A 72,089-nucleotide genomic window follows, 5' to 3' on the forward strand; every position below is an offset into this window, starting at 1 on the left:
CGAAGTGGGACGATTGCTGGGATTTTTAGTTTCAAAAGCCGGCATTCGCGTCGATCCGTCGAAGGTCGAAGCTATCATCAAATTGCCTCCTCCTTCGAGTTTGCGCCAACTCCAAAGTTTGCAAGGGAAAGCAAACTTTTTACACCGATTCATTCCTAACTACGCCGAGATTACCAAGGGTTTTACCCGGTTGTTGAAACAAAATGCTCAATTCTCTTGGGATGAGATAGCTCAGAAATCTTTTGATGCGCTAAAGCACGCGTTGACCCATGCACCGTTGCTGCATCCTCCCAACTACAACCAGGATTACTTTTTGTACCTCGCCGCCGCTCATTCCACCATCGGAATGGTCTTAGTACAGGAAGATGAATTTGAAACAGAACATGTGATATATTATCTTATTAGGACGTTAAATCCCACTGAGCTAAAATATTCGCATGTGGAGAAATTGGCCCTGGCAGCTGTTCAGGCTGTCCAGCGTTTTCGTCATTACATTCTTCTCCGTAAAACTACAGTCATTTCAGATTGCAACCCTATGATTTACATTTTGACTAAACAATTGCTAGGGGGCAAGTACTCTAACTGGATTGTTATCTTGCAAGAGTTCGACTTGGAGTTTGAAAAATCTAAGTCTAAGAAATCTTTAGTTTTTGCGGAATTGATGTGTGACTTCCCGCGTGCTGACACGGAAACTGTGGCAGAGGAACCCATTGCGGACGAATCTCTATTTCTCATCAGCACTTTGGATCCGTGGTATGGAGATACAATTGTCTATCTCCAAACCCAATCCTTTCGGCCCGAAGCTTCAAAGTCGGAATGCCGAAAAATTCGATTCCAGTCCCAACAGTACAAAATTATTGGAGATACTCTTTATCGTCGTGGGGAAGATTTGGTTTTTCGCCGTTGTTTAACTCATGAAGAGGCAGAAAGGGTTATGAATTACTGTCATTCTGGAGCGTGTGGCGGTCATATGTCTGGGTATGCCACAACTCAGAAGGTGTTGCGTGATGGCTACTTCTGGCCGTCTATGTTTAAAGATTGTATCATTGCGGTCCGAAAATGCCACAACTATCAAGTGTTTGATCGCAAGATGCGCGCACCACCTGCTCCTCTCCACCCTATAATTGTCGTTGGTCCTTTTGCTAAATGGGGTATCGACTTTATTACATGTAACCCTCACTCGGCCGGGGGGCATGCATATATCATCCTTGCGGTTTGATTATTTTACTAAGTGGGCCGAGGCGATGCCTACATTCGAGGCTGACGGCAAGACAACTGCGATTTTCATATTCAATCATATTATTGCTAGGTTTGGTGTCCCACAAGCGATAATCACTGACCATGGGTGCCATTTTCGAAACATTATGATGACAGAACTTACAAGCCAGCTTGGTTTGCGTCATGATAGTTCTACTCCTTATTATCCCCAAGCAAACGATTTGGTTGAGTCCATCAACAAAGTTCTAGTTATCATGATCCGACGAATCATTGGTATTCATCGGTTGAATTGGCACAACATGTTATTTTCAGTGCTTTGGGCGTACCAAACCTCAGTGAAAACATCGACAGGGTTCACTCCTTTCCAACTAGTTTATGGTTTGGAAGCAGTGTTTCCCATTGAATGCGAAATCCCATCACTTCAAATGGCTATCTAATTACTTCCAGCTACTTCCGAAGAGGAGAAGCGTTTATTATACTTAGATAAATTAGATGAGACTCGACGTAACGCTGCATTGGCAATCGAGACTCACGCAAAAAGAATGAAAGCTCAGTATGATCGCAACGTGACCCCTCGTAATTTTTCGGAAGGAGACCTAGTGCTATTATATGATCAAGCTAACGATAAATTGGGTGCTGGTAAATTCATTCCTATGTGGCATGGGCCCTACATTGTCAAGCGAAAGCTAGCAAAAGGGGCCTATGAGCTGGTAGATTTTGATGGGGACTCTTTGGGTAAGCCCAGAAATGGACTTTACCTAAAGAGGTATTATGCTTAAATGATGGGTATGGAGATTTAGTTAGGTTAGTTTTTCTTTCTAGCTGGTGTGTTTGTTAGTATAGACAGTGTGCTTAGCTTAGAGAGTGTGTTTTTCGTCGTTATTCTGGCTTATCTTGGTTTTACTCTTGATATTGCAGATGTCGACGCCTCTCCAAACGTACATTGGATTTGCTGATGGTGCTTTTCGTAGTACACAGAATATCTCTTCCACAGCTTGGGTTATCTATTCGCCCTCTGATGAGTTAGTTTCTATGCATGGGGTGAGCCTCGGTCAAACAACAAACAACATTGCAGAATACAGTGCAGTGATTGAGTTATTATCTGAATCTATTTCATTTGGGATTCGGAGTTTGATAGTGAGGTTAGATTCTGAGCTCGTTGTATTACAGCTTAATAGAGTATATGCCATTAGAAATCAAGTGTTATTAAGGTTATTTTTGAGAGTGCGCCTCTTCGAACGTGAATTTGATTACATTGAATATCAACATATTCCAAGGTCATTAAATACATTAGCAGATGCAATTGCTTCTCGAATGTTAGACAGACATTTGCGATAATCATAAATGTAAATTTAAAAACATTTCATAATACATTTTTAACAAGATAAGCCGGTAATAATGATATATATATATATATATATAGGAGTGTGTAAAAAATATACATCGTCTTCGATCATAGGTTGAAAAACACCTTATGATCGGCAAAAATGATAAGTACAAAAAACCAAAAATGTCACATGTGTCTACAAAAAGTGACTAGCCAATCACTAGTGGTGCTCTCTATACGAGACCACTGCCCGCACTACCCTACACAGGAACCTCCTGAAAGGTCCTGGGACTGCGACCACATAGCGCTGAAGTCAGATAGGAATATCGTCTATAGTCGTCTCTGGTATGTCCGCTGTGAGACGCTCTAGGTCCTGTTCCATCTCGGCTAAGGTCTCTGCGGTCGTATCCTATGGGGCCAGTGCTGGTGCAACTGGTACTCTTCTCTCGAATGGCTGGAGATTGGCCGGACGCTGTGGACCTACATCTGCATTTTGAAATTTGCCACTGTCAGTTTTGAGACGATATAAAAAATAAAAAATAAAAGTAAATAATTTAATAACTTGTGAAAAATGAAGTACCTCTGTCGTCCCATTGTTCTCCCTGTGGAAGAACCATGTCCGGATCACCGCGAAAATCTACTCCGGCATAAGGAAAATCCTGGATCGCAAAGACCTGGTCCTCCAACCAGTGAAAGTAACCCGCAGGAAATAGGACAACTCCCGCTCCCTCATCAGGATGCCGGGCCATCACCGCAACCCATCGCATCAAATTTGGCTCCCGAGGAGGCCGAGCTGCAACAGTGAGATGCTGTGGGATCAGCATCGGAACCCGCTCTAGGGCAAAGCTCACAACTAGAGGCCCATACCCAAAGGTCTTTAATTGCCCGTTCTTTGCCCTAGTTAGTTGGCCCTTCATATTGGCCAACACAGCGTCACACCAATTGAAAATGGTGCCTCGGTAGCAATCTATCGCCATCCGCATTTGGGACCCGGTGGCAATATGCAAAGCGGCTGCGCCGAAGAGTCTGGTAACTGTAAAGGAAATTACCATAAGTTCAGGCAGGGATATGTATTTGATTTCTATCCCTTTCTTCTGGTTTTGATTGTTGCACCACTCTAGCCGGAGGCTAGCAAGGGATTGGCCACCTGGCCTAGTCCCGGAGAGAGTTAGTTGCTCGCCCCTATTAGGCAAACCAGTGAGAAAATATATGTCTGAGGGCTATATCTCGAGCTAGTGCCCTCCGATGTAGAAGCATTGATCCTGAACGTTCCACCTTTCAACCAGCCATTCTAAAAATCGCACCTGGGCCCTCATGCCAGGTATGGCCCAGTATTTGTAGAGACCGCATGCCTTCAAAGCATCAATGGAAGGTTGATGATCTATTGCGTCCAAATCGACATCTTCGTGTTCTCTTTCGCACCAATCAAGCATGGTGGGCAATCTACACACCAAAAAACATTCATTAGAATTCATTAAATCAAAAATTGATGGTTTAGTTTTGAGATTTAGGGTTTTGAATTCACTTTGCGCGGAGTACGCACCCCGCGTTCAGAAAACAGAGCATGGGGACGCAGCTGTTCTGAAGGTAGGCTGCATACTCTGGCCATTTTCCCATTAACGAAAATTTCGGGGTACGCAGGTCGCCCATGGGGCACCTGCGTACCCCGAAAGGCGGATCCTAAAACCCCAAATTCCTCAAAAAATCAAAATAGGGCTTAAAATGAAATTCTAAACGGATGAAAACAAAGAGGAGGATGTTGTGAAATACCTGAAAGAGACGGCACTTGATTCCGACGGTTGGATTCTCCGCAAAGTCCACAGGAAGTTTCTTGCCAAAAGCCCTTTTCTCTCCTTCAACAGTAAAATGGTAAAAATGACATGGTAAAAGGTCTTTTTATAGGTTTTTTGGATAAACGAATGCTAAGTTTGTTTATTTTTCACGATGGAAGGATATTTATCAATGCATTTTTGCTTATCTTAAACAGGTATGAGTAATGTGTCGTTTTTGTGCAGGACAAAAGGACTTTCAGGGAAAATTATCATTTTTCACGAACCGAAACATCAGAGTCATCTTTTAAGCCCTTTTCTGACTCCTAAAATATGAAAAGATTGCCGAGCGTTTCTTTTACACTCGTTAAAACGGAATTAAAAGACGGTCCCCTTATAGCTCTTTTCTGACCATAAAAACAGGAAAAGATTGCCGAGTTTTTGTCGTTTCAAACTCGATACTGGAAATAAAACGACGTGTCCTTGATCGCTTTTTACTTTTCAGGTCAAAGGCACTAATCATGAAAGTAATCCTTGGTCACAAGACTAAGCAGTTCTCTCAAGTACTATTTTATACTTTTTCGGGCTTGGGAGACACAACTTTACGAAAAAGTTCAACCTGGAGTCTTCTTAAGTTTTTTCAAACTCTCTAAAAATGAAAAACACCGAGTTTCTCCTATACTGGACTCGTTAAAATTTCACAGTAAAGGACATGTTCGATTACAAACAGGAATGGACCACTCCTTCTTAGGGTTCGAATCAAGACTAAGTTGGACTCATCCGAAGGATGAGCTTATAATCAAGCATATGTTATCCTCCTCAAGCTTGTAAAAAATAAAGAGGTACTTGCCAGAAATGGTGGGGGAAAAGAGAGAAAAATGAGCCCATTTGTTATCCTTTGTCTCAGAAGAAGCCTTATTACCACTCTTGAACATGACACTTTTCATTCACCTGGGTTGGGAAATCCTTTGCCTCACAGTTGATCAAGCCACATTGAAAGTCTTTAGCCGGGTATTAACTTTGGGTCAAATTTTACCAAGCCATCTGTTGTGTCGTTATGTGTTCAAGAGGTCTCTGCAACAAACATTCATCTGCAAAATACTCGTCATGCATTTTGACCATCCCTGAGTCAGTCCTTACAATTACATTTCTTCAACTTGATCTATGATTTCGTGTTGTGGGCTTGCCTGCAACGGGTCGCTTTCTATCGACATCAGCACATTATCTAGAAAGATGACCTAGGAATCGTCAGTACCTTGAAGTCTGCATGCATCAATGGTAGGTTTCTCGCCTTTGACGACAGTTTACATCATTGACTTTCGATCGAAGGATTCCGTGAAATGTTCGACATCAACTCATTCATTCACATCTCATGGATTGTACTGGGTACTTTGAGAACCATTGACATCACTGGTGGTCTCTCTCACGGTTGTTAACAACTTACATCATTGACTAGTAATCAAGTGGTTTCTACCATGTTCGACATCAACTCATTTATTCACATGGATAGAATCGTACCTGTTCAGGAAGTAGAAATGAATACCCTGGATCTAGTTTCCACCATCCGGGATGCGAGGAGTTTTGTATTCATTATACAGTAGACTAATCATGAACGGATGGTTGCGTCCATACTGTGTCTAAAAAAGTCTATGATTATGATGTACTGCAGAATCATTCCTGTATCAGAGCAGTAGATAGTCAATTAGTTAAAGTTTTCAATCTGAGTATGGGAATGCCTACCTCAGCGATGATATGATTGTATTTTGTGTTGAATACTTGCAGGTTCCGACTGGGCTCTCCACAAGATAATCCTTGAAATGATAAAGTACTTCACCCTTCCTAGATGATATGAAACCCTAATCTACTACAGGCTTCGCACTTTAGGGGGCAATCTGTTACACTAAAATTTGTCACCATGACTATTTGCAGTTAGTATGGCTCCATCAACTGTCATACTATCCTCCTTGGCAAGCCTCATACCTCTGCTCTCCATGTCAAACTTCAAGAAAGAGAGAAAGTCATTAAAAATCTATATATCTCTGGGTACGCAGTTTCTCTTAGCCTTACCTGCGTGTACGCACTCCAAGTTCACAATACCTGCGTATTTGTACGCTCTGTATGTAAAGCAATGGGTGCGTACTCCTGTAAAGGTCAAAAGGCGCAAGTTTCACTCCAAAAAAGTTACTTGTGGTCATTTCTAGAGCATTCTAGAAGCTTGTTTGACGTGTATGAAGCGCCTCCAGATGGTTCATGTATCCCTACCAAAGAGGAACTTATCCCATCAAGAGGGGAGCTATCCCATCCAAAGAGGGGCTTATCCCATTGATGGTGGACCTGAATAACTTCCTCTAGAGCACTATAAATACAGGCATTGGGCCAAAGGGAGAGAGGTTGAAAGCTGAACATTCCTAAGGGTAGATGCTGCTGGAATTAGGACTCCCTTGTAAGGCTTGAGAGGAGAGATTCCCATCCTTTCCTAGCATTATTTGAGAGTGGGTGAACTGATCAAAGTAAAGGAAAACTCTTGCTGGACCCTAGGAGGGACTTGCACAACACCAAGGCTCAGGTTGTAATGGTTCCTTTTGTTACCTTTTAATGCAAATGAACTTATTTTTCTCAACAGATTGTTATTCATGGTTTGTTTCATATACTCCTTGGTCTGTATGATGGATATGTATTGTTTTATGAGTTTATCAGGTGCTATTTAATCTTTTGGCTTGTTAGTGAATGCAGGTTTCGAAGAGAAGGAGGAGCTCATCCGGATCGGCGAGGCTGGACTACTACAAAGCGTTGGACTAAGGTATGTTAAACATCCCCTGATTACTTGTATTTGCAATGCATGTTTAGAGAAAGGTAGCTTTATTTGTCTTGTTTGTCACTAGAAAGCTTTTGCTTCTAAGGAGGTCGGTTGTGTCCACACTAACGACTCTTTCCGCATGACATGCTCTCAAACTCAAATGGTAAAAATGGTGAGTCCAAAATGCTTTTTATAAGTTTTGAAAATGAAATTTTTTTTCAAAATTTTATTTTGTTTGGCCTCATGTGACTTTTAACTTGGGAGCTTGGAATGTCGAGATTGGTTTGTTTTTCAGGACATTTTGGACGTTTTCGACAGTTCGAGACGGTTCCATGACTGCTGACCCGTCATGACAGGTATCGTGTTCTCACTGGCATATAGGTTAGGGACACCATTTTTCCGTTGCATTATGCATACTAGCCTCCATTTGACCGATACATCTGCCATAGGGTCGATCCCATCGTGTTATGTTTCACAAGCCATCTTCACTCGCCGATTCTTTAAATCATGACACGATGGTAGAGCCATCCTTTACATGGGCATCCTAGTTAGCACCTCACTGACATTTGTTACCCATGCTGCTCCGATTTGAGTAGGCTCGGGAGTCCTCTGTAGTCCCGCCATGACTTATGCGTTGAAGACTCATTCCTCTTAGCTTCTTCGCTTTGTTTTGGCCTTTTACCCTAGAGGCTCCTTTGTGTTGAGTTGTACTACTGCATTGCATGTTTACCATTTGCACCTTTTGGCCTAGAGCCGGCTTCACTTGGACTCGTGTTTAAGCCAACTTTTGACCATGACATCTGCAAAATCAACCTTGCATACCTTTGACTTCTGCAGCTCGACACACCTTGACTCGTGGAAAGAACATACCTTTGAGTGTCATTGACCAGTTTTCACCTCCCTGCATTGAGCATAGGAACGTTCCTTTCCCAGGAACCAGATCATCTGTTTCACCGACACTCATTCTTTCCACTGTACCATAGCATTCTTTTATTCTTTTTCCGGCTTATCAGAAAAAGACAAAAAAATTAAATATTCCAAAAAGAGCGGGAACGGGACATTATTTCCATTTATTGTTGGCAGCTAGAGTCAGTCATGTCGCCCTTGAACAAAGCACTCAAAACAAAAGTCTCCTCCGCATGGGTGGGATTTAGTTTGACTTAGGTATGCCTTAACCTTGTTATTGAGTCAGTTCTCCCTCGATTGGTTATCTCTTCCAATCATATGGAGGGTTCGTTCGTGCCTCCTGCATGACGAACTTATACAGATTCATCATATGCTGCCACATAGTCACATTGAGTCGTGCTTTTGTTCAAGGGAAGTTAGCCTGAGTCGGCCTTTCTGCGGTGTCTCTTGACTCATTTTTCAGTCGGCCATCCCTGGTTGTCCGTGTCATGTCTATCATCACATCAGTTATATTGGTCCTTTACTCGTGCCGGTTTGAGAAGGTCCCCATCGACTTCTTGCTGGCGGGTCTTGTCCTTATCGACGACGACACCTTGCTCTGAGGATAGGCCTAGAGTCGCACCCTGACCCTATTTTCATTATTGATAGGTCACCTTGTGCTCAGCATCGATCAGTATCATGGGTCTTTCACTGAGTGGTTTCCCTTGTGTTCGACATCAGCTTACATTATCACACATTGGGATTCGTGCAGTACCTTGGTTTCCATTTGACCCTATTGGTGGATACCTCGCCTCTATGTCAGCTTTCATTATTGGTTGGTTCAAAGGGTTTCTGCCGTGCGCTAGCTACATCTTGTGTACGCTGGAAACGTACTTCGGTTGGGTTACTACATCTTTTTCGTCCGATTCCTTCCACATTATTGGCCTACGGGTTACACTCGCGCTAGATTGATGAAGGATGCCTTAATGCCTTCCTTCTAGCGGATCTTTCCCTATCGACTCCGACTCATTGCTCTGGGGCAAAGATCTAGAGTCCATTTGGCAGTACCTTGGGGTTTGCAGTCATTAGTGGCAGATCCTTCGCTATCGACAGTGGGAAACCATCATTGTCTCCTGATCGATAGATTCTTACAGGTGTTCGACTCCAGCTCATCTATTCACACTTGTTAGATTGTACTAGGTACCTTGACGCTCATTATCATTATCGGTGAGTAGTCTCACGTTTGTTAACGGTATACATCAATGACCGGTAATCAAACGATTTCTCACATGGTCGACTTCAGATCATTTATTCCCATGGTGTAGAAATGTACCACGGCGGTTGGTGAAGACCTCAGGTTGTATCAGCATTCATTGGTTCACTTGAAAGTTGCTCCTGTTGCTACTAGTTGATACCACTCCACTTTATATGTTGCAGTCAGTCATGGCGACATTCTATATGCTGGCACCTGAGTTTGCAGTGTAGTACCATCCTATTCCATCATGTTCAGTTGGTACCTTTTGGGATCAGTCTTTGATATCAGTGATCCGTTGCATCTTTCAGCATCATTGACAATCTTATATGTGATATTCAGACATGTACTTGTTCATTTTGATCAGATGATCCATTATGTATCTTTCAGTCATTTATACTTGTATACTTAGTGGATCTGCTTGTACTTGATATGCGGACATGCTTTACTTTTTCTGAGCATGGGTATGCCTGCCTCAGACAATGTTTCTTTCTGATCTCCTTTGGTGGCTTGGCAAGCTGAATTCTGGTGAAGTCCTCCTCGGTTTTTGACAGACTTCCTTTCCATGTACGCGCATAATATATTTCGGCCATCATGTACCCCTTCTGACCTCATATATTAGGGGGCATCTGTTATGGCTTCAAATCTCACTCTTATGGTTTGTGATGCTAGATTCATGGCCTAGGGCAACCCCTTCTTCCAGACCTGGCCCTAAAATTTAAAAAATAGTGTTTTATCCCTTATACGCGACATTGCCCTGAGTTAAACGCGTGTATATGCGGGTCTATGTATATCCAACCCGCGTGTATGTATTAAAACACTTAAAAAAATATAAAATTCCTTCTTTTCGGGCGGAGATCGCGGGTTTTACCTGCTGATCACCTGTTAGTGCCCGTGGCCCAACTGTTCCCAACCAACTCCTAACTAAAAATCTACTTTGGAGATGGTATAAAAAGACCTCAAAGGGAAGGCCTAAGGAGAGAGAATAGAGAGAAAGGTTATGCTGAGATTTTTCCCTTGACCAGGTCTGAAGTCCCTTGTGCCTTCTGCACTTCCCCCATTTTGTACAGGAAACCTTTGTTTCCTTGTGTGTTGATGTTCATCCACCATTTATGACATCATGGAGAGAGTCATGGAAGGAGTTTTGTTAGAGGCTTGAGGCTGGAACGAATCCGGAAGGAAGCTTTTCTTGGAGCCTACTGAAGGTGACTCAGGTGAACATATTCCTTTTTATGTACTTTATTTGTCTATAATAAAAGAAACACATGTCTTGGTTCCCGAAATGAATCTTCTTTATGTTAATGATATTCATGTTTTGAATTCATAAATAAATGGTTGTTTGGATTTCATAACTAACTACCTTTTCTTTATGACATGAAGATGGTTTCTTTATAAGTTTTTGTCCATGTACTGCTGTGTTCTTTGAATTGGTTGTTTTGCAGGACAAAAGGGAAGAAGGGAACTCCAAGAAGGGTTTGGACCCTAAAGGCCTTCTCAAACGTAGGACCGAAGGTATGTACCCTTATCATAGAATTTGCTTATAATAGCATAATGGCTGTATGAATGCATGTTTCTTTAAATAGACAACTTTCAGTCTGCTAGGGTTTCACCCAAAAAGCCCTAGGGGAGTAATTCCCTCTACCAGACTGCTAGCCCCAAGACCCCCCAACTAGGGGCATCGACCCCCTCGAACCCCCGCGAGGGGGACAAGGTCCCCTCGCACCCCCCCTCGTGGAGGGGTGTACAAACTTCCTGGGGTATACATCTTGCTGAAATAAAGACCTCTAAATAATGATGCTCCACACCCAACAATATCCCACTTGGAGAATTACTGTAGCAACTCCACTACTACTTCATTTGTTGGACAATGACTCCTCTTTGGACCTGGTTGTTTCTCATCTTCATCGTCATCCTTGAAGACCAATTGAAACTGAGCATATTCTCAGTTTATCCCTGGTTACAACTTTTGTTGGCATATCTGTAGGATTCTGGCTAGTGTGTATCTTTTCCAGCTTCAACTCTCCATCTTCCAATACTGATCGTATGAAATGGTACTTGAGTTGTATGTGTTTAGTCCTGGAATGAAATGTTGAGTTCTTTGCAAGATGAATGGAACTTTGGCTATCACTGTATAACATGCCCATATCATGCTTCTTACCCAATTCACCCATAAACCTTTGTAACCAAATCATTTCTTTACTAGCTTCTGTAGCAGCAACATACTCTGCTTTTGTTGTTGAAAGTGCAACAACACTTTGGATTTTTGAAACCCAACTGACAGTTGTTCCACCTACAGTAAATACATATCCTGTAGTGCTCCTCCTGTTATCTCTGTCACCTGCCATATCTGCATCAAGATATCCCTATAGAGAAATGTTTGAACCACCAAAGCATAATGCTTGATTTGTGGTACCTTTCAAATATCTGAGAATCCATTTCACTGCCATCCAATGTTCCTTTCCTGGATTGTTCATGTACCTGCTTACAACTCCCACTGCATGTGCAATATCAGGACTTGTGCAGACCATTGCATACATTAAGCTTCCAACTGCTGATGCATATGGAACTTTAGACATATAATCCATGTCTTCTAGGGTCTTTGGGCACATTTCCTTACTAAGTTTGAAATGGCTAGCTAAAGGTGTACTAACTAGTTTTGCATTGTGCATATTAAATATTTTCAACATCTTTTGTATGTAATCATTCTGAGACAATGTTAATTTGCGATTTTTCCTATCTCTAGTTATTCTCATACCAAGGATTTGTTTTACAGATCCCAAATCCTTCATTGCAAATGAATTTGCCAATTTTCTTTTGAGCACATTTATTTCTTGCATGTTATACCCTGCAAGAAGCATGTCATCTACATACAATAGCAATATAATATAGCTGCCATCATTTTGATTTTTCAGATAAACACAATGATCAGAGTGACATCTAGTATAACCTTGTTCAGACATAAACTTGTCAAATTTTAGATACCACTTCCTTGGAGCCTGTTTTAAGCCATACAAGCTCTTCTTCAACTTGCACACTAGTTTCTCCTTCCCTTTCACCTCATATCCTTGTGGCTGCTACATATATATCTCTTCCTCCAAATCCCCATGGAGAAAGGCTATCTTTACATCTAACTGCTCAAGATGCAAATCTTCAACTGCTACTAGACTTAAAATAGTTCTGATTGAAGTCATTTTAACAACAGGAGAAAATATTTCATCAAAATCAATACCTTTCTTCTGTGCAAACTCCTTCACCACAAGTCTAGCTTTGTACCTCTGTTTTCCTCCATCTTATTCCTTCAGCCTGTAAACCCATTTATTTTGCAATGTAGTTTTACCTGCAAGCAACCTGACTAAGTCTTGAGTCTGGTTATGCATTAAGGAGTCCATCTCTTCTTCCATTGCTAGCTCCCACTTCTTCCTACTTTCAACCTGCATTGCTTCTTCATAACATTCGGGTTCACCAGAATCAATCAACAATAAATAATATAATGAAGGAGAGTATCGTTCAGGGGGTATACTTATCCTGGTAGATCTTCTAACACCACTTTCAGGTGTTTGGGGTGCTTGTTGCTGTTGTGGTGGTTGTTGCTGTTGTGGTTGTTGATTATTATTATTTTCAGGCACCTTTACTTTTTTAGTGATCTCATCAAGAACTGTGTATTCCTTGTTTTCTTTTTCCTGTTTCTTTTCTTGCAATTGATTCTTATACAATACCTTTTCATTGAATATTACATCTCTGCTCCTAATGATTTTGTGATTTTCATAATCATATAAGCGATAACCAAAATCATTAACACCATATCCAATAAAGGTACATTTCTTTGATTTTGCCTCAAGCTTTGTTCTATTTTCTTTATTAATATGGACAAAGGCCTCACAACCAAAAGGATTTAAAAAGGAGTAGTTTACCTTTTTACCTATCCATGCTTCCTCTGGAACAACACCATCCAAGGAACTTGAAGGCCCTCTGTTTATTAGATAAATAACAGTATCTACAGCATCTGCCCAAAATTGTAAAGGCAATCCTGCATGCAATCTCATGCACCTTGCACTCTCCATGATTGTTCTGTTCATCCTTTTTGACACACCATTTTCTTCTAGTGTTCTTGGAACTGTCTTCTCTTTGTGAATTCCATGCTCTGAACAGTACCTATCAAACTCTTTGCTGCAATATTCACCTCCATTGTCTGATCTGAGACACTTCAATTTATTTCCTCTATCAATCTCAACCAAAGCTTTCCATTTCTTGAAAGTATCAAATACATCAGATTTATTCTTAATATAATAAATCCAAGTTTTTCTAGTTGAATCATCAATAAAGCTAACATAATAATGAGAGCCACCAAGAGATGATACCTGAGCAGGTCCCCATACATCTGTATGCACAAGCTCTATTTTTTCGCTCTTCTTTTCTTTCCCATCTCTGAGAAATCTGACTCTCTTCTGTTTTCCATAAATGCAATTCTCGCAGAAGTCCAAATCAACATTCTTCAAACCCAGCAACAAATTCCGTGAGTGAAGAATCTTCATCCCCTTCTCACTCATGTGTCCGAGCCTATGATGCCATAATGCTGCATCTGCTCCTTTGGAAGTTAAAGCATTAACAGAGTTAGAAATACCATTGCATAAATACAATGTACCAACCTTTTCACTTTTTGCTATTACCAGGGCTCCTTTGGTGATCTTCCAAGCTTTATTTATGAAATTTGTCACACAACCTTCACCGCCTAATTGCCTTGTTGAAATCAGATTTTTCTTCAGATCTGGAAAATGCTTTACCTCCTTTAGTAGTCATTGGTTTCCATTGCGCTATTTTACAAGAACCTTACCCATTCCAACAATTTTACAGGGTTTATCATCACCCAAACCGACTTGTCCAAAATTTCCTTGAACATAGTCATGAAAATATTTCTTATCAGTTGTGGCATGGATTGAGGCCCCAGAATCTACCACCCAGGAATCAGTAATATTTTCGAAAGAAAGAATCAAAGCATCTTGTAACACCTCACCTGTCACATTTTCTTCATGATTGTTTTCTTGTTGTGCATCTCCTTCTTTTCCCTTCCGAGATCTATAGTCTTTCTTTAGGTTTCCTTTCTTTCCGCATTTCTAGCACACTATCCCCGATCTGGACTTGGATTTGCCTTTCCTTGATTTACTGCGATATCCTGAGCTCTTTCCTCTTTCCATTTTTATTCCCCTAGGTTCTGCACTTTAACCATTACCCGATGTCTCACCAGAGCTTTTCCATTGCATTTCCTCGCTAAGGATAGCACCGACAACATCATCGAACTTTAAAGTAATAGATCCAGAAACAGAGTTACTAATGGCCATTACTAAACCATTCAAGCTTTCTGGTAATGAGCACAAGAATAATAGACCTCTAACTTCATCATCAAAGTTTACCCGTACAGAACTTAACTAACTTGTAACAGTATTAAAATCATTTAAATGGTCTGCAACAGATTCACCTCCTCATATCTTCATATTAAATAACCGTTTCATAAGAAATACCTTGTTTGAGGCTAAGGTTTTTTCATATAGTTTCACCAATGCCTTAATCAAACCCTTTGTCGTTGTTTCCTTCAAAATGTTGAAGGCGACCGATGCTACAAGGCACAACCATATTGTTCTGAGTGTGTTTCTATCGAGAAAGTTCGATTCTTCATATGTCATACCCGTCGGCAGCTTTGTTTTTCCTCCCAATGGTAGGTACAGATCTTTCCAATACAGATAATCTTCCATCTGCATCTTCCACAGTGAGAAGTTTTGGCCACTAAATTTCTCGACCCTAAACTTACCATCTTCCGTGTTAGGCCCCTATACTACTAGTGTAACCCCTTATGGAAGTTTGATGGCAAGGATCCAGTAAATTGGATACTTCAAATGGAGCAATATTTTGATCTACATGGTGTACCACTATTACAAAAGGTATGTGTTGCATCTTCATATTTAGAACTGGATCAACGTTTATGGTATAAAAGGATTTGTTCTCGTAAACAACTTGTTACGTGGTCAATTTTCATGGAGGAAATGATAGAACATTATGAGGATACAAAGAGCGACGCCTTTTTAAGAGCAACACCACAACAATTGGAAAATGTAAAAGAGCTTTGTTACATAGTGGAAAGTAAAATTATGGCAACAAGGAAGTCTAGCCCTCACAACTATAATAATGGAAGTGTTGTTTCTCCTAGCCTTCCGCAACCTACAAGGGTTACACCACAACAATTGGAAGAGAAAAGAGAAAAAGGGCTTTGTTATAATTGTGATAGAAAATGCACTAAAGGTCATAAGTGTGTTGAGAAGAAATTATTTTACATATATTATGAAGAGGAGGAAGAAAAGGATCAAGAAACATCAAAAGAAGAGTATATACACCAGGAACCAACCCCAGAGAAAGAAGAAATGAATCCGACCATATCTTGTAAAGCATTGGCAAGAATTACCACTCCTCAAACTCTTAAGATAGAAGCACATATCAAGAAGAAAAAGGTTAAAGAAGTGAAAGATCACATTGAGAAAGAAGAAATGAATCCAACCATGTCTTGTAATGCATTGGCCAGAATTAACACTCCTCAAATTATCAAGATAGAAGGACATATCAAGAAGAAAAATGTTCAAGAAGTGAAAGATCACATCAAGCATCAAGAAATGAATCCAACCATATCTTGTAAAGCATTGGAAGAAATTACCACTCCTCAAAATATCAAGATAGAAGGACATATCAAGAAGAAAAAGGTTCAAGTAGTGAAAGATCACATCAAGCATCAACAACAAGTTCTCCAACTTTTAAAGGATAACGCCACTTTGGTGCAAAATTGAATGAAACAACAGGTAGATCAACATTGTAGTGAAAAAAATTTTGATGTAGGTGATTGGTTATTTTTACTGCTACATCTCAAGCAAGCTTTTTATGAGAAGGAAATGTTGGAAATACTACATGCACTTAAGAAATGGTGACCTTACCAAATGGGAAGACACTTCAAGGTAAAAATGGATCATGATAGTCTTAAATACTTTTTAGAACAAATATTATCTATAGAAGAATAGAAAAAATGGGTCACAAATATATTGGGTTATGATTTTGACATCATCTATAGAAAAGGGAAGCAAAATTTTGTTGCAGATGCACTCTCAAGAAAGGATGAGGATGTGGAAGCATTGTTTTCTGTTATTTCTATTATCCAACTAGATTGGATAAACGAAGCAAGGGATGAATGGAAGAAGGATGAAGAAGTATGGCCACTCATTCAAAAGTTGCAGAAGATCCCAATTCAAACAATATTTCCAGAACTTGAAGAGGAAGGAAAAATCATATTGGAACCTGAAGAAGTCATAGAAACAATAACCCGACAGCTACGAAATCGATCAATTTCAAAGTATCTCATCAAGTGGAAGAACTTACCCACTAAAGATTCCACATGGGAGGACAAGAATATTCTACAGAAGCATCAAGAACTACTCAAGCGTTGAGGACAACACTTTTTTAAGGAGAGGGGCATGTTAGGCCCCTATACTACTAGTGTAACCCCTTATTGTTATTAGTACAACCCCCTTATTATATTGTTGTACCCATGTAGTCCCCATGTTGTCACTATTGTGCCCCATAGAAGCCCACTATTGTTATTATTGTGCCCTTACATTATTATTGTTATGTCGGCTCTGATTATATTATGACTCCTTAGACTCCTATATGTAGAAAGGAGGTCTTGTCATTTGTATCATCCAAGAGTTATTCATTTGTGTAATGTAAAGGAGGTTGCCCCCTCGAAGAGGCTAAATTCTAAGGCGTTCAACTATCTTCTATCTTTTTGTGAGCTGGTTTCATAACATTCCACCATTGCTCCCACTCAAATGAGGAACCCTTCTTTCCTACGAGTTTATCAGCCAAATAGACCTTCGGCTCTGATACCAGTTGTTAGAAAATTATATATTACAGAGCAATGGAACACATAGAATATTGCATAAATATAAACACAGAAAACGCATAAAACTAGAGAGACACAGATATATGTGGTTCACCCAGTTTGGGCTACGTCCACCCCAAACAGCCATTCCTTCCTTTCTATTATCCAGCAAAATGAAGAGACACAAACTACAGCAAATCCGTTGTAACATCCTCTATTTTCTTTCACAGTCTCACCTCTCTGTTTCTCGCTCGGAGAATACACATCTATTACACAGCCTCAATACAATGCCATCATACAAAGAGAGGGGTTTCTTTCTAAGGCAAAAAACCCTAAACTAAACATAAGTTCTACCATTAGATCATCCACCTAATGAACGACCCAGATTGACTAGAAATTACTATACTTTTACAAGGCAATTTTACATCTATTTTTAGCTTCGGGGGCGCTGTCCCCAAAACCCCCGCCAGGGGATCACTGGCCCCGGACCCCCTCAGTCGGGGGGGATCAACCCCCCAAACCCCCACGGGGGGGAAAAGTCCCCTCCGCACCCCCCCACCCCCGCGTGGAGGTGTGTACAAACTTTCTGGGGTATACATCTAGCTGAAACAAAGACCTCTAAATAATCATGCTCCACACCCAACAATTTTTACATGCACAATATGATCCTCGTAGACACGAATTTCTGGGACCCCAACTCAAGATTGTGATACATGCAATTGATGGCATTGGTGTCTTGGTCGTCCCATGAGGAGATAAGGGCTGAAGAAGTGAAAGGGATGATGATAAAGGAAGAAAAGTAGCCCTTATATATCAGAGCAGAATTAGTGAGCCCCAAGGTTGTCATCAACAACCACAATCTCATCTCCTCTAACCTTGAATTAGAACCTAGGTACATAACAAACCAGGAGAAATCCATCCTACATTTTGAGGACACTTTTAGGATAGTGGGGACAAAATTTTTACAGGCTTTCCAAAGAAGATTGCATGCCTTTCCCCATAGTTTACAAATCAAAGAATATCACTCCCTAGAAAGACTAAGGAATTCCTTGGAGAGAACCCCACTATAAAAAAGAACCATGCAAAAGCTGAAGATCAAGTGGATAGGACTCAAGCTCAGTGCTCCCTTATGATTGGGCCTACAAGAAGGATGGAACCAAACAAAGGAACAAAATGAATGGACATACATAGAGGAAAATGCAGGTTTCTATCCACAGGAAGGCACACCATTTGAGGTTCCTTGGGATGTCAGAGAGTCCACCAGGGCCATGAATGAGCTTCATATTAGTGATTGATTTTCTCACAGGGTGAACAACACCTTCAGCAGGGGGTGATGATGATTCCCATCAGTAAGTATATTTGAAGTTCATTGTGCTATCTTCCAACCCTTAAAACTCTCCTTTTCTCACATTAATTCACATTTTTAGCCATAATATGTTTAGTAAGAAAACGAAAGGGTGTTCATCTTGTATGGTCTAATGTGATTAATATGTAGGAAAATGAAGAATTTTTGGAGGTATTTACTATGCAAGGTCTTGGTGGAGACATCCATAGAGAATATAAGAGACTTGTCCACCTCATTAACTCCCCAACTTGTCTTGAGATCACAGAATCCTCACTAATATCTCTATAGGTTTTAAACTTGTACAAAATTTACATGTAAATGAATTCTTAAAATAGAAAAATAAACAATGGCAAGAACATAAAACAAACATACATAGAGATTTTCCTATGGATCCCAAAACCAAGACTACGACATTGATTTTTCATTATATTCCTTTCAATGTTACAATACATACATATACATGACGAATCATTCGTAAATGACAATCCCTTAACCGTGAATTATAAGATAACCATAGTTCCCTTGACTGGATCTACAAAATACCATGGGCATAAAACCATTGTGCCCAAAACCATGGATAGGTCCACCCAACTATTATTGGGTCCATAAAAAAAATTTCCCGGGGCATTTTCCCAGAAAGAATATAACACACACCCAACATTCTCCCACTTGTTGTTTTCTTTTCCACAGAGGGTGTCACAGGAGAGCTTAGTCACTGGTCTAGCCCTGCAACGCCCATTGTTTCTCTTCACCAAGAAAACTTCTCACTGCTCACAGGTCAATGCATCTCCAACATTCTTCAAAGTTTCCACCTTTACAAGGAACACCATTTTGTCCTCAACCATTTCCCTCACAAAGTGATACTAAACATCAATGTGCTTTGCCTTTGAATGATAAGTAGGTTTCTTTGCCAATAAAATTGCACTTTGGCTGTCACATTATATCCTTATAGCTCATTGTACCAACCCCATACTTGAACACAATTTCTGCAACCAAACCGCTTCCTTGCTTGCATGAGTGGCTACATTGTATTCAGCCTATGTAGTTGAAAGAGCTAATACAGACTGTATTTTTCTCATCCAAGTGACTTCTCCTCCAAGTAGGTTAAACATATACCCACTTTTAGATCTTCTCTGATCTATATCTCCATCCCAATCTACATCAACAAAGCCATGGATGTCCAAAACTTTGTCCAATCCTAGTCTTCATTGGTAGCACAAACCATAATCACTAGTGCCATGCAAATATCTTAAAACCCACTTCACTGTTGTCCAATGCTCCTTCCCTAGTTTTGACATAAACCTGCTCAATACTCCCACTACATGTGCAATGTCTAGTCTAGTACAGACCATTGCATACATAAGGCTACTGACTCTACTTGCATATGGAACACAGGAAACGTCCTATTCCTCTTCTTGTGTCTTGGGACACTTTTCAACAAATAACTTTAACTCTACAGGAATAGGAACCTTCACTATTTTAATATCCTTCATATTAAACCTCTACAATATTATCTCAACATACGTCCTCTGGTTTAAACAGATCTTCCTCTCTGCCCAATCTCATTTAACTTCCATCCCCAAAATATAGTTTGCAACACCAAGATCATTCATGTTAAATTTGGAGGAAAATTCAGTCTCCAAATCCTGGATAATTTCTTTGTCATCTCCAATCAGTAACATATCATCCACATACAAGACCAAATAAATAACACAGTCACCAAATAATTTAAAATACACACAGTGATCCGCTTTTCTTCTGGTGAAGCTAAGTCCCCGTATCTATGTATCAAATTTCTGATACCACATACTTGGCGACTGTTTTAACCCATACAGAGGCTTTTTTAACCGAAATACCAGTTCCTTCTTAACCTTCACCGCAAAGCCTCCAGGTTTCTTCATGTAGATATCTTCTTCCAAATCCCCATGAAGAAATGATGTCTTCACATCCATCTTCACTACCTCAAAATAGAAAGCAACAAAAACAGACAAAAGTAATATAATATAATCTATCTTGGCAACAGGAGAAAAAATATCACCAAAATCAATTCCCTGCACCTGAGAATAACCTAATTTTACCAACCAAGCTTTGTGTTTATCTACCTTACCTTACGGATTCAAACCTCATTTTTGTCCAAATATGGTATTTCATCAACCATGGCCTCTTTCCATAGTTTTCCATCCTCTTAATCTACTACCTCCCTAATAGTTTTGGGATCATAATCAATAATAGATAAATCAAAATTTGAATAGAATAAAAATAGACTATACCTTTCTGGTTGCCTTCTATCTCAAACTAATCTTCTCAGAGTTAGAGTTTGAGGCTCTTCCTCTTTTGATTCTTGTTTTGTTGTAGAGTATGATTCTTCCTCCTTTAGCTCAAACTCTATCTTCTCAGGTTCCTTTGGTAGGAATCCATGTTTAATAACATCTTTCACCTCTCTAAACACTACATCTCAATTGTACACAACCTTCCTTGTTACTAGGTTCCAAAGCTTATAACCTTTTAAACCATCCTTATACCCAATAAAGATGCATCTTTCAAATTTAGTATCCAACTTGGTCACTTTCTCCTTTGGAACATGTACATATGCATCACAACGAAATATCCTCAGATGTGAAAGAGAGGGTTTCTTACCAGTCCATACCTTATGTGTATTCTTATCCTCCAATGTTGATGAACGTGATCTATTAACCATGTAACATGTAGTCTCCATTTCCTCTACCGAGACTTATTGTCTTAACCTGGCACCACTGAGCATGATTCTTTTCTTTTCCATCAACGTCTTGTTCATTCTTTCTGCAACTCCATTTTGATGAGGTGTGTATGGAGTAGTCTCCTATCGTTCTATACCACAATTATTGCATAACTCTTCAAATTTATTCTTGTAGAAATCTCCACCATTATCTGTCTTCAACACCTTCATCTTCTTCCCTGTTTGATTTTTCACCAGAGCCTTAAATTCTTTAAATCTGTCAAAGAATTTAGATTTCTTCATGGGGAAATATATCCATGTATTCCTTGAGAAGTCATCTATAAAGGATACATAGTACACTAACTTACTCAGTGATGGAACTGCCACAAGTACAAACACATCACTCTGCACAAGCTATATGATCTCTTTCACCCTCTTAGCACCAGAGGGGAAACTCACCCGATTCTGCTTCCAATATACATAATGTTCACATAAATCGAAATCCAAAGAGAAATTAGACATAACTTCTACCATACCATTACCATGTAGTATTCGAAGACCCTTCTCTCCAATATGTCCAAGCCTTTGATGCCATAACATGGTCTTTTCTCCTGAGACCACTGAGTTTTCTGCTCCACTTTCAGGGACCATAAAACTGTTGTACCCATTAATAATAGTGCTACCTAGAAGCTTGTACAGAGTTCCAATCTGAACTCCCCACATCAACATCAGTGCTCCCCAAACCATCTTGTAGGTATCTTTCTAGGACACTATCTCTACACCTGCATCATCCATCTTGCTTACATAAATCATATTTCTGGCCAATGCAGGAATATGAAAAACACTAGGAATTTTTATAATCCTTCCACCTTGCAACTTCAGCTTGACTTTTCTACGTTCGACAATTCTAGCCTTCCTTTCATCCCCTAAGAATACATCACAACAATCATATTTCTCATACTCGTAGAACCACTACCTATGGGAAGTGAAGTGAAAGGATGCACCTGAGTCAATGAACCATGCCTCATGATCTACATGTGTACTTGAAGAAGAATCCAAGTACACATCCCCACCTTCATTTGAGGTGGTTTTCACCTCTATAGAAGGAGCATCATCATATCCCTTTCCTTTCTCAAGAGATTCAAATCTATAGTCCTTTTTATAGTGCCCTTCCTTTCCACATTTCTAACACACCTTTACAAGTTTATCACGGAGATTTAGATCTCCCACTCGAGGACTCTTTTTTTTTTGGTTTTGAGGCTATCCTCGTACAGACAAGGAATCTCCATTCTAGCTCTCCATATTTTTCTGTCTCATCTCCTCCGACAACAAGGATGAGACTATTTCATCAAAATTCAAGGTAGTTGTATTTCTACCTATTGCAACAACCAGACTATCCCATGAATCCAATATACAACACAACAAATTGATGAACTTATCTTCATCTAAAATTTTAATACCAACAAATAACAACTGGCTTACCACAGTATTAAAGGCATTGTGATGCTCTGTCACCGAGTCTCCATCCTTCATCCTGAGGTTATACAAATTTTTCCTATGGAAAAATTTGTTCACCAAAGACTTAGATTGCTACAAATTCCCTAAATTGTCCCACAAAGCCTTTGTCGTAGCTTCCCCTGATACATTCAACAATACTGAATATGAGATACACAACTGTATTGTGCTCTTTTCCTTCTGATCCAACTTCGATCAGTCTTTTGTTAGCATTGTTGTTGGTTTAGTACTCAAATCTACTATAATCCACTGACCTTTATCCACCAACAGATCCTCCATCTTGAGCTTCCACAACTCAAAACTCTAACCATTAAATTTATCGATCTCTATCTTTCAAATTCTCACCATATTCTTTCGCCGCAATAATCGATCCTGCAGATCTCCAACTGAGTAGGGTCTAGCACAGGCCAGAGAAAAACCCCTCAGCAACAAAGGTATCCCCTTGAAGCTGAAACAACTTTGATACCAAATCTAGGTTTTAACCATGTACAAAAATTACCTGCAAACAAATTCTTAAAAAATATAAATAAATAATGGCGAGAACATAAAACACACATACACAAATATTTTTCTTTGGGTGCCAAAACCTAGACAACTAGATTCATTTTTCATTATATTCATTTCAATGTTACAATACATATATATACATGCAAAAACATTCATAAACCCCAATCCATTAACCCTGGATTAGAACATAGTCGAAATTCCCTTGACCAGATCTATAAAATACCATGTGCAAAAAACCATCGTGCCCAAAACCATGTGCGAAACCCATGCACAAAACCATGGATAGGTCTACACAACTATTATTAGGTCCGCGAAAAACATTTCTCGGGATGCTGCCTCGGAAAGAATATAACACACACCCAACAACTTTGAATTCACTAGCATCCAAGGGACTCTAAGTACATGTGAAGATCAAGGAGAACCAGATCCACAAATCTCAAGATCTTGGAGGGGATCACTCCTTTTTTCAAGGGAGCTTCCCTCGACTATATTTTTGTAAAAATAAACCATCCAAGAGGCTCATTCGGATTGGAATTTTCGTTGTAACTAGAGATAGCTACCGAGAGCCTATTTTTTGGCATTATTATTCTCATTTTTCACATGATGTATGTGACTCTTATTTTCTCCTCATGGAAAGTTCACTATTGGTATGCATCTGAGTTAGTTTTGGAGGGCTAAAACCCTTGGGTTTGGGCCCAAACCAGAGGCTTTAGTCCCTTTCTTGTATTTCTTCCTCGATTCTGCTTAATTTATTGCAATGTTTATCTTGCTTCAGTAGATGATATATCTCAAAATTTGTAGTTGCAGGTTTGCCTATCACCTCTCTTATGGGAAGAGTGATTGGAAGATCTACAATAACAACCCAAAAACATTTTCCTATGATTTCTTATAATTCGTTAAGTATTGTATGTTAATCCTTCTTCATTTTTAGTTTCTGCAACTTATGGGTTGGAAACATTGGTTTGGAAATTGGAATTCTTTTGTAGGTTAGAGTAGATTTCAATAAAATTCAACTCATCTTTTCCATGTTAATTTATTTTCTTGTAATAGTAATCATTTGATGCATGTATTTGATTAGTTTGCATGGATTGTGTTGATATTCGAGGGTGGGCACACCTTTCTACATCCACCTAGACCACTCAATCTCCCTTTAAGACATCCTAGATCGCTTCCAGACTCTGCCACTGAGACCACTCTGCTAAGTCGGATGGAGGACACCTTGGGCATAAACTTTGGTGCAAGATAGGCCTCCAAGGGGTACTAGGCTTGTCTAAGGGCCTACCACACCCTTCACTCACCTTCTTCTATATTCATCCTCCTTCTTCTACCTTCCATACCCCATTCTTGTCCTCAAAAAGCTATCAGACCCACTCGTGTAGTAATACAAAGCCTCCTTTAACACTTCCTGTAGCAGACCTGTAGCATGGTTTCCTTCAACTGGATTTGCTCCATATCTTTACCTTGGTATATTGAAGTTGAATAATTACACCCATGAACTGATTTCATGATTTGAGGAGACTCTAAGACCAATCCAACCCCATACTTTCCTCACTGCAACCATACAACATCAAATAGAATTAAAATTAGAATTTTTTAAATTGTATTGAAGGTTGAATTTCTCAGTTTCAAGCACATTGCAAATAGATAAATGACTCATTCAAATAGGTAGATAATTTGATTAAATATGAAAATATAATAGCATGGCTTACTTCTGCATACTAGACTAGTTTTTTACTTCATGCAATTTCAATTTAGCATTTACATTGAATGAATGGAATTTTCACTTCTGTAGTTAGAATCATGTTCATATCCTTGCAATTGGGGTATGCTTTTTCTCTTTGTAGTCAGCCAAAGGATTCATCTATGAACACCTTGATCTAATATCATGAATGAGGGTGACATGAGTAGAACCTAGCCTACTATGCATATAACACTGTCACCTCTAAGTTTGTACAAACCCTGGGTTGATAATTTAAGTTGAGAAGCCTTTGGGAGCTACAACATTTTTATGCAATACCAGGGCTCATCAAAGGTCTGGAATGAACTTGACATCCTTGAGTCTGAGAGGGGATCTTGACTCCCTTTGAAAGGTGATTGTACCAATCCTAGTTGTGTTGTACCTTCCACCGTCCCCCATCTCAATGTGCATCTGGAGATATTTCTTCTCCAGGTCACTGAAAAACTCTCTACACCTTCTCATGTGGAACGATGCACCTGAGTCTAAGTACCACACGCTCCCCACCACTATGTTGGTGATGCATACAATAAGGGTGAAGTCAAGCTCGAGCTGTCAAGCCAAGGCTTCACCTGCTGCTTCTCCTCAGGTCTACTTGATCCACTTTTTGTCTGGACACTTTGTGGCATAATTCCCAAATTCATGACAATTGAAGCATTTAATTTTGGACAAATATTTCTTGTTTCCCCCTTGGCTGAATTCTGGTTTGGTTTGAGATTTCTTCCCTTTCCAACCAATGCAATTTTTTCTTCATCCTCACTTTTGGATGAAGTCCCATCTTTGGTTTTTAGCCTTATCTCCTCTAGTACCAAATCGAACCATAAGTGTTCCTAATTCGGTAATTTCTCCCTCCCATTCGCTTAGTCTCGGTAGTTTTTCTAGCTTTTTGGAAGGCCTGGAAGAGCTAGGCTTACCAAGTCATCTTCTGCAACATTTACACCTACCCCACCAAGTTCATCATGAACTTGTGTAAATATTCTCAGATACTGCATAATATTTTTTTTTTCTGCATCTTAATATTTCGAAGTTTATCCTTGAGCGCCAACTTCTTGTGGTCACTACTATTCTCGAACAACTCTAGAAGTGCTTTCCACATTGAAAAAGGATTTTCTTTCCAACGGAGATTTGAGACAATGTGATCTCGTACTCCCTCCAAGATTATTCTCCTTGCTTGGCTACATCTTTCTTCCATTGGGATAGGTTTTGTGCATCAAATTCTTGTGGTTTTGTAATATCTCTTTGACATATTCTGGAAATTAATTGTCATCAAATACCACCTCCATACAATCCTTCGATGCAATGAAATTAAAGTTTCCTTCCAAGGCATACTCTAGTCTCAACCCGTTGAAGGTCATCTTCCCAACTCTGAAAAGATCCTACTACAATGAATTGAAAATTTGATCCTCCTGAGAAACAACTTCGAAATTTGTGTTCTAATGTGAATCATGCTTTAATACCATGTATAAATTATGGTGTAGAGTTGCAAATTCTCATGGAATTTCAATCTAAACCACAAGACACAATCCTACTCTACTACTATGCGAAACTAAATTCACAATTTAGAATATCAATCATAAACATGCAATGAGAAATAATACACATGCACACAATATTTTTCGAGGGGAAAGAAACTTCTAAAAACCCCTTATGTGTGCTTGCATTAATATGATGAATATAGATGTATTACAATTACTAGCCCAATTTGAACTCAACTTGTAAGTGAATAACCTATCTCTCTACTCACTGAAAAGCTCGGACCCAGACTTAGTTAATTTCTACCTCTGCTCGAGCCCTTATTTCCTTGCGCAATTCCTGACAAATTAGGCCCCTATTATTTAGGAAATTCCTCCAAAATGATTGCACAATTCCCAAGGTTGATCATCTGACTGCATGAAACACTTGTACAACCAAGGCTAGTCTACAACTGATGTTACACTACCTTGGAATCCCACCACAGCTAGGGCACTCAAATTCTCTGCATGATCTATCTTTTTCTGGTTGATTCATCAGTTAAATGGATTATCACTGAGTTAGATTGTTGTTCCACTGCACAACTGACCTTCCACTAGTTCCCTCAATAGTTAGAACTAATTTAACTAAAAACAACCTGAAATAACTGACCTTAATTGCTATAAATTATCAATCGCACATGCTTAACTAAACTCCAAGCCCTCTAACTCGAATTTAGTGATTTAACTAAGTGACAAGAGCCATGTCACACAAGTTAACTACATCCAAGTTGTCTGTTGATGTGGAAATTTGAATTTTCTAAATTTGACCAAGGCAAAATGAAATTGAGACTTTCTTGCAACATTTTTCAACATAACTCATATGTCCTTCTACTTGTAACATGTAGAAAAGTCAACCAAAGTATACAAAATCCTACTACATGTAATAATATTAGCATTAGAAATATCAAAACCAAACTTGCATATATTCAAATCAAATGAATAACACATATATTGGGAGGAGAGGTGGAATAGTGTTTTTTCTTATACTAAATCAATTACAAAACTTGAGCTCCTTAAGGTTCTTTTCATCATCTTCCCCTATCGCAATCAAGCTCACTACTAGTAGGTATATCACAAGGTGGAATTGAGTTTCAATTCAATAGGATTTACCTACATTCACTTCTCTCTATTTTGCTCCATTAGAGCTTTGATTTTGTATATGAGTTAACAAAGTGACTAAGGGAATCTAGACATTTTTCTATCGAGATTGATATGCTCCTTTCATCCTTATCTTCAGTTTTTGATCATTTTTTGACCCTATCAACCCTTACCGATGCACTTTAGTAATCTCGAGTGCTTCAAGGCTATGTACTTGACCTACCAAAGTATTCAAATCACCTTGCTAAGCCATTTGGGGCATTTAAAGTCTCCTTGTAGACGCCATTTAAGAGGAAAAAAATGGTTGTTTCTAGTGTTTCCATGAAGCTTTTGTTGAATTCCAACCTTATTTTATGTTGCTTCTCTACTATACTCAGGGGAGTGTCATTTTGAGCAACACAATTTCTCTCTCCTTCTTTCACTCTCTTAGTATCTCCTTCATAACAACCCCTACCCCCCCCCACCTCTCTCTCTCTCTTTCTATTTCCCTCCCTATCACTCTCTTTCTCCCCCCACTCTCACTCATTCACACTTTCTTTCTCCCCTCCCTCTCTCTCTACCCGTCCCTCCATGCCTCTCTTAATCCCTCCTTCAAAACAACCCCCATTCAACTCCATCTCTCTCTTCCTCCCTTTATCTCCCATACTTCTCTCTCTCCTTGTACTATCTGTCTCTCTTCCTTCCCTACCCTCTTTCCGTATCTTTCTCGCCTTTATTCTCTCTCTCTCTCTCTGCCCATCACCCACCCACTCATTCTTCTCCAATCCCTGCTCTCTCTCTCTCTCTCTCTCTCTCTCTCTCTCTCTCTCTCTCTCTCTCTCTCTCTCCCTGGGCCCCTCTATCCCTCCCACCCCTCTCCATACCCTTCACCCCACTTCAATCATTTCCTGTGTTAATTTCCTAGCTTCCGAAAAATGTGCATGTTCTAGTGGTAGGAACAAACACAATCAATATGCTAGAAACACATGCCCATTTTTAGTGTTGGGACTATGAACATTTTTTTCGAATTTAATTTCTTTTCCTCAATGGGAAGCTTACATGTATGATGAGTTGATTGCTTTGAATATAGATTTAGAATCAGAAACATGGTGGTTTTGGCTCCAAATACATGAAAGCATTACTTTTTGAGAAAACGTATATATATCTCTATTTTTTCTGTTATTTTTCAATAGGCTCGACAAATCCATTCTCCATGAAACTAAAGAATTGATTATGTAAACTCTAGATATATATTTGTAAAAAAAAAAGGTAGATTTTACTATCTCTTATACATTTTTCTTTTCATATACATCAAAATCTTAAAATACATCCCATGTGTATTTCCATTATAACCTTCTTTTGACCTTAACCATTTAAAAAAACAAAATGTGGTCTAGTATGGAAATTGAGACATGCAAACTAACAAGAAAAGATTGTTTGATAATGTTAAGATTCTTTGAGGCTGCACTAATCCAAGAACCTGTAATTTCATAATTTAAAAAATATATATAAAGTTAAGATTATAAATTTTTAGGAAATAGTTTTGCACCAGAAAAATCTTAACCACAACTCTAATAACTTCATTAACAAGATTCCATCATTTATGTACTCAAAATTTCTATTAACTCAAAAATATGCATTATATTTTGCATGAAAAATAACATATCAATGTTAGGAAAACTCAAAATTCATATAATTAGACACAATTTCTATAAACAAAAATTATATATTCAGAAAACTAATTCATTTTTCTGTATTTCATCTTCTTACATTATCTTCAAATTCATTACCTAAATACCTCTAGTCATCCCTCCAAATTAACATATTGTTGTTTTTCCATCTTACTAGTACTTCATGAGAAACCATCATTAACTTACATCTACTTAATATTATTAATTAATTAGTTTACAAGTTTCAGAAAAATCACAATTATATTTTCTACAAATTATTATAACGACCTTAAAATACTTTTTTACCACATTTAAATATAAAAATAAAACAAATTATTAAAATAATTAATATGATTCATTTTATTTATTGAAATAAACTTAATTATTTTAAAAGAAGTTTACACAATTGTTTACCATATTTTGAATCATTTCTGAAAATCAATGGAATGTTCCCCACTCTTGGACACAGTTGGACAGTAGAAATAACTGAAAGCTTTATTAACATTAAAATGGATAAAAACCATTTTTATCGACTATAAAATACATCATATTTTTACGTAGAGTTACATCTGATGAAAAACATAGAAGGTATATCCAGTGGAATTCTATTGAATATGACCAGCAAAGGAAACTACCATTGATATGATAAGATAAAATCTAACATTGAGTGAGAGGCGGATCAAAAGCATTGTGTGACTCGTTTTCAAAAAAATGTCTAAATAACTGATTTTTCTTCCATGGCCAAGTGGGCGTCCACTTAATCCTGGCTCCAGCTAAGGCGGCATTATGCAGGAACGCAGAAGAGAAAATCAAAACTTTCCAGTCGTCATTTCTGTATCCAGATGATTCTCGCGCGTATTCATCAAGAATATAGCTTCCAATTACCCACTTTACCCACACCAGCAGTTTCAAAGCACTATACACCCAATTCAGGCGCACAACACCAACACTTTGGGCCACTACTATGCCCACTACAACGCATACTATCTCCCATATTATTACTAACAAAACCCTATAATCTAGCGGGTTCTGGAAAAACACTTTGTTGGTATACATATACAAACCATCCATGATGCATGCAATACTAATGGCTGCTATTATGACCACAACTCTAGCGAGAGTGAGTGGCAGGGCACTATCGCCACAGTCAAACGCAATAAGCACGACCCATCCAATAAAACAAATCAAATTGACACCTGCCATTATAGATGATAAGGTTAAGAAGCTGAGACCATTACCTCTAAAAGTGAGCACTTGGCAAACATGTGTGTTATGGGAATCAAACTGGACAATAGATTTTGTTAGAAATGCATTAGCAGCCAGCCGACTTCCATTGCTATCTACAAGATGATTTCTTATAGCGCTTCTGGCTAGGAAAGAGCTGGAGAAGCCATCGACTTTACACCAGAAAGTTAGGAAAATGTTTATTAGAATTTCTGTGAATCTTGGCCATATGAAAGAGCGAATGCTGTATTCTTGTTCTCGCCGACTGTTTCTTCCTCTTGTTTCTCCATCCAAATAATCTTGCAGAGCTTCGGAAGCCATGTCTCTGACTCCCCTGTCTTCGGCATCTTTAGACTTGAAAGATCTTTTCAATACTTCTGTCCACTTATCATGGCCGGCATCATGCGCTGGAATGCAAATGCAAATAGGCTCGGATCGAAGAGTTGTATCGTCGAGAAGTTCACATACTACAGCAGGGGATTCCCCCCTGGAGTCACGCTCTTCCAATCTCCCCATTTGATCAGTCCCTTCGACATGGAACAAGCCATGGTTGCACCCATGGTAAGACTTATTTAGGCAGTTCAGACAGGGGAGCAGGCACATGGAATTAGACACTCTCTTCAAAGTTCCAGGGATTCTGTGAGCAAGCAAGAAGGTAATCTCTTCCAGCGTCCAGAATATAATGCATTTACACTGCTGATCGTTGTGGTTATCTCTGTTTTCACAATTCGGCACATCGGCATCCTGCACTGTGCCATTATTTCTTGTAGATTTTAAAGGCTGATATTGTAACAGAATGGAGTGCACATCATGGACGGCACTGGATTTCATGAATTCCCTCATCGACCAATTCGATGTGTCATTTGATAACATTATTACCGAGGCAACCTCCAGACGTCGCCCTCCTTTGGTGGAAGCTTCATTCTGTTCCTTGATGCTTATTGTGGTCAGTCCCCTTCGTAGCTCCCTTCCAAGAGAGACTGGAAAACGAGAGAGAGAGTTGTAGCTCTCTGCAGGTTGTAGCCTACGTACTGGTAAAGGAATGCACCAGTACAAAATCATTGTAAAACGAGTTTCTTATTAAAAGAAGATAGAGACATATTGCAGCAGGTGGTTTTCACCCACATTGGGTTTCCACCTTATATCTGGTGTTCTTTTGTGTGACTATTTGCTTTTCTTGTTCCTGCTCATTATTTTATGATTCTGACATACAAAGTAATGATCAATATTTGAAGAATTATTCAAAGTATAAATAAGGAAGATATATTGAAAAGAATTTGATAATACTTATTCACCCCCCCTCTCAATATTATTTCCAACACCAACCCCAGAGAAAGAAGAAATGAATCCAACCATATCTTGTAAAGAATTGGCAAGAATTACCACTCCTCAAACTCTCAAGATAGAAAGACATATCAAGAATAAAAAGGTTCAAGAAGTGAAAGATCACATCGAGAAAGAAGAAATGAATCCAACCATATCGTGTAATGCATTGGCCAGAATTAACACTCCTCAAATTATCAAGATAGAAGGACATATCAAGAAGAAAAAATTTCAAGAAGTGAAAGATCACATCGAGCATCAAGAAATGAATCCAACCGTATCTTGTAAAGCATTGGGAGAAATTACCACTCCTCAAAATCTCAAGATAGAAGGACATATCAAGAATAAAAAGGTTCAAGTAGTGAAAGATCACATCCAGCATCAACAACAAGTTTTCCAACTTTTAAAGGATAACGGCACTTTGGTGCAAAATTGAATGAAACAACAGAATTTTTTGATGTAGGTGATTTGTTATTTTTACTGCTACATCTCAAGCAAGCTAGTTATGAGAAGGAAATGTTGGAAATACTACATGCACTTAAGAAATGGAAACCTTACCAAATGGGAAGACACTTCAAGGTAAAAATGGATCATGATAGTCTTAAATACTTTTTAGAACAAATATTATCTATAGAAGAATAGAAAAAATGGGTCACAAATATGTCGGGTTATGAGTTTGACATCATCTATAGAAAAGGGAAGAAAAATTTTGTTGCAGATGCACTCTCAAGAAAGGATGAGGATGTGGAAGCATTGTTTTCAGTTATTTCTATTATCCAACCAGATTGGATAAATGAAGCAAGGTATGAATGGAAGAAGGAAGAAGAAGTGTGGCCACTCATTCAAAAGTTGTAGAAGATCCCAATTCAAACAATATTTCAAGAACTTGAAGAGGAAGGAAAAATCATATTGGAACCTGAAGCAGTCACAGAAACAAGAACCCGACATCTACAAAATCGATCAATTTCAGAGTATCTCATCAAGTGGAAGAAATTACCCGCTAAAGATTCCACATGGGAGTACAAGAATATTCTACAGAAGCATCAAGAACTACTCAAGCGTTGAGGACAACACTTTTTGAAGGAGATGGGCATGTTAGGCCCCTATACTACTAGTGTAACCCCTTATTGTTATTAGTATAGCCCCCTTATTATATTGTTGTACCCATGTAGTCCCCATATTGTTACTATTGTGCCCCATAGAAGCCCACTATTTTTATTATTGTGCCCTTACATTATTATTGTTATGTCGGCTCTGATTATATTATGACTCCTTAGACTCCTATATGTAGAAAGGAGGTCTTGTCATTTGTATCATCCAAGAATTATTCATTTGTGTAATGTAAAGGAGGTTGCCCCCTTGAAGAGGCTGAATTCTAAGGCGTTCAACTATCTTTTCTATATTTTTCTTAGCTGGTTTCATAACATTCCGCCATTGCTCCCACTCAAACGAGGAACCCTTCTTTCCTGTGAGTTTATCAGCCAAATAGACCTTCGACTCTGATACCAGTTGTTAGAAAATTATATATTACAGAGAAATGGAACACATAGAATATTGCATAAATATAAACATAGAAAAAGCATAAAACCAGAGAGACACAGATATACGTGGTTCACCCAGTTTGGGCTACGTCCACCCCAAATAGCCAATCATTCCTTTCTATTATCTAGCAAAATGAAGAGACACAAACTACAGCAAATCTGTTGTAATATCCTCTATTTTCTCTCACAATCTCACCTCTCTGTTTCTTGCTCGGAGAATACACATCTACTACACAGCCTCAATACAATGCAATCATACAAAGAGAGAGGTTTCCTTTTAGGGCAAAAAACCCTAAACTAAACATAAGTTCTACTGCCAGATCATCTGCCTAATGAACGGCCCATATTGACTAGAAATTATTATACTTTTACAACGCAATTTTACATCTATTTTTAGCTTCGGGGGCGCTGCCCCCGAAACCCCCGCTAAGGGATTGCTGGCCCTGTACCCCCTCAGCCGGGGGGGATCAGGCCCCCCGAACCCCCGCGGCAAGGACAAGTCTCCCCCGCAACCCCCCACCCACGTGGAGGGGTTTACAAGCTTCCTGGGGTATACATCTGGCTAAAACAAAGACCTCTAAATAATCATGCTCCACACCCAACAATTTTTACATGCACAATATGATCCTCGTAGACACGAATTTTTGGGATCCCAACTCAAGATTGGGAGACATGCAATTGATGGAATTGGTGTCTTGGTCGTCCCATGAGGAGATAAGGGCTAAAGAAGTGAAAGGGGTGATGATAAAGGAAGAAAAGTAGCCCTTATATATCAGAGCAGAATTAGTGAGCCCCAAGGTTGTCATCAGCAACAACAATCTCATCTCCGCTAACCCTGAATTAGCACCTAGGTACATAACAAACCAAGAGAAATCCATCCTAAATTTTGAGGACACTTTTAGGATAGTGGGGACAAAATTTTTACAGGCTTTCCAAAGAAGATTGCATGCCTTTCCCCACAGTTTACAAATCAGACAATATCACTCCATAGAAAGACTATGGAATACCTTGGAGAGAACCCCACTATAAAAATGAACCATGCAAAAGTTGAAGATCAAGTGGATAGGACTCAAGCTCAGTGCTCCGTTATGATTGGGTCTACAAGAAGGATGAAACCAAAGAAAGGAACAAAATGAATGGACATACATAGAGGAAAATGCAGGTTTCTATCCACAGGAAGGCACACAATCTAAGGTTCCTTGGGATGTCAGAGAGTCCACCAGGGCCATGAATGAGCTTCATATTAGTGATTGATTTTCTCACAGGGTGAACAACACCTTCAGCAGGGGGTGATGATGATTCCCATCAGTAAGTATATTTGAAGTTCATTGTGCTATCTTCCAACCCTTAAAACTCTCCTTTTCTCACATTAATTCACATTTTTAGCCATAATATGTTTAGTAAGAAAACGAAAGGGTGTTCATCTTGTATGGTCTAATGTGATTAATATGTAGGAAAATGAAGAATTTTTGGAGGTATTTACTATGCAAGGTCTTGGTGGAGACATCCATAGAGAATATAAGAGACTTGTCCACCTCATTAACTCCCCAACTTGTCTTGAGATCACAGAATCCTCACTAATATCTCTATAGGTTTTAAACTTGTACAAAAATTACATGTAAATGAATTCTTAAAATAGAAAAATAAACAATGGCAAGAACATAAAACAAACTTACATAGAGATTTTCCTATGGATCCCAAAACCAAGACTACGACATTGATTTTTCATTATATTCCTTTCAATGTTACAATACATACATATACATGACGAATCATTCGTAAATGACAATCCCTTAACCGTGAATTATCAGATAACCATAGTTCCCTTGACTGGATCTACAAAATACCATGGGCATAAAACCATTGTGCCCAAAACCATGGATAGGTCCACCCAACTATTATTGGGTCCATAAAAAAAAATTCCTGGGGCATTTTCCCAGAAAGAATATAACACACACCCAACATTCTCCCACTTGTTGTTTTCTTTTCCACAGATGGTGTCACAGGAGAGCTTAGTCACTGGTCTAGCCCTGCAACGCCCATTGTTTCTCTTCACCAAGAAAACTTCTCACTGCTCACAGGTCAATGCATCTCCAACATTCTTCAAAGTGTCCACCTTTACAAGGAACACCATTTTTTCCTCAACCATTTCCCTCACAAAGTGATACTAAACATCAATGTGCTTTGTCTTTGAATGATAAGTAGGTTGCTTTGCCAAGAAAATTGCACTTTGGCTGTCACATTATATCCTTATAGCTCATTGTACCAACCCCATACTTGAACACAATTTTTGCAACCAAACCGCTTCCTTGCCTGCATGAGTGGCTACATTGTGTTCAACCTATGTAGTTGAAAGAGCCAATACAGACTGTATTTTTCTCCTCCAAGTAGGTTAAACATATACACACTTGTAGATCTTCCCTGATCTATATCTCCATCCCAATCTGCATCAACAAAGCCATGGATGTCCAAAACTTTGTCCAATCCTAGTCTTCATTGGTAGCACAAACCATAATCACTAGTGCCATGCAAATATCTGAAAACCCGCTTCAATGTTGTCCAATGCTCCTTCCCTAGTTTTGACATAAACCTGCTCAATACTCCCACTGCATGTGCAATGTCTGGTCTAGTACAGACCATTGCATACATAAGGCTACTGACTATACTTGTATATGGAACACAGGAAATATCCTATTCCTCTTCTTGTGTCTTGGGACACTTTTCAACAGATAACTTTAACTCTACAGGAATAGGAACCTTCACTATTTTACTATCCTTCATATTAAACCTATGAAATATTATCTCAACATATGTCCTCTGGTTTAAACAGAGCTTCCTCTTTGCCCAATCTCATTTAACTTCCATCGCCAAATTATAGTTTGCAACACCAAGATCATTCATGTTAAATTTGGAGGAAAATTCAGTCTTCAAATCCTGGATAATTTCTTTGTCATCTCCAATCAGTAACATATCATCCACATACAAGACCAAATAAATAACACCGTCACCAATTAATTTAAAATACACACAGTGATCTGCTTTTCTTCTGGTGAAGCTAAGTCCCCGTATCTATGTATCAAATTTCTGATACCACATACTTGGTGACTGTTTTAACCCATACAGAGTCTTTTTTAACCGACATACCAGTTCCTTCTTAACCTTCACCGCAAAGCCTCCAGGTTTCTTCATGTAGATATCTTCTTTTAAATCCCCATGAAGAAATGATGTCTTCACATCCATCTTCTCTACCTCAAAATAAAAAGCAACAACAACAGACAAAAGTAATATAATATAATCTATCTTGGCAACAGGAGAAAAAATATCACCAAAATCAATTCCTTGCACCTGGGAATAACCTAATTTTACCAACGAAGCTTTGTGTTTATCTACCTTGCCTTATAGATTCAAACCTCATTTTTCTCCAAATATGGTATTTCATCAACCATGGCCTCTTTCCATAGTTTTCCGTCCTCTTAATCTACTACCTCCCTGATAGTTTTGGGATCATAATTAATAATAGATAAAGCAAAATTTGAACAGAATAAAAATAGACTATACCTTTTTGGTTGCCTTCTCTCTCAAACTAATCTTCTCAGAGTTGGAGTTTGAGGCTCTTCCTCTTTTGATTCTTGTTTTATTGTAGAGTATGATTCTTCCTCCTTTAGCCCAAACTCTATCTTCTCGGGTTCCTTTGGTAGGAAACCATGTTTAATAACATCTTTCACCTCTCTAAACGCTACATCTCAATTGTAGACAACCTTCCTTGTTACTAGGTTCCAAAGCTTATAACCTTTTAAACCATCCTTATACCCAATAAAGATGCATCTTTCAAATTTAGTATCCAACTTGGTTACTTTCTCCTTTGGAACATGTACATATGCATCACAATGAAATACCCTCGGATGTGAAAGAGAGGGTTTCTTACCAGTCCATACCTCATGTGGATTCTTATCCTCCAATGTTGATGAACGTGATCTATTAACCATGTAACATGTAGTCTCCATTTCCTCTACCGAGACTTATTGTCGTAACCTAGCACCACTGAGCATGATTCTTTTCTTTTCCATCAACGTCTTGTTCATTCTTTCTGCAACTCCATTTTGATGAGGTGTGTATGGAGTAGTCTCCTATCGTTCTATACCATAATTATTGCATAACTCTTCAAATTTCTTCTTGTAGAAATCTCCACCATTATTTGTCTTCAACACCTTGATCTTCTTCCTTGTTTGATTTTTCACTAGAGCCTTAAATTCTTTAAATCTGTCAACGAATTTAGATTTCTTCATGGGGAAATATATCCATGTATTCCTTGAGAAGTCATCTATAAAGGAGACATAGTACACTGACTTACCCAGTGATGGAATTGCCACAAGTACAAACACATCACTCTGCACAAGCTCTATGATCTCTTTCACCCTCTTAGCAACAAAGGGGAAACTCACCCGATTCTACTTCCCATATACATAATGTTCACATCAATCGAAGTCCATAGAGAAATTAGACATACCTTCTACCATACCATTACCATGTACTATTCGAAGACCCTTCTCTCCAATATGTCCAAGCCTTTGATGCCATAACATGGTCTTTTCTCCTGAGACCACTAAGATTTTTTCTCCACTTTTTGGAACCACAGAACTGTTGTACCCATTAATAATAGTGCTACCTAGAAGCTTATACAGAGTTCCAATCTGAACTTCCCACATCAATATCAGTGCTCCCCAAACCATCTTGTTGGTATCTTTCTCGGACACTATCTTTACACCTGCATCATCCATATTGCTTAGATAAATCATATTTTTGGCCAATGCAGAAATATGAAAAACACTAGGAAGTGTTCTAATCCTTCCACCTTGAAACTTCAGCTTGACTTTTCTATGTTCAACAATTCTAGCCTTCCTTTCATCCCCTAGGAATACATCACAACCATCATATTTCTCAAACTCGTAGAACCACTACCTATGGGAAGTGAAGTGAAAGGATGCACCTGAGTCAATGAACCTGCCTCATGATCTACATGTGTACTTGAAGAAGAATCCAGGTACACATCCCCACCTTCATTTGAGGTGGTTTTCACCTCTACAAAAGGAGCATCATCATATCCCTTTCCTTTCTGAAGAGATTCAGATCTATTGTCCTCTTTATAGTGCCCTTCCTTTCCACATTTCTAACACACCTTTACAAGTTTATCATGGAGATTTAGATCTCTCACTCGAGGACTCTTTTTTTTTTTGTTCTGAGGTTGTCCTCATACAGACAAGGAATCTCCATTTTGGCTCTCCATATTTTTCTGTCTCATCTCCTTCAACAACAAGGATGAGACTATTTCATCAAAATTCAAGGTAGTTGTATTTCTACCTATTGCAACAACCATACTGTCCCATGAATCCAATAGACAACACAACAAATTGATGCACTTATCTTCATCTAAAATTTTAATACCAACAAATAACAATCGGCTTACCACAGTATTAAAGGCATTGAGATGCTCTGTCACCGAGTCTCCATCCTTCATCCCGAGGTTATACAACTTTTTCCATAGGAACAATTTGTTCACCAAAGACTTAGATTGCTACAAATTCCCTAAATTGTCCCACAAAGCCTTTGTCGTAGCTTCCCCTGATACATTCAACAATACTGAATATGAGATACACAACTGTATTGTGCTCTTTTCCTTCCGATCCAACTTCGATCAGTCTTTTGTTGGCATTGTTGTTGGTTTAGTACTCAAATCTACTATAATCCACTGACGTTTATCCACCAACAGATCCTCCATCTTCAGCTTCCACAACTCAAAACTCTAACCATTAGATTTATCGATCTATATCTTTCAAATGCTCACCATCTTCTTTCACCGCAATAATCGATCCTGCAAATCTCCAACTGAGTAGGGTCTAGCACAGGCCAGAGAAAAACCCCTCAGCAACAAAGGTATCCCCTTGAAGCCGAAACAACTTTGATACCAAATCTAGGTTTTAACCATGTACAAAAATTACATGCAAACAAATTCTTAAAAAATATAAATAAATAATGGTGATAACATAAAACACACATACACAAATATTTATCTTTAGGTCCCAAAACCTAGAAAACTAGATTCATTTTTCATTATATTCCTTTCAATGTTACAATACATACATATACATGAAAAAACATTCATAAACCCCAATCCATTAACCCTGGATTAGAACATAGTAGAAATTCCCTTGACCGGATCTATAAAATACCATGTGCAAAAAACCATCATGCCCAAAACCATGTGCGAAACCCATGCACAAAACCATGGATAGATCTACACAACTATTATTAGGTCCACGAAAAACATTTCTAGGGTTGCCGCCTAGGAAAGAATATAACACACACCCAACAACTTCGAATTCACTAGCATCCAAGGGACTCGAAGTACATGTGAAGATCAAGGAGAACCAGTTCCACAAATCTCAAGATCTTGGAGGGATCACTCCTTTTTTCAAGGGAGCTTCCCTTGACTATATTTTTGTATAAATAAACCATCCAAGAGGCTCATTCGGATTGTAATTTTCGTTGTAACTAGGGATAGCTACTGAGAGCCTATTGTTTGGCATTATTATTCTCATTTTTCACATGATGTGTGTGACTCTTATTTTCTCCTCATGGAAATTTCACTATTGGTATGTATCCGAGTTAGTTTTGGAGGGCTAAAACCCTCAATGTTTGGGCCCAAACATGAGGCTTTAGTCCCTTTCTTGTATTTCTTCCTTGATTCTGCTTAAGTTATTGCAATGTTTATCTTGTTCCAGTAGATGTTATATTTCAAAATTTGTAGTTGCAGGTTTGCCTATCACCTGTCTTATGGGAAGAGTGATTGGAAGATCTACAATAACAACCCAAAAACATTTTCTTATGATTTCTTGTAATTCGTTAAGTATTGGGCTGCAATCCTTCTTCATTTTTAGTTTCTGCAACTTACGGGTTAGAAACATTGGTTTGGAAATTGGAATTGTGTTGTTGATTATAGTAGATTTCAATAAAATTCAACTCATCTTTTCCATGTTAATTTATTTTCTTGTAATAGTAATCATTTGATGCATGTATTTGATTAGTTTGCATGGATTGTGTTGATATTAAAGGGTGGGCACACCTTTCTACATCCACCTAGAACACTCAATCTCCCTTCAAGACATCCCACGTCGCTTCCAAACTCTGCCACCGAGACCACTCTGCTAAGTCGGATGGAGGACACCTTGGGCATAAACTTTGGTGCAAGATAGGCCTCCGAGGGGTACTAGGCTTGTCTAAGGGTCTACCACACCCTTCACTCACCTTATTCTATATTCATCCTCCTTCTTCTACCTTCCATACCCCATTCTTGTCCTCAAAAAGCTATCGGACCCCCTCATGTAGCAATACAAAGCCTCCTTTAACACTTCCTGTAGCAGACCTGTAGCATGGTTTCCTTCAATTGGATTTGCTCCATATCTTTACCTTAGCATATTGAAGTTGAATAATTACACCCATGAGTTGATTTCATGATTTGAGGAGACTCTAAGACCAGTCCAACCCCATACTTTCCTCACTGCAACCATACAACATCAAATAGAATTAAAATTAGAATTTTTCAAATTGTATTGAAGGTTGAATTTCTTAGTTTCAAGCACGTTGCAAATATATAAATGATTCATTCAAATAGGTTGATAATTTGATTAAATATGCAAATATAATAGCATGGTTTACTTCTACATACTAGACTAGTTTTTTACTTCATGCAATTTCAATTTAGCATTTACATTGAATGAACGGCATTTTCACTTCTATAGTTAGAATCATGTTCATATCCTCGCAATTGGGATATGTTTTTTCTCTTTGTAGTTAACCAAAGGAGTCGTCTATGAACACCTTGATCTAATATCATGATTGAGGGTGACATGAGTAGAACCTAGCCTACTATGCATATAACACTGTCACCTCTAAGTTTGTATGAACCCTGGGTTGACAATTTAAGTTGAGAAGTCTTTGGGAGCTACAACATTTTTATGCAATACCAGGGCTCATCAAAGGTCTGGAATGAACTTGACATCCTTGAGTCTGAGAGGGGATCTTGACTCCCTCTGAAAGGTGACTGTACCAATCCTAGTTGTGTTGTACCTTCCACCGTCCCCCATCTCAATGTGCATCTGGAGATATTTCTTCTCCAGGTCACTGAAAAACTCTCTACAGCTTGTCATGTGGAACGATGCACCCGAATCTAAGTACCACACGCTCCCCACCACTATGTTGGTGATGTATACAATAAGGGTGAAGTCAAGCTCGAGCTGTCAAGCCAAGGCTTCACCTGCTGCTTCTCCTCAGGCCTACTTGCTCCACTTTTTGTCTAGACACTTTGTGGCATAGTTCCCAAATTCATGCAATTGAAGCATTTAATTTTGGACAAATATTTCTTGTTTCCCCCTTGGCTGAATTCTGGTTTGGTTTGAGATTTCTTCCCTTTCCAACCAATGCAATTTTTTCTTCATCATCACTTTTGGATGAAGTCGCATCTTTGGTTTTCAACCTTATCTCCTCTAGTGCCAAATCGAACCATAAGTGTTCCTAATTTACTAATTTCTCCATCCCATTCACTTAGTCTCGGTAGTTGTGCTAGCTTTTTGGAAGGCCTGGAAGAGCTAGGCTTACCAAGTCATCTTCTGCAACATTTTCACCTACCCCACCAAATTCATCATGAACTTGTGTAAATATTCTCAGATACTGCATAACATTTTCGTTCTTCTGCATCTTAATATTTCAAAGTTTATCCTTGAGCACCAACTTCCTGTGGTCACTACTATTCTCAAACAACTCTAGAAGTGCTTTCCACATTGCAAAAGGATTTTCTTTCCAATGGACATTTGAGACAAGGTGATCCCGTACTCCCTCCAAGATTATTCTCCTTGCTTGGCTACATCTTTCTTCCATTGGGATAGGTTTTGTGCATCAAATTCTTGTGGTTTTGTAATACCTCTTTGACATATTCTAGCAATTAATTGTCATCCAATACCACCTCCATACGATCCTTCCATGCAATGAAATTACAGTTTCCTTCCAAGGCATACTCTAGACTCAACCCGTTGAAGGTCATCTTCCCAACTCTGAAAAGATCCTACTACAATGAACTGCAAATTTGATCCTCCTGAGAAACAACTTCGAAGTTTGTGTTCTAATGTGAATCATGCTTTAATACCATGTATAAATTATGGTGTAGAGTTGCAAATTCTCATGGAATTTCAATCTAAACCACAAGACACAATCCTACTCTAGTACTATGCGAAACTAAATTCACAATTTAGAATATCAATCACAAACATGCAATGAGAAATAATACACATGCACACAATATTTTTCAAGGGGAAAGAAACTTCTAAAAGCCCCTTATGTGTGCTTGCATTGGTATGATGAATATAGATGTAGTACAATTGCTAGCCCAATTTGAACTCAACTTGTAAGTGAATAACCTATCTCTCTACTCACTGAAAAGCTCGAACCTAGACTTAGTTAATTTCTACCTCTACTTGAGCCCTTACTTCCTTGCGCAATTCCTGATAAATTAGGCCCTTATTATTTAGGAAACTCCTCCAAAATTATTGCACAATTCCCAAGGTTGATCATATGACTGTATGAAACACTTGTACAACCAAGGCTAGTCTACAACTAATGTTACACTATCTTGGAATCTCCACCACAGCTAGGGCACTCAAATTCTCTGCATGAACTATCTTTTTTTGGTTGATTCATCATTTAAATGGATTATCACTGAGTTAGATTGTAGTTCCACTGCACAACTGACCTTCCACTAGTTCCTTCAATAGTTAGAACTAATTTAACTAAAAACAACCTGAAATAACTGACCTTAATTGCTATAAATTATCAATCGCACATGCTTAACTAAACTCCAAGCCCTCTAACTCAAATTTAGTGATTTAACTAAGTGACAAGAGCCATGTCACACAGGTTAACTACATCCAAGTTGTCTGTTGATGTGGAAATTTGAATTTTCTAAATTTGACCAAGGCAAAATGAAATTGAGACTTTCTTGCAACATTTTTCAACATAACTCAAATCTCCTTCTACTTGTAACATGTAGAAAAGTCAACCAAAGTATACAAAATCCTACTACATGTAACAATGTTAGCATTAGAAATATCAAAACCAAACTTGCATATATTCAAATCAAATGAATAACACATATATTGGGAGGAGAGGTGGAATAGTGTTTTTTCTTATACTAAATCAATTACAAAACTTGAGCTCCTTAAGGTGCTTTTCATCATCTTCCCCTATCGCAATCAAGCTCACTACTAGTAGGTATATCACAAGGTGGAATTGAGTTCTAAATTAAATAGGATTTAACTACATTCACTTCTCTCTGTTTTGCTCCATTAGAGCTTTGATTTTGTATATGAGTTAACAAAGTGGCTAAGGGAATCTAGACATTTTTCTATCGAGATTGATACACTCCTTTCATCCTTATCTTGAGTTTTTGATCATTTTTGGACCCTATCAACCCTTACCGATGCACTTTAGTAATCTCGAGTGCTTCAAGGCTATGTACTTGACCTACCAAAGTATTCAAATCACCTTGCTAAGCCATTTGGGGCATTGAAAGTCTCCTTGTAGACGCCATTTAAGAGGAAAAAATGGTTGTTTCTAGTATTTCCATGAAGCTTTTGCTGAATTCCAACCTTATTTTATGTTGCTTCTCTACTATACTCAGGGGAGTGTCATTTTGAGCTACAAAATTTCTCTCTCCTTCTTTCACTCTATTAGTATCTCCTTCATAACAACTCCTACCTCTCTCTCTCTCTCTCTCTCTCTCTCTCTCTCTCTCTCTCTCTCTCTTTCTATTTCCCTCCCTATCACTCTCTTTCTCCCCCCACTCTCACTCATTCACACTTTCTTTCTCCCCTCCCTCTCTCTCTACCCGTCCCTCCATGCCTCTCTTAATCCCTCCTTCAAAACAACCCCCATTCAACTCCATCTCTCTCTTCCTTCCTTTGTCTCCCATACTTCTCTCTCTCCTTGTACTATCCGTCTCTCGTCCTTCCCTACCCTCTTTCCCTATCTTTCTCACCTTTCTTCTCTCTCTCTCTCTCTCTCTCTTCCCATCACCCACCCACTCATTCTTCTCCAGTCCTTGCTCTCGCTCTCTCTCTCTCTCTCTCTCTCCCCTTGGGCCCCTCTATCCCTCCCACCCCTCTCCATACCCTTCACCCCACCTCAATCATTTCCAATGTGTTAGGTTCCTAGCTTCTGAAAAATGTGCTTTTCAGTGGTAGGAACAAACACAATCAATATGCTAGAATCACATGCCCAATTTTAGTGTTGGGACTATGGGCATTTTTTTCGAATTTAATTTCTTTTCCTCAATCGAAGCTTACATGTATGATGAGTCGATTGCTTTGAATATAGATTTAGAATCAGAAACATGGTGGTTTTGGCTCCAAATACATGAAAATATTACTTTTTGAGAAAACATATATATATATATATATATATATATATATATATATATATATATATATATATATATATATATATATATAATGTTATTTTTCGATAGGCTAGACAAATCCATTCTCCATGAAACTAAAGAATTGATTATGTAAACTCTAGATATATATTTGTAAAAAAAAGAAGGTAGATTTTACTATCTCTTATACATTTTTCTTTTCATATACATCAAAATCTTAAAATACATCCCATGTGTATTTCCATTATAACCTTCTTTTGACCTTAAGCATTTAAAAAAACAAAATGTGGTCTAGTATGGAAATTGAGACATGCAAACTAACCAAAAAAGATTGTTTGATAATGTTAAGATCCTTTGAGGCTGCACTTATCCAAGAACCTGTAATTTCATAATTTAAAATATATATATAAAGTTAAGATTATAAATCTTTAGGAAATAGTTTTGCACAAGAAAAATATCTTAACTACAACTCTAATAACTTCATTAACAAGATTCCATCATTTATGTACTCAAAATTTCTATTAACTCAAAAATATGCATTATATTTTGCATGAAAAATAACATATCAATGTTAGGAAAACTCAAAATTCATATAATTAGACACAATTTCTATAAACAAAAATTATATATTCAGAAAACTAATTCATTTTTCAGTATTTCATCTTCTTACATTATCTCCAAATTCATTACCTAAATACCTCTAATCATCCCTCCAAATTAACATATTGTTGTTTTTCCATCTTACTAATGCTTCATGAGAAACCATCATTAACTTGCATCTACTTAATATTATTAATTAATTACTTTACAAGTTTTAGAAAAATCACAATTATATTTTCTACAAATTATTATAACAACCTTAAAATACTTTTTTACCACATTTAAATATAAAAATAAAACAAATTATTAAAATAATTAATATGATTCATTTTATTTATTGAAATAAACTTAATTATATTAAAATACGTTTACACAATTGTTTACCATATTTTGAGTCATTTCTGAAAATCAATGGAATGTTCCCCACTCTTGGACACAGATGGACAGTAGAAATAACTGAAAGCTTTATTAACATTAAAATGGATAAAAAAACATTTTTATCGACTATAAAATACATTATATAATTAAAAATAATAATGTATTCAGCGAATGTAAATAGAAAAGTATACGTATGCAATTTATTACCATATAAAAGTTATACGTGGGCATTTTACGTAGAGTTACATATGATGAAAAACATAGAAGGTATATGACCAGCAAAGGAAATTACCATTGCTATGATAAGCTAAACTCTAACATTGAGTGAGAGGCGGATGAAAAGCCTTGCGTGACGGGTTTGCAAAAAAATGTTTGAATAAGTGATTTTTCTTCCATGGCCAAGTGGGCGTCCACCTAATCCTCGCTCCAGCTAAGCCGGCATTGAGCAGGAACGCAGAAGAGAAAATCAAAACTTTCCAGTCGTCATTTCTGTATCCAGATGATTTTTGTGCGTATTTATCAAGAATATAGCTTCCAATTACCCACTTTACCCACACCAGCAGCTGCAAAGCACTATACACCCAATTCAGGCGCACAACACCAACACTTTGGGCCACTACTATGCCCGCTACAACGCATACTATCTCCCATATTATTACTAACAAAACCTTATAATCTAGCGGGTTCTGGAAAAACACTTTGTTCGTATACATATACAAACCATCCATGATGCATGCAATACTAATGGCTGCTATTATGACCACAACTCTAGCGAGAGTGAGTGGCGGGGCACTATCGCCACAGTCAAACGCAATAAGGACGGCCCATCCAATAAAACAAATCAAATTGACACCACCTCCTATAGATGATAAGGTTATGCTGAGACCATTACCTCTAAAAGTGAGCACTTGGCAAACCTGTTTCTTATCGGCATCAAACTGGACAGTAGCTTTTCTTAAAAATGCATTAGCAGCCAACCGACTTCCCTTGCTGTCTACAAGATAATTTCTTATGGATCTTCTGGCTAGGAAAGAGCTGGAGAAGCCATCGACTTTACACCAGAAAGTTAGGAAAATGTTGATTAGAATTTCTGAGAATCTTGGCCCTATGAAAGAGCCAATGCTGTATTGTAGTTCTCGCCGTCTGTTTCCTCCTCTTCTTTCTTCATCCACATAATCTTGCAGAGCTTCGGAAGCCATGACTCTGACTCCCCTGTCTTCGGCATCTTTAGACTTGAAAGATCTTATCAATAGTCTTGTCCAGTCGTCATGGCGGGCATCACTTACTGGAATGCACATGCAAAGAGACTCTCCTGTGTACTGGTTGGATTGGAGAGCTGTTTCGTCAAGAATTTCACATACTACAGCAGGGGATTCCACTCTGGAGTCACCCTCTCTCAATCTCTCTGGTACTTGATCGGTCAGTTCCACATAAAACAGGCCATGGTTGCACCCATGGCATGATCTTTCCAGGCAGTTTAGACAGGGAAGCAGGCACATGGAATTAGGCAGAGTCTTCAATGTTCCAGGCATTATGCGAGCAAGCATGATGGTAATCTCTTGCACGGTCGAGAATACAATACAATTACACTGCTGATCGTTGTGGTTATCGCTCTTTTCACAATTTGGCACATCCTTCACTGTGCCATTATTTCTTGCAGTTTTTAAAGGCTGATATTGTAACAGAATGGAATGCACGTCATCAATGGCACATGATTTCATGAATTGCTTCATCGACCAATTCGGTGTGCCCTCCGATAACATTACAACGGAAGCGGTGTGCAGATCTCGCCCTCCTCCTTCGGTGGAACCAGGAGTGTGTCCCTGCATGGGTACTGTCGTCAGTACCTTTCCATCAGTCCCATTTATCTCCCCGGGTTTGGCACCTCTCAGTATACCCAGAAATTCCCTCGCACCATTTTCGAGATCCAGCCTTCCGCGTATGAGAGCTACGCCAAAAACTAACATGTTAAGTATGCAGGTAATTGCTTCCATGGGAAAATTAAGAGAATCAAATGCCTTTGCAAGCGCATCTATTTCTTGCGCTACAGCAATACCAAAACACCAACAAAACAAATTTAAGATAAGAAATTCCAATACATATCGGCTTCCCTGCCATTTTTCCTGAAATGCCCCCATTCCTTGAGTGTTTCCGGACTCCTCGAAAGAAAAACAAAGATATATATCCTGTCACTCTATAGTGTGCGTCTAAATATTTGCAGGGCAACCAAGTGTACATGCAATCATTTATATAAATAAATGTTAGTGTCACATTGAAGTTGCATTATTCCCTAGGAGACTTTCTTTATTTCCAACAAAATAGGGAAATGTTCTTAAGACTTGAACTTTAAGTATTTGGATGTTATGATTGTGGAACTAGGGACCAAATGTTTTAGAACTTGAAGTACGTGGATGTTTGTTATGATTGTGGAAGTATGGACCAAATGTTTTAGAAGGCCAATAAAGTACTATGTAATGATTCTAGAAGTATGGACCTAATACTTTAAAAAGCAAAAATTAAGAGTTAACGATGGAATTATTATTTTTTCATGTTATTAATTAAATATTTTTTTATAAAAACAATTAGCTAATAATTAAATATTAACTATTATTAATAATGGATAAATACTCAAATACATATAGTTGATTCTTGTTTAAAATGAAGTAAAAAAATATTACTACTTTTAATCTAAAGAATTTCTGAATACTTAGATGCTATGATTGTGGAATACCTAGATGCTATGATGGTGGAAACATGGACAAAAATTGTTTTAGAAAGGAAATATAAAACACCATGTAATAAGACAATAATTAATTTATTGGTTTTCAAGAATAACGCTTTATTTTCCTGACAAATACTAAGAAAAATAATAAACTAATAGTACTTAGTATTTTAAACACTTAATGCATATAGGGTTTGAAATTTGTCATTGATAAACACTTAATTCCTTTTATAAAATAATATCTTTGTTTCTTTGGTTAAAATAAAGTAAAACAATATCACGACTTTCGACGGAAGGAATCTCTTTCATTTTAATACCAGGGGAAGATCCAATAATGTGTCGAAACTTCAATTTCTTTATATAAATGCTTGGCCATGCCATTATAATTTTGAATTCTTTTATATATTGTAAGAGTCTTCCTAACAATTTTAATAATTATCCAATATAATATTGAAACGGTTTAAAATTTCCTTTTTAACGTGTTTTTTCCCTAGCTGACGTCAAATGTTAGAATTAAAATCTAATTGCATGGTTACTTTTGAGGACACTAATTTAATTTTAAAGAGAAGGTAGATTTTGAGATTAATATAGTTTATTAGTCAATTTAATTTGTTAAAATAATGAAACGTGCTTTTCAGAGTCATGATAGTATGAGATTGTAAAGTAATTTAATACATAATAAAAAATTTAGTATGAGATTGTAAAGTAATTTAATACATAATAAAAAATTTAACCAGAAAAATGTAGATGATAAAATAATTTTCAAATAAAATAAAATAGATGATAAATGTTATCAACACAGAATTGTGTAAAGAAAAATATGGAAAAATGACTAATAAATTAAAATTTATTAGTAAATTTAAATATATAAGTTTCAATGCAATTTCAATTCAATTATGTGTGAGCTTTTTCACTTACTCATTTTTCACTCAATGGCTTTTTGCTCATACATACTTTTTACTAGTTTATAAATAATTTTTATTACAATAACATGGACACGTTCTGAAACAACAATAACTTCTTTTTTTTAAAGTAATATGAATTTATATATATATATATATATATAATTCATAGTACTTTAAAAAAAAAAATTGTCTCACATATATATAATATTTTTATTTTGATTTGATTTTGTCTCACATATAATAATCTAGACCATATAGAATCTTGATTGGATAGTTTTGCTATTATCTTCTTGCCACTAATCCTTTCCCAAGATGTAATTCATCATGTTTGCAAGTTATCCAAGGTTTTACAAAAAACTTGTTTATCCTTTAAAAAAATCTTTGTTAGTTTATATATTATTGTTTGTGTATTTTCTCCAACTTTAGTAGACCATCACCTATCACTTAGGAATCCAGTGATATTTCACATTAATCTTCTTAGAATGATATCTTGGGTTTCTGGGTAAATGAATGAAATTTTTATTATCACAATGAAATAAATATTTGTATTGTTTTATTCCTAGATCTCCTAAGAATAGTTGAATCCACAACATCTCCTTGTGGGTTTCCATGGTAGGAACGTATTATTCCTCTATTGTGGAAAGAGCTACTATTTTTCACATTCTAGACAATGTAGACACTATTGCACTTATAAAAGTATATAAATAACCAGAATTTCTAGTATCCATATCTCCAACCATATTTACATTTGTATAACATTTAACAATAGCATTATTATTAATAAAATATAAACGATAATGACTAGTACCCTTGAGATATCTTAAAATCCACTTTACCACTTCTCAATTTCTTTTTGGATTTGAAAGGAATTTAATCACTACTCCCACTGCATGTGCAATGTTTAATTAGGTACATACCATGGTATACATCAAGTTGCCAATTGTTGAAGCATAATGATTTTTATTCATTTCCTTCTTCTTGTTATCACAACAGGGCACATTAGCACTAATTTTGAAGTGGGATGTTAGCAATATACCAATTAGTTTGGCATCCATAAGTTGAAATTATCTAACACCTTCATAGTATATTTCTCTTGTGACAACTACAACTTTTTGTTATTTTTTTCAGTATGATCCTAATTCCCAATATTTGTTGTGCTAGACCCAAATCCTTAATTGGAAATTGCCAGCCCAAATACTTTTTCAACCTATTGATTGTATTCTTATCATATCCAATAACACATATAACAATAGTATATGATATTTTTCTTGGTCATACCTCATGAAATAAAGACAATCATCAATCTATAGTTGTTTAAAACCATGCTCTAGCATAAATGAATCAAATTTCTTGTACCATTGGTGGGGTGCCCATTTTAGCTACTAGAGGCTCTTCTTCAACTTACAAATTAGGTCCTCTTTATCGTTTACCGTATATCCTTCTAGTTGATCCATATAAATCTCCTCCTTAAATTCTCCATGAAGGAAGCTTATCTCTACATCTAATTGTTCAAATTCCAACCCTAAAGTAGCAACAATTCTAAGAATAAATCTTATGGATGACATCTTAAAAGCACATGAAAATTTTTCAATACAGTCAATACCTTCATTTTGGGAAATCCCTCCACCATCGGTCTTATCTTGTATCTTTCCTTCTACCCTTCACTGTTATGTTTAATCCTATGTCCCATTATTTTTGTAGGGAATTTCTTTCTTTTGGAAGCTTTACTAACTCCAAAGTTTTGATTTCCAATAGAGAGTCTATTTATTCTTCCACTTTTTCCTAGTCTCCACATTACAAGTCTCGTGTAAATAGTCAGGGTCACCTTCATCAGTTAACAAAATATAGTTTGATTGTGGATACCTTTGTGAGGGCTTGTGAAGCCTAGTAGACTTGCAAAGTTGACCTAGATTAGATCACTAAATTATTCTCACCCATATCTATGCATTTATAATGCAAAACATGGAGGATTCAACTCACATGACCATTTTTACCGATAGAAACCAATTTGGAAAATTACAGACTAAAATCGTTCGGGAACATTTTGAGGCATCAAACAATGTTTTTTGGGAGTAAAATTTTTCTTCTTTGAAGCAACACTTACTTTCGTATTCTACACATACAGGCCTCTACAATGGCACAATAATCGCATCAATCAAAGTCTGAATGCAAAAATTATGCCACTTTGAAGCTGAACTTCCTATTTTCACCACCATAATTCGAGAGGATGCCATGTCACCTGCAATTATTTGTGTAAAAGAGGCTAACCATGTGATTGTGATGAATAATACTCTAGAAGATCCCATAAACCTAACCACTAGTCGATTATAAAGTTGTGTTATAACTAGGCCACTAGGAGGAAAATGATCTCAATTATTTTCGAGTGTATTTGTTCCTTAGATGAATAAAAAAAGCCGAGAGTGATAGGATAGAGCACATAGAGAGGATTTGTGCACTGTAGTATCGCAAAAGCCAGAGGCCATATGCCTTTGTCCTCAAAACCATTTTCTACTCAGAGAAAGAGAGTAGGGTAACTTCATCTTCCAATTGGGTTTTCTCTTAAAAGTGTTCCTCAGGTTATATCTTGTGTCAAATCATGGTCTCTGAGTTTTTTTTTTTTTTTTTGTTATGTATTTTCTACTTAATTTTATTTTTCATGCATAGGCAATTAGCAATAACCTACATATCCATAAATCTAAAGAGAAATAAAATCCTAATAGTGTAGATTTCAAATTTGAAAAAAATAGTTTTATTAAATCTGTAGTGAGGAACTATCCAGTGGAATATATAGGGTAGTTTATGGATCATATTGGTATCAGAGCAAGATTCTTTTGATATATTATGTATATTTGTAGGTGATTTGAATTGGGGCAGATTATTAATGTTCTGATCATTCCCATCATCAGAATATAAAAATGTGCTTGAGGTTTGTACTCTAAACTAGCAAGTAAAAATATGAATTTTATGTGTGTTTACTTAAGTTAGTTTCATGAATAAAACTTTAAACATGAAACCAAAACACTAAATGGAAGCATGCATCAAGCAATAATACATCAACCATTGATAAAGGAGTTCACCCCTCTTAGTCTACATCTCCTTGGATAAGCTCTAAAGGCACGGCCACTTCTCATTATGCTCAATATCAAGAAAAGAAGAGTACATAAGTGTGCTGACAAAAACAGTGGTTAGTTTCCCCTTCAAGGAAACATTCTTATGCAAAGAACTCTCACTTTAAACACATGACAACCTATATTTATTCATGAAACAATTAGCAAACTAAGGGCTCTCAAGACCCCATACTCAACTTCCAAGAGCATAAACAATGCTACAATTCACTTGAAGTACTTAATCAAGTCTCTTTCTCCAAACACATATAGAGAAAAGAATAACTAAAGCTACAAAACTGTTGTAATGGTTGTTGCAGAAAGCACATGGAGGCTGGAAGACCCTTGCAAGGTCATCTCCATCTTCATACTCCTCCATAAACTGAATCAACACTCTGGTTGACCAGAGCACCCATAGGCTTCACTTTTAAAAAATCATATCCATAAGTGCTCCTTTAATCTTGAAACTTGTTCCAATCAATTCAGAATTCCCAAAAATGGCTATATAGTCTCTTTTTGCATCCCATTTGGTTGAAAATTTCCTTATTTATGACTTATGTCAGTCTTTCCACAATTTTCTCCTCCAAATCTAGCTTACTGCCAGTTAAATTCAATATCCACAGTTAAAACTGGAAGTTCCACCGAAATCAGTGGTTTCACCATCATTCCTACCTATCTTTTGATTAAGGTCTGAGTGGTCATATGGAGAGTGGTGGTCTGGCAAAAAAGGCTATGGTTTTGCATCTCTATCGAATATCACAATCGGGGAAGTCCATCGACTTACAAACCCTTACATCAAGTGCTCTATGGACCCGCCGAGATTATTAAATACAACATATAACATACCACATCCACGAACCACATCGCATCCGCAATCGGCGCGTAAACCTTCGGCGTATCAACCCAACTTACATTCGGCGATAACACGAACCCGTCGAGGTTATAAATCTCAATGCATATAACATCGCATTTGGAAATATCACAATTGGCGTTATTGGCAGTGATATCTATATATATATATATATATATATATATATATATATATATATATATATATCAGTGGGTATTAGGTGCGATATGCGATTGCGATATATCACATCGCAACCTACTCTGCACCGAGGGTCGATTATTTAACGCTAACCTATCTTTTACTTCGATATGAGATATGCGAGGGCTAATGACAACCTGCCACTTGATGCTTCCTCATTTGTTGAAGGGCTTTTCCATGTCATCTAATCCTGCCATGTCATGAAGTCAACCCTAAACTTTAACTTGCTTTAACTTTTGCATAAGAGCTTCGATTTGAATTTTGTTATGAAGCTAAAACCATTACCTCTAAAAGTGAGCACCTGACAAACATGCTTCTTCTCGGCATTAAACTGGACAGTAGCTTTTGTTAGAAATGCATTAGCAGACAGCCGAATTCCCTTGCTATCTACAAGATAATTTCTTACGGCCCTTCTGGCTAGGAAAGAGCTGGAGAAGCCGTCCACTTTAAGCCAGAAAGTTAGGAAAATGTTGATTAGAATTTTTGATAATCCTGGCCCTATGAAAGAGCCAATGCTGTATTTTAGTTCTTCCCGTCTCTTTCCTCTTCTTATTTCTCCATCCAAGTAATCTTGCAGAGCTTCAGAAGCGATGACTCTGACTCCCCTGTCTTCAGCATCTTTAAACTTGAAAGATCTTATCAATAGTCTTGTCTAGTCATCATGGCCAGCCTCACTTACAGGAATGCACATGCAAACGCGCTCTCCTGGGTCGTTCGATTGGAGAGCTGTTTCGTCAAGAATGTTTAGTATCTACCATTAATATGCACTTCATACATTTAATAAATAAATATCCTTAATTTATATCTTTGTTTAAACTAAAGTGAAAAAATATTATAGTTTTGACGAAAGGAATCTAATTAATTCTACTTCTAATGTAAAATCAAATAATGTGTCCAACTTTAAGTTTTTGATATAAAATTATGATAAACATTTTAGAGCTTGTCCACGCAATTATAATTTTGATTCTTTTTATATAGTGTAAGAGTCTTCGTAACCATTCTTTTTAATAGTTATCAATTATAATATCGAAAAGCTTTGAAATTATCTTCCAAAAACTGATGTCAAACGATGAGATTGAAACCTAATTTTATGTTTAATTTTGAGGAGACTAATATAACTTTGTAGAGAAGGCCTTAATTTAATACAATAGTTAACTAAATTATGTTGATATAAAATTGTAAAGTAATTTAACATTCTCAAATATATTTATATTTTCTAGTTTTTAAGAAGGAATTATTTTTTAATTTTAAAGAAGGGAATATGAGAGAAAACATTATAAATAAAACTTTGAATCTAATTTAAATGGAAAATAGATATGGAGAAATGGCTCATAATTTTGATTTATCAATCAAGCTATATACAGATACTTCAGCTCAATTATGTGTGAGTTTTCTGAGTTATTTCTTATTCACAAACACATTTTACTAGCTTACAAATAGTTTTTCTTACTATAGTTCGATATCATGGATTACTAATACTATGTGCCCAAAAACATGACGAATTCAAAATATACATACATACATACATACATACATATTATTTTGATTTTAATTTGGTTTCACATATAACAATCTCCCACATGAGACTAAATAGAAGCTTGAGTAAATATTCTTGCTATTATTTCTATCTCCTTGCTACAAATCCTTTTTCAAAATGCATTTTATCATGCTTGCACTCTATCCAAGTTTTTGCAAAAGTCCTCCTTGTCCCTTGGAAAAATCTTTTTTAACATATTAACTAGATTACCTTTGTTGATTATTTTCTCCAACTATAGTGGCTTCAACTACCATTATCTCTCCAACTAAAATAAACCACCAACTAGCACTTAAGAATCCAATGATATTTCACGTCACTGTGTTGTCTTAGAATGCAAGATATATATGTCTTGTTTTATTGCTAGCTCCCCTAATAATCATTGCATCTACAACATGTATATGTAGACTTCTATGGCTACTACTTTTTACAGTGTAGACAACAAAGACACTATTACCTTTGAAAAAATATATAAATAAGCATTGGTTGAGTTTCCAGTCCACATCTCCAAAACGTTGCACTTTGGATTTATTTTCACAAATTTAAGGAACATACCTTAACATGAAAGTGAATTTGGTTACAAACTCATCTATGGATTGTTACTCTGTTTTCAAATCATGAAAATCCTTGGATTTTTCGTCATAAAATCACTTTGTCAAATACTTATCCTTAAAGTGATTTTTAAAATTGTCCTAAGCTACCTCTTGCTGGTCGATATTCCTTACAGTATTCACTTCCTCCCACCATACGGTGGATTTACCTTGCAACTAATAGGTTTCCAGTATAACTTTTAAGTTATCATCGTACTCATAGATTTTGTTATGAAACCAGCTCACAAAGAGATAGAAAAGATATATCAATGCCTTAGAATTTAGCCTCTTCGAGGGGGCAACCTCCTTTACATTACACAAATGAATGATTCTTTGATGATTCAAATGACAAAACCTCCTTTCTATATATAAGAGTCTAAGGAGTCACAATATAACACAACCAACCTAACAATATTAACATAAAGGCACAAAAATAACAATAGAGGGATTCTATGGCGCACAACAATATTAATAAGGCATATAACTACAATAGTAATGGGGTAATCACTAGTATTATAGGGACCTAACATGCTCCTCTCCTTCAAAAAAGTGTTGTTCTCAACGCTTGAGTAGTTCTGGATGCTTCTGTATATATTCTCATCCTCTCATGTGGAATCTTCAATGGATAAGTTCTTCCACTTGATGAGATAATCCAAAATTGATCGATTTCATAGATATTGAGTTCTTGTTTCTATGACTGCTTCCGGTTCCAATATAATTTTTCCTTCCTCGTGAAGTTCTAGCAATATTGTTTGAACTAGGAGCTTGTCACCTATAACCTTCTTTAAACATGAAACATGGAAAACTGGGTGCACTCGAGAAGTTGCAATTTGTATGCCGTAGTACCAATATTTTGCAACACCTTGTACGGACGATAATACTTTGGTGATAATTTATTATCCTTCTTAGCTTGCTTGAGGGACATTTGTTTATATAGTTGTAGCCATAGGAATACCCAATCACCTACATCAAAACTTCTTTCACTGCGATATTGATCTGCCTATTGTTTCATTCTATTCTGCGCCAACACGAGGTTATCTTTTAAGAGTTGGAGGACTTGTTGTTGATGCTCAATGTGATGTTCCATTGCTTGAACCTTAGAATTTTCTCTTAAATATGATGTGATGGATGGTGGCTGATATCCATAAAGTGCCATAAATGAGGTCATTTTTGTTGTTGTATGGAAGGAAGTGTTATACCACCATTCAACCAGAGGCAACCATTTGACCCATTGTGTCTGTTTATCAGATACAAATCAATGAAGATATCTTTCCAAACATTTGTTTACTATCTCAGTTTGCCCATCAGATTGAGGATGATAAGATGAGCTATGAGCTAACTGAGTACCGAGACAAGAAAATAATTCTGTCCAAAAATTTCCAGTGAAAATGGGATCTCTATCACTTACAATAATCTTTGGGTTTCCATGTCGCTTTTGAATTTTTTCCATAAATGCAGTAGAAACTGTACTAGCTTTAAATGGATGTGATAATGCACAAAAGTGTGCATACTTGGTAAGTCTGTCAACTACCACCATGATAACACTCTTTCCCTCATACTTGGGTAAACCTATGATAAAATACATTGAAACCTCCTCCCAACATTGGCTTACAATGGATAAAGGTTGTAATAGACCTGGGGTCTTAATTGTTTCAACTTTATTTTGTTGGAAAACCAAACATTTCGCCACAAACTTTTGAATATCCAATTTAAGGCCATCCCAAAAAAATTCCTTCTTAACCCTGTGGTAAGTTTTTAAAAATCTTGAGTGCCCTCCTAAGGGAGAAGTGTGCAATTCCATAAGAATCTTTTGTTTGAGTTGGGAATTCTTACAGAGGTATAAGCAATCTTTGTACCATAATGAATCATTTTTCTAGCTAAATGTATCAGATGTACTGGAATCTTGTTGTAACTTTCGAATAAGTGACAACACTTCTTCATCATTCTTCCACTTCCCCCTTCCTTTGTTTATCCAATCTAGTTGGATAATAGAAATGGCGCACAATAATGCTCCTCATCCTTTCTTGAGAGTGCATCTGCCACCACATTTTTCTTCCCTTTTTTGTAGATGATTTCAAAGTCATAACCCAACATCTTTGTGACCCACTTTTGTTGCTCTTCATAGGATAATATTTGTTCTAAAAATTATTTAAGGCTATCATGATCTGTTTTTACCTTGAAGTGTCTTCCCATTAGGTAGGGTCGCCATTCGTTAAGTGCATGTAGTATTTCCAACATTTCTTTCTCATAAATAGCGTTGTGTAAAAACTTTCCCTTGATTGGACAACTTTCAAAAGCAATGGGTCTTTCATCTTGCATTAAAACAACACCAATTCCATTTCCTGAAGCATCACATTCCACAATAAAGCTTTTTGTGAATTCCGTTGTAGCTAAGATTAGTGCTTGGCACATTGCCTCTTTAAGATGTTCGAAGGCCTTTGTTGCTTCTGGAGTCCATGAAAATGCATCTTTCTTCAATAATGTTGTTAGAGGTGCTGCTATTCTCCCCTAATTCTTAACAAACTTGCGATAATACCCTATCAACACGAGAAATCCTCACAGATGCTTTATGGATGTGGGGATTTTCGATTCCTTAATGGCTTTAATTTTCCTAGGGTCTACCTTAACTCCTTCATGAGATACAATATGACCCAGATATTCCACCTCTTGTACTCCAAAGAAACATTTGGATCTTTTTTCATACAATTGCTTCTCTTCCAATAGTTGTAGCACCCTGTCAACACGTTCAACATGATCCTTCCAAGACTTGTTGTAGATTAGTATATCATCAAAAAATACTAACACAAATTTTATAAGGAAGAGTTTGAAAATGGAATTCATCAAACCTTGAAATGTAGAAGGTGCATTGGTAACGCCAAAAGGCATGACCAGAAATTCATAATGACCCTCATGAGTTCTAAATGCTGTTTTCAGAATGTCTTCAGTCTTCATTTTGATTTGATGATATCCTGAACAAAGATCCAACTTGGTGAAGTAAATTGATCCATGCAATTCATCCAGTAATTCGTCAATGACAGGAATGGGAAACTTATCTTTAATAGTGAGCTTGTTGAGCTCCCTATAATCTGGACACATGTGCCATGATCCATCCTTCTTGTGCACCAATACTACTGGAGCAGAGAAAGAACTTTGACTAGGTTGAATTATACCAACCTCTAGCATTTCTGTAACCATACGTTCAATTTCACTCTTTTTGGCATAGGGATATCTGTATGGCTTGATGTTTGGAGGAAAATTTCCTGGAATCAGATGAATAGCATCATCATGATCACGAATAGGTGGGATACCTTTGGGAGTCTCAAATACCTTGGAATGATTATCCAAGACTTTTTGGAGATCTGAAGAAATATATGATTTCGATGTGGAAACATCCAGCGAACATAATTGTGTATTTACACCTCTTTGTTCCTTTTTCAGAAGCTTTGTCATACCGTTAGAGTTGATTATCTTTCCCGGTTTCCCTGCAATACCCCTTAATTCAACATCCTTTCCTTCCACAGAAAATTTCATGAAAAGTTCTTGAAAATTAAAAGCTATTGTACCCAAGGATTTTAGCCATTGGACTCCTAATACAACATCAGCACCTCCCATTGGAATGGAAAGCATTGGGCTAGTCAATACATATTCTCCCATGGATAGCTTGATATTATGGCACTTTCCAGAGCAATTTATCGTTCCTCCATTTGCAACCATAACTTGACACTTTGGTGCTGGATATAGGAAGTAATTCAATTCTTTTGCTATCTTACAATGAATAAAATTGTGGGTACTTCCTAAATCAATCAACACTATTACCTTTTTCTTCTTGATTTGTCATTCTATCTTGATGGTTTGAGGAATGGTAATTTTAGCCAATGCATTAAAAGATATGGTTAGATTCATTTCTTCTTTATATAGGCTTTGTTCCTGGAGTATATCCTCTTATTTTGACCTTTCTTGCTCCTTTTCTTCTTCCTTAGCACACTTATGACCTTTAGTGTATTTGCTATCACAACTGTAACAAAGCCCTTTTGCTATTTTTTCTTCCAATTGTTGTGGTCTCAACCTCATAGGTTGTGGAAGACTAGGGGAAACAACACTTCCATCTTTATAGTTGAGAGTGGTATTCTTCCTGGTTGCCATAATTTTGCTTTCCATTTTTCTTGCTAACTTAAATGCCTTCTCTAATGAATTAGGTTCCCAAACGCAAACATCATGTTGGATATTATCCTTTAAAGTCCCTATGAACACATCAATCCTATGCTCCTCTAGAATATTTTTTACCCTTATGTTCAATTTTTGGAACTCCTCAATGTGCTCCATTATTGAACCCTTTTGTTTGAGACTTGTCAATTGGCTAAAAAAATGTTGCTTTTTGTATCCTCATAATGTGCTGTCAATTCTTCCGTAAAAATTGCCCAAGTGAAAATTTGTTTATGAGATCAAAGCCATTGATACCATACAATATGATTTAGTTTCAAAGATAAAGTTGCAATACGTACCTTTTGTGTGTTTTTCACATTATTGAGATCGAAAAATTGCTCCATTTGTAATATCCATGTTGCGTGATCCTTGCCATCAAACTTCCTCATATCGATTTTTGGAATATGGTGGGTCTTCAATCCAACATTAGAGTCTATGAAATCATGATTAACATTTATTTTGTTTGCATCATCCATTTCCTTTACTACCCTTTCACCACTAGTAAGTATTTCTTGTAGAAAATTTGTTAAATCTGTCTTCAAATCTACCATTCTTGTCTTGAAATCTATCTTCAAATTGTCCATCTTAGCTTCCACGCCATTCATCTTAGCTTCCATGCCCTTTATCTTAGATTCCACACCATTTATCTCAGCTTCTGTTAGCTTTTGTGAGAGCGACATTTGTTGCACTTGGTATTGTAATTTTGATATATCATGTAGCATTTCTTCCTCTTCTTCATGAGTCATGCTAGAGATTTCAGGTTGCTTACTAGGTGTTTGCATTTTCTTTCCTTGGGGCATCAGTTACGGATCATAATTCTCTACTATGCCCTTTGAATTCCTTCAAAATAATTTTTCAAACCAAGCTTAAGCAGAAAATTAAAAAAATATACACACCTTTTTTCACTTTGTAGGAGCTCGATATTGCCTCTGATGTATCTCTGTAACTTCGGATCATCCAGTTCTGAAATTGCGGCCTGCCGTAGCCCTCTGTGTCCTCTTTCCAATGCCACCAGTCTAATCCAAAATTGGATTCTCCAAGGAAGAGTTATGCCAAATCTCCCACATGTTGGGAATAATACTAAGATGGGGGGGGTGAATCAGTATTATCAGATCAATAAAACTTTTTCATTTCCATACTTAGATACATATACGCTACTTCATTCAAAGGAACCCGCATGTATACGCAACTGTGTCTAAAGCAACTAGCATATATCCAAAATACTTATGATTCAGTTAATCCATTAAATGTTGATCTTTAGTTAGTGCATCAGAACTTCATAAACAATAAACAGGTGCAGTAAAACATAACAGATCATCACACACAAGAAGCACACATGAACACCATGATATAAGGTGGAAACCCTATGTGGGTGAAAACCACCTGCTGCAAGTCGTCTCTATCTTCTTTCAATAAGATACTTCATTTTACAATATTTTGTACTAGTGCAGTCCTTTACCAGTACACAGGCTTCTACCTGCAGAGGGCTACAACCCTCTCTCGTTTTCCAGACTCTCCTGGATGGGAGCTACAACCCCCTTAGCTCTTGTACTAGCTTATCCATTTACTAGTACGTAGGTGCTTGCCTACTAAATGCTCCAATCTTCACTCGTTCTCCAGCTGCTACCGAAAGGGAGCTACTACCCCCTTTGCTCTTGTACTAGTTGATGTACTAGTATGTAGGCGCCGGCCTACAATCTCCTTTCATCCTCCAGGGACCACATTTCATACATTTTTACACTGGATACTCCTAAAGCACAACACTATAATCTGAAGGCCACGTTTCATCAAATTTTCATATTAGACCCATAAATATCACTTAAGCACAAAACAATCAATACTAGCATCATCAATCTCTGAATCTCTGAAACACTGAAACCCTGTCAACAACACAGTCACCAGAACACAGAGCAGACAACAGAACTCTGCAACAACAATCAGAACCAATTGTACCATCAAAATTATGCATCAGAGTGCATACGCTACTTGGAAGTGCCGAACCTGCGTGTATACGCAACTTCATCAAGGTGAACCAGCGTATATGTCATTAATAACTTCGTTGTACTTCCTGACTTCAGACATAACCATATCATTACATATACAAGGATAATATATGTGTTAGAACCCAGATCTAGTCCATCAGATCTCATAAATATGAGTCAGTATGATCCTGATGCAATATTAGTTCTCATCCATCAATACTGAAGCTAAACACAATCAACCAAACAAGATATGCAGAATACTGACACCTTTAAACTGTCCTCAGAATCCTTCAACAACTAGAACCACCTGTAACTTCAAATATCATAGCTCAAAAGGTATACGCTACTACAATGAACTCAACCTGCATACATACGCGCTTACACCAAAGCCAACCCGCGTACAAATCTATAAATATTCAATCATGACTTGCAGCGATTTCAAACTTAAGTTATATCCAGTTCAGATTATTGCATGCATCAGTATACAGATCTAGAATAAACATAATCAATCATATAGAGATAGTTCATTTCAAACCATTTGATCCCAATCTATCCTTAGATCCTATTTTCCATCCACGGTGAGATCCATCCTTAGTTAAGATCAAGCAATGCATCATCAACCCATAACCTGCATACTGGATCTCATACTTCCTCAGATATTCAAGACTTTTCGGATGCACTTGCCTAATTATCTTCTTCCTCTTTTATAGTCTTAGTCCTTTCACAATACCATGGTCCAAAACCATAATAAACAATACCAAGGACCCGATACTTGGGATCAACACACCTGACGAGATACTATGGTCCAAAACCATAGGTTCAAATACCGAGGACTAACTACCACGGACCAAAGGTAAGTTCTCCAACATATACGCGCTTTTCCTTGCATGAAAGTGCGTGGATACACATATGCGCCTTGGAAACGTCTAACCCGCGTGTATACGTGGCTCGGTCATGATGAACCTGTGTATATATATTTTCTCTTCCTTCTTGTAGTCTGATCATCAATTCCTTGCTGTTGACCTCCTGCACTATGATCTGTCCTCTGTGTGATTTGCCATCAAGGACAACACTTGTCTCATAATGACAACAATCTCCCCCTTTGGACTTGATGGCAAAGCTAACTTGTCACACTTAGAACTATCATCTGATTCCTTTGAGCTATCCTGCATCCCATGCATTCAGTCACATCTGATATATCTTGTGAAGATTCATCTTGTTATAACTAAGTGAGATGTTCTTCTATGAGTGGGTTGCCATCAAGTACAGCTCATGCATCGTAATGCCAACAATCTCCCCCTTTGGAATTGATGGAAACAACACCAAATCACTCTCCTCCTTTGACATCAAGGGCAAAGGGCGAACCAAGATATTCTCTTTCTTTGATAAACATTCCGCTGTCCCCTTCTGAGTACCTGCTGAAATCTCTGAATGAGCTCCCCCTTTGTATATGCCAAGGTGTACCAATCTGTCCATGCTCCCTCTGAGTATATGCTAATGTCTCTGCTCTGCTGAAATGTGTTGTTCATGCTCCCCTTGACTGTAAGCAAGATCAATAACAGCATCTGTCAGCAACCATGATTTCCTTCTGTTCTCCTTCTCTACCTGAAACCAACAATGGCTAGAACCAAAAGATTCTAAGATAATGCCAACAATGCATTATTAGAAGATTATATGCTCCCCCTAAACCTGTGCCGGATGGTCTCTGTTAGACCCATATCATAATATCTTCAACCAGAGCTCGTCCCTACTGATATCCATCAAACCTCCATATACGCGACTGTCTCTGAACAAACCGGTTTATGTACGCGGATCTTCCTTATGAAACTTACGTACAGCCAATTCCAGATCAGAAACCTATAAATGTCCTATGACAGGGTATGTCTGCAGATAGATATCAACTCATCATCATAAAATCATTCACATTATATCATATGTGTAAAACACCATACCCATCTTATCAACATGATCATCCATGTATCATTACTACCAATCAACATATGTAAGTATCTACCTATCAACATATAGGTAAGAACTCATCATCGTCATGTCTCCAACAATGCAACTCCATGTATCCAGCACTATGTATCTAGAGCTCTTGATATCATCAACAACAACAATCCTCATCCATATGAGCACCAAGAATTATAGAAAAACCTGCATCATAACTGTATTATATGATCTTTATGCATATGATGACAACATCATATGAGTAACTCATCATAAAGTGAGGAAGATGTGTATTCAAGCTTTGTACTTCTCCTTATCCTTATGAAGATTTCCATGTAAGCACCATATATGCATCATCAAAGAATCAACCATAAATCTGATCTGAACATCTACTATGTAACCCCAAGAATCATATGAGATTTTATCATGGACAACTCATAGCAAGATATAACATTTAGCCATATAATCATCATCACCAAGGACTATTAACCATAATGCCAACAATGCATTATTAAAGGCATATGCTCCCCCTCAACCTGTGCCATCTGTTTACTATTAGATCTGATCATGCATAAATCAGCAATAAGCATCAAGACATCATCATCATCAAGTTAGGATCAAAACACCTCTAAACATCTTACAAGAATCAAAAATATTTCCACACATCCTCAGCAGACTGTAACTATTAATCCAATAGAGCAAATAATGGACTGAATCATATCAGACCCTTTTTCTGAGCCTGTCCCCACTGCTTTTCATCAGAATTGACATATATGCGACTTTGCAGTGTCTATCTCGCGTATATACGTGACTTCCCTTTAAGAAACTTGCGTATGAGATTCAGGACACTGAAGTTTTACACTTTCAGCTCCCCCTGAGTCTGTTATGTCTGTGATGTGCTGTGTCTCAGTACATTGTGCTGTGCCACATCTTTCTGACTGTACTTCCTTCTTCTTCCATATCTTCAAGTGTGATGATTTTTTCTCCTTTTGGTGTGATGTCCGTCCTTTTTTCCTGCATTGCTTTGCTATATGTCCAGGCTTGTTACATGCATAACACCTTACATGTTTCATATTCCTGCTGTAACAATCAGTAGCTTTGTGACCAAAACTATTGCAAGAAAAACAATATCCATTAAAGTACCTAGAATGTGATGATCTTGAACCATTCTTCTTCAACATCTAGCTCCAACATGTCCAAGGTTATGACATTCATAACATTCAATGTTATTCATCTGAGTAAATGGCCGACTGTTACTTCCATAGTCAGGAGTAAAATATTTTCTTTGAAGAATCTCTTTCCTTGATTGATGATGGGGTTGACCTCTCATCTCTCTTATCTCCTTGTTGATCATTTTAGATTTCTCTTTATAGTTCCTTGCCTCACCTTCAACAAATTCATGAAAACCAAGACCACTCTTGATAGCAGGAGACCTTTGACTACTAAGAATATCATCCAAGGCTTTAGTACTATCTTGAAATTGTAACAGTTTCTCCTTTTCTTCTATTTTACCTTTTAAGATATTTACCTCAATCTGAAGTTGTTCCTCCCTTTCCAGACATCGCTTCTTCAAAATTTCTTCAGACTTTCTTCCTTCTTCCATTTGTTGCCTTAGTTTGAGTATCTCCTTTTCTTGTTCTTCATTCAGATCCTACTGCATTTGACGAATTCTGAAGGCACATTCTAGCTGAGATTTTAAGCTAATGACTTTGTTTTCTTGTTTTTCAATAGCTTGGAGTAGATCTTTATTCTGCTTATTTGATTCTTCAAGATCTTCCTTTAGCGAGCGGATCGTGGCTTCAAGACTTTCATAGTAACTGGATCTATCTCTGAGTTTCTTGATTGTTGTGCTTCTTTCATTGACTTCATCTCTTAGTGATGTTACTTCATCCTACAACTTTTGATATTTGTCCTTGAATCCCTTCCTTACCTTGTTTCCTTCCTCTAATTGGGCCTTTAGTTTGTTAGATTCTTCTTTGAAGTCACATTCCCTCTTGTTCAATAGATCTTGTTGATCTCTGATTTTATCTGAAAGCCTTTTAAATTCTGCCTCTATTTGATATCTTTCTTGTTCACCCATAAGAGAAAATTCAGTTGTTTCGCTATCACTTTCATCTTTTCCAAATGGATAGATAGCTGGAACATCAGAGAGTAGCAAATTCATACCTGATAGTTCATCTTCATTTTGAAATGATTCTGAATCTGAAGAGCTTCTTACACCTAATCCCCAATCGATTCTCCCACTGTCATAGTTCTTCTGAGATGTCTTCTTATTCTTATGTGCTTTCTTCTTAAGCTTCTTTCCCATAGTTCCACGGATCTCCTTCAAGCGATCAAGCTTCTACGAAAGGACCTGCTCTGATACCAATTGTTGGGAATAATACTGAGAGGGGGGGTGAATCAGTATTATCAGATCAATAAAACTTTTTCATTTCCATACTTAGATACATATACGCTACTTCATTCAAAGGATCCCGTGTGTATACGCAACTGTGTCTAAAGCAACTAGTGTGTATCCAAAATACTTATGATTCAGTTAATCCATTAAATGTTGATCTTTAGTTAGTGCATCAGAACTTCATTAACAGTAAACAGGTGCAGTAAAACATAACAAATCATCACACACAAGAAGCACACATGAACACCATGATATAAGGTGGAAACCCAATGTGGGTGAAAACCACCTCCTGCAAGTCGTCTCTATCTTCTTTCAATAAGATACTTCATTTTACAATATTTTGTACCGGTGCAGTCCTTTACCAGTACGCGAGCTTCTACCTACAGAGGGCTACAACCCTCTCTCGTTTTCCAGACTCTCCTGGATGGGAGCTACAACCCCCTTAGCTCTTGTACTAGCTTATCCATTTACTAGTACGTAGGTGCTTGCCTACTAAATGCTCCAATCTTCACTCGTTCTCCAGCTGCTACCAGAAGGGAGCTACTACCCCCTTTTCTCTTGTACTAGTTGATGTACTAGTACATAGGCGCCGGTCTACAATCTCCTTTCATCCTCCAGGGACCACATTTCATACATTTTTAGACTGGATACTCCTAAAGCACAACACTATAATTTGAAGGCCACGTTTCATCAAATTTTCATACTAGACCCATAAATATCACTTAAGCACAAAACAATCAATACTAGCATCATCAATCTCTGAATCTCTGAAACCCTGTCAACAACACAGTCACCAGAACACAGAGCAGACAACAGAACTCTGCAACAACAATCAGAACCAACTGTACCATCAAAATTATGCATCAGAGTGCATACGCTACTTGGAAGTGCCGAACCTGCATGTATACGCAACTTCATCAAGGTGAACCAACGTATATGTCATTAATAACTTCGTTGTACTTCCTGACTTCAGACATAACCATATCATTACATATAAAAGGATAATATATGTGTTAGCACCAAGATCTAGTCCATCAGATCTCATAAATATGAGTCAGTATGATCCTGATCCAATATTAGTTCTCATCCATCAATACTGAAGCTAAACACAATCAACCAAACAAGATATGCAAAATACTGACACCTTTAAACTGTCATCAGAATCCTTCAACAACTAGAACCACCTGTAACTTCAAATATCATAGCTCAAAAGGTATACGCTACTACAACGAACTCAACCTGCGTACATACGCACTTACACCAAAGCCAACCCGTGTACAGATCTATAAATATTCAATCATGACTTGCAGCGATTTCAAACTTAAGTTATATCCAGTTCAGATTATTACATGCGTCAGTATACACATCTAGAATAAACATAATCAATCATATAGAGATAGTTCATTTCAAACCATTTGATCCCGATCTATCCTTAGATCTTGTTCTCCATCCACCGTTGAGATCCCTCCTTAGCTCAGATCATGCAATGCATCATCAACCCATAACCTGCATACTGGATCTCATACTTCCTCAGATATTCAAGACTTTTTCGATGCACTTTCCTAATGGTCTTCTTCCTCTTTTATAGTCTTAGTCCTTTCACAATACCATGGTCGAAAACCATAATAAACAATACCAAGGACCCAATACTTTGGATCAACACACCTGACGAGATACTATGGTCCAAAACCATAGGTTCAAATACCGAGGACTAACTACGACAGACCAAAGGTAAGTTCTCCAACATATACACGCTTTTCCTTACATGAAAGTGCGTGTATATGCATACGCGCCTTGGAAACGTCTAACCTGCGTGTATACGCGGCTCGGTCATGATGAACCTGCGTATATATATTTTATGTTCCTTCTTGTAGTCTGATCATCAATTCCTTGCTGCTGACCTCCTGCACTACGATCTGTCCTCTGTGTGATTTTCCATCAAGGACAACACTTGTCTCATAATGCCAACACCACAGTGATCTGATTATAGACTAGTTTAGTAGAGCGAACTTGTACGACATGCCACGTGTCCCTGTTTCGACCTTTGGCTCTGAAAAATATATACAAGAAACTACAGTCCATCCTCTTTCTGTACCTTCTTATGAAATTTCAATCCGATGTTGAGAGAGAAAGTTATGACGATTTTCCCCAGGTCACCTGTTTGGAATGTAATTTAGGAGTCTGCAAAAAGACCAACTTCCTTAGATCATATCTCCACAAATATAGTGCAAAAAGCTCCGAAATTCGGACCCGAGGTTCAGCACAATTTCGTCTCAAATGGGTTTTTTCTTTTTCACTTTTGAAACATCACAGTAAAACGTTATAGCGAAAATTCCACGATGACCTATTTGGAGTAGGGAAACCCTAGAATCCAAAGCTTTGATACCAAATGTTTTGAAACCAGCTCACAAAAAGATAGAAAAGATAGATCAACACCTTAGAATTTAGCCTCTTCGAGGGGGAAACCTCCTTTACATTACACAAATGAATGATTCTTTGATGATTCAAATGACAAAACCTCCTTTCTATATATAGGAGTCTAACGAGTCACAATATAACCCAGCCAACCTAACAATAATAATATAAAGGCACAAAAATAACAATAGAGGGATTCTATGGAGCACAGTAATAACAATATGGGGACAATAGGGGAAAAAAATATTAATAAGGGATACAACTACAATAGTAATGGGGTAATCACTAGTATTATAGGGACCTAACAGATTTGAAAGTACTTATTCATATTGATTAACCAGGCCTCAACAACCTCTTCCATGTCTCCATCAAACAGGGGAGGTTTAATTTTCTTGAACTCTCCCTACAATTCGACCTTTTGTCTCTTGGCTCCATTTCCACCAGAAACATTCTCATATTCCTCTTCATGTTCAATTTGGCCTCCCTCAAGCTCCGGGTGATTTTCCTCCTAGGCATGTATTTCAACTCTATTTCCTCCATCATGGATTGGTTTTGGGCCCCTTTGATTTTTCGTGTCTGAGAGACTCATCATGATTATCTCTTGTTCTAGTCTTAATATCTCATTATCATCTTGAAAATAAATCATCTATGCTCGTAATTGTTGAATTGTTTCCAACAACATCACATTTGAACTGTTAGGCTCCCCTCCCAACTGCACCTAGATCTTTGGGTTGGCTTTTGAGCGAGGTAGAAACCCTGAGCCCAAGGAGGTATTCCTGATGGAGGAATCCCAACTCCTCTCCTCGAGCTTCTTGATATACTTCTCTATGCAACATTGACATTTTTGTTATTCATAGGTTCCCAATCAGGCCACAATTTTACAACCTGAAGCTATGATACCACTTCTAACATATGAATACAAGAATCATAATGGACTTAAGAATTTAAGATATTTTTATTATTGTTATTTAACTATCCTATGACACTATTCTTTTCTTAAGACCTTACTATAAGTTTCATATATGTTAATGTGTGAATTGGCAATAGGTATGATTACAATACTTTGTTTACAATTTTTGTTAGATAATTTAATTATAGGGGTAGACCCCTAGACCATCCTTTAATGTGATTTGGGTCTTGATGTATCGATCCCTAACTCTCACCCCTGACTATTTATGGTTCATTAATATTGTGCATATCTTGAATGGTTCTCGACTCCATCCACTGTACATTTTAACCCCGTATAGAAATTACCTGCATATGGATTCTAAAACACAGAAAATAAACAATGCAAGAGCATAACACATAAAACAGATATACACAGAGCTTTTCCCCTCGATCCCAAAACCGGGACTACCAACTTGATTTTTTATTATATTCCTTTCAATGTTATAATACATATTTATACATGTCGAAGTATCCAATACCATGGACCAAAAACCATCGCGTCCAAAATCATGTGCGAAAATCATGCACAAAACCATAGGTGGGTTTTCCTAACCTAACATAGGATTCAAAACCAAAATTTTCTAGGGCGCTGACCCGGACCCCATAGAGTGGGGTTACCTGCACCCCTAAAACCCCCTATGACCCCCTCATTATGCAATCAGCGCAACAAAGGGGGGGCTCCGCCCCCTCTATAACCCCTTGGTTAATTACATGGGCTAGTCATGGAATGAATATAACACAACCCAACAACCACTGCACCCAACCCTCTAAGTGTCTATAGTTGGAGCTGCCACATGACACTGCATTCATTGTTGATCTTTGGGCAAGGAGATCTGACGGTTCTCATTATTTTGGATATGGTGAAGGTAACATAATCTCAGTTTTCCATCATCACCTGTCATTTTATCCTTTAATCATTTGGAGGAGGAGCTTTGCAGCCCAAACATCGTCCTGATGACCATGGCTATGGAAATACCTACGCAATCCGATATTTGACACAAGTAACTAGATCTAATCATCTCAACGTTTTTTTTTTCCTTTATTTTTTGATACCATCTTATGTCATTATGGTTGTAGGGCTTGTTAAAAAATTTCTTACTGACTCTTTTGCACACCACTACGTCCATCTAATTCTATTTCTGCCTTAAGGAAAGACACTCACTAAGCAGCAACGTTCGGGGTTTTCAAGGCCAAAAAAATACAATTTTTCTACATCTATTAGCGTCACTCACCCGAAAACAGAACCACTGGATTGAGGCCATTCTACGAAGCTTAACCTGGGTAAAATCCACATTAGGTTCATGTCTAGTATTTAGGGGCTCTTCCTTCATTGTTATCGTTACCTTGCTCTTATGACCCGCTTGGTATTTCCTTATGTTGTAGGTAGGAGAGCAATTCATGGTCCTGGTTTGAGGGAAACCTGCACTTTCCATCCCTTAGGTTCCCAGCTGCTCCCATTCTTTTAGGTTGGCAGACTTCCATCTTATTTACAACTTGTCTATTTTTTTCTATTGTTGTTTAATGTGAGGAAAATTTGATGTTCATCCCGCCTGAGGTTTCTCGGATGAGGGTTTTTAATTTTTGGCTAGGGACGCTATAGAAGAATTTAGGTAGTTTAATTGTTTTTATTCCATATGAACCGTGGTGTTGACATTATTGTATTTGGTTTTTAACCCTTGGCTGAGGTATAACGTGAGAGATATGTCATTAGCTCTTATTATGTATCATGTGTGTTATCACCAAAAAATTGATCATCTAGCCTAATTTACTAGATGGATCAAAGTACACCATGTAAGGCCAATTTTACCATAGTAAAATTGCTTTCACTATGAGAAATTACTTAATAAACCACATTTGTTAAGTAATTTATAATTAAACCCATGAAGAATAATTAAATAAATCACTATTTATTTAATTATCTTCTAGGAATAATTAATTAAACCATTGTTTAATTAATATTCCTTGTCATATTTGACCCAATTATGAAAATAAACAAAGAAATTATTAATTATCTTATTTTTCTCTAGGAATAATTAATTAATCACTAATTAATTACTATTCCTTGCCAAGTTTGATTAAATCCCTCAGGAATAATTAAATAAATCATTAGTTGTTTATTATTCCTTAACCATATTCATGAGATGATAAATAAATGAATCATTTATTTATTTATTATTTCTAAATAAAAGTTTAAATACCTTTTTCCTCCTAAACAAATATAATAAAATATTCCAAGTGGTTATTCCTAGAATGGGATTAATAATATTTTATTATTTCTCATTATTCGAGGATAACTCAATATTTTGTTATAAATAGAAGGTTTTTCCATTCATTATTCACTTTTGATTATTTTCATTGTTCCACTCACTACAGTAACACTGATTATTATCACTGTTGTACGCCATTTTTCTTTCAATTTTAGTGTTTCAAGACTCCTTTTAACTTAAATGAAAATATTTCTCCCCTCCGTCGATATTGTGCCTCCAAACATTTGCAGGGCAACAAAGTGTGCACGCAATCATTGATA

Source organism: Pinus tabuliformis, chromosome 7 (genome assembly GCF_031772625.1).
Source record: "Pinus tabuliformis cultivar Carrire ecotype Pingquan chromosome 7, CPIR1, whole genome shotgun sequence".
In the NCBI taxonomy this organism is placed as follows: domain Eukaryota; kingdom Viridiplantae; phylum Streptophyta; class Pinopsida; order Pinales; family Pinaceae; genus Pinus; species Pinus tabuliformis.